This window comes from Eurosta solidaginis, chromosome X, assembly GCF_040869045.1.
Source record: "Eurosta solidaginis isolate ZX-2024a chromosome X, ASM4086904v1, whole genome shotgun sequence".
NCBI lineage: Eukaryota > Metazoa > Arthropoda > Insecta > Diptera > Tephritidae > Eurosta > Eurosta solidaginis.
Genome location: NC_090324.1, coordinates 480,576 through 552,664, shown reverse-complemented (window position 1 = coordinate 552,664; position 72,089 = coordinate 480,576).

The window sequence follows — 72,089 nt, the reverse complement described above, 5'->3', positions numbered from 1 at the left end:
AGTTGGTAAAAAGGAATAGAAGTAACAAATTTGCCAGTCATACGAACCACCGCTGTATAGCTAAATGGTTAGCGCAGCATGCCTAAAGCGTACTGATGATGAAGGCTTAACACCCTTCGAAATGGATCTATCTGCGCAGCTATGGCAGGTTGTCTGAAAAATTTTCTACTTACTATTCCAAAAACAAAATACAATTTTTAAAATTTAGAAAAATTAAAAAAAAAATAACAATAATTATCATTAGAAAAAAAAATTATTGTTCTGGCCTTGAGCTCGATTCGAACCTTGAATAAAGTAGACCAAAAACAAAAGAAAATCTTGTCCTTACTCCAACGCCCTGTAAACCATTTAACATAGTAATTGTCGATACAATAGGTCCACTTCCAGAATCAAACTATGGTAACAAGTTCGCTGTTATTATGATTTGTGACTTTTCTAAATACCTGGTAACAGCAGCTGTACCAGATAAATCAGCAAAAACTATTGATTGTGCTATTTTTGAAACCTTTGTATTAACATATGGTACAATGAAAGCCATTAGATCTGATTTAGGGACGGAATAAAAAATGAATTATTCTCGGAATTAACAAAACTTTTAAAAATTAATCATGATATCTCAACAGCTTATCACCACGAAACTTTTGGTACTGTTGAAAGAAACCATAGAGTCTTTAACGAATATTTACGTGCATATCTAGATGAAACGTATACAGATTGGGATACATATTTGAAATACTTTATATTTTTACATAATACTACAAGTAGTTCGGTTTTTGATAATAAATTTACTCCTTTCGAATTAATATTTGGCAGGAAATCTACAGTGCCACATGAATTATAAAAGGAACAAATCGATCCGTTTTATAATATATAGAAAATTATACAAGAGAGCTAAAATATGGAATGCAAAAATCTCATAAAATGGCAACAAATTTGATTAATAAACATAAAATTAGAAATAAAGAATTATACGATAAAACGGCTAAGCCTTTAGAAATTAAACTTAATGATAGGGTTTTAGTAGAAACAGAACCGAGAAATAAACATAGAAATATATATCAAGGTCCCTACATAATAAAGAATATCGATGGACCAAATGTAGCAATTTACGATGAAATTAATAAAATTGAAAAAACTGTACATAAAAACGCGCTAAGTTGGGCGTGAACAGCAAGGAGCCACAAAAGATTTATAAAAGTTACGTGGACGTGGGGTTTTGGGATCAAGCCCAGAACAACCTATCCGATGCAACCATCCCTTACACGAGACACACTGAACAGAGTATGTCCGTCCTTAAAATATTCTTGGTGCTGCTCCCTCCGTGTGCACCCGCTCTGAGGTCGCTTTATTTCGCCAAAGTTTATGTTTGCCGAAGATGCTTTTGCACACTCTTTGCTGACCATATTTACTGCAAATGCGATTTGTGGAGTCTTCTGATCACACGTGCGGTGGTCGCTCAGGAACTGTGCTAATGCTTTTCCGCCGAACTGCTTCCCATTGTCGGTGAGGAAGGTTTTCGGAAAACCAAGTCGGTATATGCCCCTTTCTTGTAGCGTTTGAGCACGCTGGCCGTTGTTGCTTGGAGCACCGGGATTAGCCCCACCCACTTGTATAATTTGTAGATCATCGCGAAGAGGTAAGTGCTGCTTTGCATGGAACGCGGTAGTGGTCGCACGAAGTCGGCGGTTACTATTTCCCATGGCCACGGATATTGCATGGTTGCCAATAATCACGCCGGACTCTTCTCTGCCGCTTTTTGTTGTGTAAAATATGTCTGGTTCAGAGTTTTGTAAGGGACAGCGGGAGGGCGCATCGCATATCGTGTTCGGCGTTCCTTTTCCGTACTCTTTATCGAAACTGTATTCTTGTATAGCCGGGTAGATAGATAGATAGATAGATAATTAATTGAGGATCGCACTGCGACCACTGGTCTATTGTGCCCTCAACTGCTTCACAGCATTTAATCCAAGCCGACTTCTCTGATAAACCCTAGCAGTTCACCTGGCTTGAGGGATTTGACGTGAGAATGCTCCGGCCATGGTGAGCACAAAAACTTAGCCCTACGTCTTGAGATTGCGTCACATTCCAGGAGTATATGTTCCGCCGTCTCCGCTGATCGATCACAAAATCGGCATGTCTTGTTCGATAGTATGCCCAGCTTCTGCATATGGCTGTTCAGTCTGCAATGTCCTGTAAGAATAGCTGTTAGGATCCTCAAGTTATCTTTCGACAGGCCCATTAGTGCCCTATACCGAGTTGTGTTGTAGCCCCCTAGCAGTAACTTAGATTGCCTCAGGCCTGGCATATTGCGCCAGTTTTCTTCCCTCTTTTCCCTTTCTTCTGCTAGTAGATGCCCTCTGATTTCCTGCGGGCCTACTGGCAGGAATGGCTCAGGACCAATAGGTCGTGTCGTTCCTGCCTCTCTTGCCAGGATGTCCACTTGCTCATTTCCCTCTACTCCCCTGTGGTCAGGAGCCCAGGCCAACAACAGTTTGTTGTGTGCTCCTAGTTGATTTAGCTTTTCAACGCACTCAAGGACTAGTGCTGATTTTATATCAGAGGCCGAGATCGCCTTGAGGGCGGCCTGACTGTCACTGAGTATGGCAATTGTTTCATTGGAGTATTCGCGCTGAAGGTTCAGGTCAGCACACTGGCTTATAGCGAATACTTCCGCTTGAAAAATGGTCGGGTGTGCTCCCAGAGGCGTTGATATCTTGGCTCTGGGTCCAATGACTCCAGATCCAATCCCCTCTGGCGTCTTCGAGCCATCGGTATACCATACTATTCTATTTAGGTGATGAATGTACCCAATTCTACTTTCCTCCCACGTACCCTTGTCTCCCAGTTCTACTTTGTACGTTCTCTCATAGACTATCTGCCTGAGAATATCATCCCTCTGGAGTTGAGAGATTTGGATCTTCTCTCTCAATTCCTCCATGTTTCGGGACGATATGACTTCACCTATGCCCGAGCTCTCCTTAGCAAGATTCAGGAGGGTTCGCTTTGCTGACTGCTCTATTGATATATGCAGCGGGGTCAGATCGAGGATAGCCTCCAGCGCTGCTGTAGGGCATGTGCGCATAGCTCCCGTGATGCATACACATGCCAGTCGCTGAAGTTTTGACAGTGCTTTCCTCGTCGTCGCCCGAGTTGTTCTCGATGCCCAAGCTATCGAACCGTATGTTATCATAGGTTTTACTATCATGGTATACATCCATCTTAGCACATGCGGGCTACAGCCCCATGATTTGCCTGCTAAACATTTGCATATCATGATGGACCTCTTGGCCCTAGCTCTCATGGAGTCGAAGTGCTGTTTCCATAGGAGCTTGGTGTCAAAAATGACCCCAAATATTTCACCGCGGTTCCATGTTCTAGTGCCACGCCAGCTATTGTAATTGCTCAAAGGGCTGATAGGGCCCTTCTTCTGGTGAAAGGGATGATGGTCGTTTTAGATGGGTTGATGTTAAGCCCCACACTGGCACACCATCCCTTTGTAATATTCAATGCTCTCTGTATTATGTCACAGAGCGTACTGTCGAATTTACACCTTGCAATTGTGACGATATCGTCAGCATATCCCTGGCATCTTATGCCACTGTCAGATAGCTTTTGCGGGAGTTCATCCACTACTAGGCTCCACAGAAGGGGTGATAGAACACCTCCTTGAGGGCACCCCCTCGTGGTATTAACCTTAACTGCGCTGTTGCCTACATGGACTTCAGCGATTCTTGTGCGGAGTAGATTGTCAATCCATCTCTGGAGAGGCATCTGAATTCCTCATCTCTGCAGTGCTATGTTTACGCTTTCGTGAGATGTGTTGTCAAAGGTACCCTCAATGTCAAGGAAAGCGCAAATCACTGTTTCCTCTGTTTCGATCGCCCTCTGTATTTCAGATGTTAATTGGTACAGAGCTGTGTCCGTGGACCTACCCGCTCTGTACGCATGCTGGCTATGATGTAGGGGCCAGCTCTTGAGGGCGTTCGACCTAATTCTTCGTCCAATATCTTTTCCATTGCCTTCAAGACAAAGGAAGTTAGGCTTATTGGTCTGAAGGACTTTGCCTGCGAATAGTTCTTTTTTCCTACTTTTGGTATGAAAACCACTTTTGCTCTTCTCCACATCATGGGTATGTATCCTAGTGCCAGGCTATCTCTCATGATCCTGGCCAGATGTGGGATAATATGTGTCCCTTGCTGCATTAGCACCGGGTAGATGCCATCCAACCCCGGAGATTTGTATTTCTCAAAGGATTCCACTGCCCATCTGACTCTGGCCACACTGAAGAGGGAATTGGCCAATTGCCAGTCTGATGGGGTTGGTTTCACTCTGGGGAACACAGGTTCCGGTACTTGCGGAGAGGCATCCGGAAAATGCGTTTGTAGCAGGGCCCTCGCTTGCTCCTCCACCGTTCCGGTATAGGAGCCTAATCGCTAGGTTAATCTTCCTCTGCTCTTTGGCTAGGGCCTTGTGGAGCCTTGCCGCTGCAGGTGCGCTAGAAATTCCCTCACAGAAATTTCTGAAACTTTCCCTCTTAGCTTTCCTTATCTCTTTATTGTACTTTGTTAGATTTTGAGTGTATTCCTCCCAGTTGCCGGTTCTTCTTGCCCCGTTAAAGAGTTTCCCGACTTTCTTTCTTAGTAGTGTCAGGTCATGCGACCACCAGACCCTAACTAGGGAGACTCGGCAACTGGAGTTGTAGGCATCTATCATTATCTGATTTGCTCTATCCACTCTGCCCTCTAATTAAGTACAGTTAGTGCTTCTGCTCTTATTTCTGAGACTATCCGCGTTAGCCTCTATGATACTTTTGTAGCTGCCCAGTTTGTTTTCCTGGGATTTCTTTTAGGGCTGGATTGCTCCGATATAGCACCCAGCTCAAACCTTATGATCCTGTGATCCGATAGGGAGGGTTCTTCTGAGACTCTCCATTTCGAGATCATATTCTCAGTTAGGTTGTTGCCAAGTGTTAAATCTAGGACCTCTGCACTGACTCTCGTAACAAACGTCGGTTTGCTCCCGACGTTATATATATTCAAATCGTTGCTGACTATATATTCTAGTAAACACTCACCCCTATGGTTGGTATCACTGCTGCCCCACTCCGTGTTGTGGGAGTTAACATCGCTTACTATGATCAACGAAAGTTTCGCTCTTCTGCAGTGCTCCACTAGCTTCTGCACGTTAACTGGAGGGACTGTGCTGTCGTCCCCCGGGAAGTAGGCTGCGGCCAGCACAATGCTGGTGTTGTCTCCATTCACATTTGCCTCGATCTGCACCGCCACCAGATCCCGACTTAAAAATTCTGTAATGCAAAAATAGTTGATATTTGCTTAAAGCATTACACATGCTGTTGGTCTCTGCTGTGAGAGATCCCAAATAACTTTGTTATTACTCACATTAAGGCCCCTCACCTGTCCCATGTAAGCTCAAGGTTCTTCTATTAGGGCGATGCCCAGATCATCCGAGGCGAACCTCCTCACCAGTACAGCCGAGGCTGCAATGGCGTGATGGAAGTTGATCTGGACTATTTTTATGCTTGTGCCGGTCATTTTGGCCCGGCCGGCCTCATCGGATCATCGTCATCCGACAATCCGCTCTCACTTTCGTCCCGCCTATTCAGCTCCAGCTCCTGGAGGTCGAAGCCCTCGATGAGCTCTTGTGTGTTGGGGACTTCTCATTCATCCCCAGGCTGCACGATTGTGTCATTCTTGCTTGCTGCGGTGGGAGGGTTTGTGGTGTCGCGAGCTCCGATTGTATCGGTGCTCGCGTCCGTCATATTCTCGTCCCACAGCTCGCCTCTGTCGGTGCCCTCTGCCTCCGCCTTTTCTTCCGGCTGCTCATTTTTCCCTGGTTGCCTCTGCCTCCAGGGTCTCACTAGGATCAGGACGTACCTATAGTGCAGCTTAAGTCCGTTTCTGCGTATAATTTGATACTATTCCTCGTCTATGCCCACGTCGAGACGTAGGCATGTTTCCTCTGCACTAAAATTAATAAAGCGCCATCTCTGCGTCCTGAGGCCCTCATTTTGGTTGGCGAGGAGCCGTAACGCAAACTCTTTGGAGCGTTCCGCACTTCTGGCGAGGAACATAGTCACATTATGCGTTGGAGGTGTTTCATCCCCGCGTCTCGTGCATAATTGTGGCCCTGTCCACCCCTCAAGCGTCGGTATCACTTCGACGAGCCACTTAACCGTTTTCTCGTCCTCGCAATCTACGAGGAGGGGCGGCCACCGTGGTGTGATGGTAGCGTGCTCCGCCTATCACACCGTATGCCCTGGGTTCAACTCCCGGGCAAAGCAACATCAAAATTTTAGAAATAAGATTTTTCAATTAGAAGAAAATTTTTCTAAGCGGGGTCGCCCCTCGGCAGTGTCTGGCAAGCGCTCCGATTGTATTTCTGCCATGAAAAGCTCTCAGTGAAAACTCATCTGCCTTGCAGATGCCGTTCGGAGTCGGCATAAAACATGTAGGTCCCGTCCGGCCAATTTGTAGGGAAAAATCAAGAGGAGCACGACGCAAATTGGAAGAGAAGCTCGGCCTTAGATCTCTTCGGAGGTTATCGCGCCTTACATTTATTTTATTTTTAATCTACGAGGAGGAGCCCTGCTCGGAAGTATACCCCGCAAAAAACTAGGGCATGCCCACATCCTCTGAACAATCCGTCCATTATGAGCTCTTTGAGATTCGTCAGGTCCTCTTGTCTTAGGGCCTCCGCTGGGTAGTTACTGGGCAGAACAGCTATTCGGATACCCCTAAGGGCTTCCGAATAGCTCTGCTGCCTTGGTGCCATCTCAGCGGGTACCCGAGTCGCCCTGGCTTGATTCTCCCTGCCCGTGGATGCAGTGTTCCTGGGAGCGTGGGCCCGTTGCCTCTTAGAACTTAGAGTTTCCTCCGGCGTAATTTTTCCCGATCCTGCGCTTTTCAGCGGGAACGGGCGCATGCTGGTTAGCTGCCGCTGGCTGTGCTCTTCTTCCTTCATTTCTTCCTCTTTGAGCATTGGCTTTTCTTTGCCCGTGTTCTGGTTCATGCCTGCACTCATCTGCCTGGCTCTTGCCTCCCTGGGCGACAGGCCCTCCCCGAAATATCGGAGATATTTTTTACCCCAGCCCCACTTAGTCCAAAGCGCCTCTTATCATCCAGCGCTCCTGGACTGCCCCGTGGTGGAAGTGCAGGTTGTCTGCCTCTGTTTTGTCTTCCGTTAGGCCGCTTCCACTCCTCCGGGTTCCGCTCTTTACTTTTACCTTCCTGGGACTTTCCATAGTTGCTCTGTGAGCTGCTACCTGAGTCATGCTCCGACGGTGAGCGCCTAGACTTACTCGTCCCTCTAGAGGGACTGCTAGGGTGGTGGTTTTCGTGCTTGGGTGCACCGTCCTAGCCTCTCTTTGTCAGCTTTTCTCGCTCTCCGGCCGTCTATTCTTTTGATTTCTCTTGCGGCCCGCGCTGCGTAATGGAGGTACTGGGCCCTCCATGGATCGCGGGTTTGTTGCCTGCCGCCGCCTTCTGCTCTTCTTTTTTACCTTTTCCGCGCTGCTCACCAGTGGATAGGGGTTCACTGGGGATCGCGGGTTCCTCTGCTTCCTGATTGGAATGCTCTTCGGGCCCGCGCTGCTCTCCTTGGATTTTGGTGTTGCCCTTGGGGTTCGCGGATTTAACAGCCGGTTCTCTGTATACTCCAGTGCTTGTGGAGGGGGATTCATCCCTCTGATGCTCTAAGAAGAGCATTGCCTCCTCTCGCGTGAGGCTGTCCAGGAATTGCCTTGAGTACGTGCGTGGCCTACTGCTTCTCTGCCCGCTGCTCTTCTTAGAGCCCGTTTTTTGCTGTGCTTTTGTTGTTGTTTTTAGTTTTTTTGTTGTTCATGTTTTTCTTACGACACTTGCTTGACATGGCAAGCGTTGTTGTCAATGCTTTAATTTGGGGAATAGGGTTGGTCCGCCGCGGCAGAGCCCCTTGACGCGGTAAGGCCATGGTTACTCCCCAAGGTGGCCCGGTGTTGGGTAGGCGCCGTTATAATACAGACGGTGTTGTGGACCTCCTGGCTGCAAACCAGTCCAATGGGCACGGTGACGCATGACACCCTGGATTAGGAGGTAACAGTTCCTGGTTACCGATCGCATTCGATCACATCTGTCAGGTGAGCGCGGTTGCCCCGCTCCCATCTGACTAATTAGTATCATATACAATCGGCGTAAGCCCCTGCACCGCTACAAGGTGACTGTCCTCGCAGGAGTATAGCCGGGTAACGGGAGTAGAAGCGTTGCTTCAGGGGTCGGTTATGCTTAAGGATGGTCGAATGTTCAGCTGCGGTAATTGGCCCAACGGTTTTGCTCAATCGCTTCTGGTGATGCGCTGAAAAAGTCTCCTGCTCCGAATTTCGGTAATCGCTCCCGTGTTCCGGGCTGGTCATTGCACATAGTGTGTCTAGCTCGGCTGGTCTCCTGGTCAAGTTGACTTCTAACGGCTGGCCATCTAGCGTGACGGTGATTCCCCTTTCCGGTAGAAAGTCCATTCCTTATATCATCCGTTCTGCCAGGTTCGTGATGACGGACATCATTGCGTTAGTCGTTCTTCCTTGGTACGTAATCCTTTCTGGGTAGGAATTTGAACTACAGACACACGTCTGGTCTGCCAATTGTACGCTCCGCTTGTTAAGACGTGGTTTGATGTTGTTCCTCTCCAGGTGATTTCGTATTGACTCATTGACGTATGATAGGGTGGCGCCGGTGTCCACTAGCCTGCTCACGCTCATGCCCTCGATGGTTATCGGTATGCAGAAGCGGTTAGCTACTTGCATTTCGGCAGCGGGCTCGCAGGCTGGTGGTGTTATTGGCTTCTGTGGCCGAACAAATAATGCTTCGCGGCTTCCTCTCACATAGTTTGACGGCATCCTGGATGTGTTGTTGTCGGTGGATTTGTTGGTCGAGGGGCATAGGCAGTCCCTGGAGGGGATTTTGTCTTATCCACACCTGGAGCAGAATATTCTCCAGGGGACCGCATTGAAAGCGGCGGTGTCCGCATTCCTTACAGAGCCAGCAGCACGTCTTGCTATCGTACTCCGTTTGAAGATGATACAGGCTGTGGACCACCAATTTTCCCTGTTTCGCTTCCTCGCTTTTTAGCAGCTCCGTTCCATTCCTACGTTATTTCCAGGAGTTCATCGATCGTCCCAAACTCGCTGCGCTTGACTAAGAGGCGGTATTCAATGCGTAGGCCATCATAGATTGGCTCGAGGTGGTTTTCCTTGCACATTGTCGGGTGCTGGCTGATCAGAGTTTCCAATGCGAGGAAGTAGTCTTTGGCTTTTTTTCGTTGCTTGCGTTGTCGGATGGCTCCTTCTAAATGTTGAAGATGACACTTAGGCAGGAAAAAATTGTTCACCTCCCTTCGAAAATCGCTCCATTGGTTGATTTTTTGCTTACGGATGCGATACCATTGGAGTGTTTTTCCACGTAGTAGTTCCGGCAGCGTGAGGAGGAGCCGGTCGACGGGGATGCGGTAACATTATGCGAGCTCCTCTATCCTCTCCAGGAATTTGTGCAGCGACTCCTCTCCCGAAAAATGCAGATCCCCGTAGCAGACGATATTCCTTAGCTCACCGACGTTCATTTCGTCTCTTTTCGGTTACGCGCGTTCTCTCTCATACTTAAGCGAGGGGGGATTTTGTACCTGGATGGTGGGTATTGACTTGGTCGGTATTGTTGGGATGATATCCATAACGGTTACTGTCGGTGTTTAACTAGTTCCCCCTCGTCCTCCTTTACTTCCTTCTCCAACTCCATCAGTAGGTCTTCGCTTGATTTCCACGTGCGTTTTGTTTGCAAGTACGTTCTCAGTGCGCGGCGCGGATCGGCTACGGTGTGGCCCTCCACATTAATCCTATGCTTCTTGCACTCCTCTATGAGCCTTTCGATTTTCAGTAAGAAGATCCATTTGAGTGAGTCGGTATTCAGCATCGTACTTCGGGGACCGGTGTGTTTGTTGTTTCTGGTGGGGTGTTCGCCGAACCCGCCCGGCAGTGTTGGTGGTGGTTGTATTTGGTTTTCCACTGTCATCTGCGTAAGAGGGTCCCTACTCGGGAGCCATTTATGAGGTGGGTTTTGTCGAAGGCTGAGGTAGCACTCAGTCAATCCAGGGTCGAGTACAAGTCCCTCAAATCCCCACTTAGTAAGAACAGAGTATTTATGTACTAATGACGAATACACACACACACACACGGATTATAAGGTAGAGAGGGCAGCAGCTTTCCGTTCCAAGATGGTGAGGGAAAGCGGCGGTTAACGGCCGTCGTAGCAGAGGGGGATCGGCCGGACGATTGGACGGTGGTAGGTTAACGGACGGATTGGTACGGCGGTATGGAAGCAGCGGCGGGATCAGCAAGTCGGCTGAACGGCGGTAGGGTAGCGGACGGCCAACGGTCAGAGCAGCAGCGGTGAACGGCAGACGGATTAGGTGAGGATGGACGGGGTCGGACGTTCGCCCCGGCAGGTAGATGGTGGGAGATTAGCCAACAGCAACAGCGGCGAATCGGCACAGCAACATCCGAACGGTGGTGGCGGCGGCGGCTATGGTGATGGCAACAATCGGTCGACGGAGAGTGTACCAGTGTCGTTGCCAGCGAGAAGCGTCCGTTCATCTTTATTACCTTGTCGGGAGGATTAGCAGCGGCGGCTTCTTACGGGCGTATGCTATCGGTTAAGGCGGCTTCCTGTAGGCGGACGCTATCTCAGTGGCGGTGGTGAGGGAGACCTGCGAGGAAAGAATTATAGTTAGTGTCGGCCTGCTAGCTGAACACCACCACCCCATGCGCCGTGGCGGCACTCGCCTTTCCTCTGGAAGTGGGATTGGCTCGTTGGCTGGGCATCGCCCGTCCCGTGTTCGAACACTAAAGTAAGGTGCCGGGCAGCGGTGCACCAGCTCTGTCCTTGCCGGTTCGTAGGCGAAGAGAATTTGGTTCCGATGGCAGCACGCTTCGCAGCTGTAGAACCGGGTCTGCTGGAGGCTTGGCTGAGGGGAAGGGGTTGCGTAGCCATAAGGCGGCTAGCCCCCCCCCCCCCCCCCCCCCTCACTTAGCTTGCACACGGGCGAGGAAACCATAAAGGCGCAACCCATTGTCCCCGCAAGCAAATGGTGACCCTTGCTAAGGCAGCACCCCTTCCATTCGGCTAGTCAGGAGGAGTGATTGGGCTGCTTTTAATAAAGGACCCACTTCCTCTGACTAACCTGCGGGGAATGAAGTGCCAACAGCAAATTCATTCCATTTATTTATACTGCGTCTCTTATGATGCGAGTAAGAAATGAACCGCTAATTGGGCACTTCCGTGAATTGCCATTGCCAACTGTGGGTCGACGTGCTATATATATATTATTGTTGCCGCCAAATGGCACTCGAATGCATTGGTATGTAACTGTTGCTGTTGGCTACCTGTTAATGTATTATGTATGTATACTCTCAGGCGTAGGCGAAAAAGGGTTACAGTGGGGATCTTACTACTGTAACGCTTCGTTACAAACGAAATTAAGTAAATTTTAATTAATTAAATAAGGCCGGGTTTTTCAGTGCGGCCGCTTAAGCAGAGATGAGCAGGAAAATTGTATGTTATTGAACAAAGTGGCAGGGTTAAACTCTAGTCAACTTTAATTGAAGTTTAAACTCGCAATGAAAAACCAGGCATAAGCAGGGCCGTAGAGAGAAAATCCGGACCCGGGACTAATCATTTTGCGGGCCCCCTATAAAAAATCCACTAATACATTTGATTAATTTGAATTAATGACGTCTCATTCATGAACCATTATTAATGGATCACATCAAAAAAATGTTTGCCACATCAACTAAATAATTTTTGGGCTAAGAGCTGAAAATAAAATTAACACAGAATATTTACTATTTATACTATTTTATTGTACCGTAGAAATAAAATTCTCTTTTAACAGCCACATATTGTTTCAAATAATCTTTTATAGTTATTTGGTAACATTTTAATACATTTCCGATAAATTTAATGATGATTATAAATTTTAGTTATTCAATATAGAAGGTTCGGATATCAAAGAGTGGATTTTCTTGCTTTTTTCGCTGCAAAATTTTTTATAATAATATCCAAATTTAACTGGCTTGCGAAAACGGATTCAAAACAAAGCGTGGCAAGTCCTGAAACTCGCTCTTGAGATGAACACGATCTATGAAAGTTTTTGATTCTTGAAAGGACGCTGAAGGAACGTTCTGCACTAGCTCCAGTGACAGATACGTAAAGCAACAAAAATGTTGGGGAAAATTGCATACAGATTTTGAACATATGTATGTTGATTAGACTGGGTCGATTTATTAACCGATATCGCGCCATAGATTTTTCGATTGGATTTGGGCTCAGGAAAAAAAGTTCCACTACCCATACCCAAAAAAAAAATTTTCGAGCCTGCGAAAATAAAATGGCGTAAGGGTACATTTTTCCACCAAAACACTCCCCAAAACCCAACCACTTTGAATGGCCATAAGTTTGATTGAAACTTTGCACACGTATCAAGGCTCGATGACAATGCATTAATGTGATGTTGTGGTGACATAAGGTCAACGGCCATAAAGTCAATTGGCCTTATTACCACTTTGAATGACCATAAGTTTGATTGAAACTTTGCACACGTATCAAGGCTCGATGGCAATGCATTATTGTGATGGTGTGGTGACATAAGGTCAACAGCCATAAGGGAAATGGGCCTTATTACCACTTTGAATGGTCATAAGTTTGATTGAAACTTTGCACACGTATCAAGGCCCGATGAAAATGCATTAATGCGATGGTGTGGTGACATAAGGTTAACGGACAAAAGCTCAATTGAACTTATGAGAACCCCAAATGGCCATAGATTTGAAACCTTGCACATAATGCGAAAAACGCATTCCTTTATTAATGATAGAAGTGTATGCATGGAACATCTACGAAAGAGCATACTGGATCCCTTTTTAACACGCTTTTATTAGCTTGGCCTGTATCTATGTATGTATGTAACGGAATCTTTGCGCTTAATTTTCACCGGTTTCTAGAAGTCTGATTAATTTGAAACTTTGCACACGCATCAAGGACCGATGACAATGCATTAATGGGATGGTGTGGTGACAAAAGTCAACGGCCATAAGGTCAATTGACCTTACCACCACTTTGAATGGCCATAAGTTTGATTGAAACTTTGCACACGTATCAAGGCTCGATGAAAATGCATTAATGCGATGGTGTGGTGACATAAGGTTAACGGAGAAAAGCTCAATTGAACTTATGAGCACCCCAAATGGCCATAGATTTGAAACCTTGCACATAATGCGAAAAACGCATTCCTTTATTAATGATAGAAGTGGATGCATGGCACATCTACGAAAGAGCATACTGGAGCCCTTTTTAACACGCTTTTATTAGCTTGGCCTGTATCTATGTATGTATGTAACGGAATCTATGCGCTTAATTTTCACCGGTTTCTAGAAGTCTGATTAATTTGAAACTTTGCATACGCATCAAGGACCGATGACAATGCATTAATGGGATGGTGTGGTGACAAAAGTCAACGGCCATAAGGTCAATTGACCTTATTACCACTTTGAATGGCCATAAGTTTGATTGAAACTTTGCACACGTATCAAGGCCCGATGAAAATGCATTAATGCGATGGTGTGGTGACATAAGGTTAACGGACAAAAGCTCAATTGAACTTATGAGAACCCCAAATGGCCATAGATTTGAAACCTTGCACATAATGCGAAAAACGCATTCCTTTATTAATGATAGAAGTGGATGCATGGCACATCTACGAAAGAGCATACTGGAGCCCTTTTTAACACGCTTTTATTAGCTTGGCCTGTATCTATCTATGTATATATGTATACATGTATGTACGTAACGGAATCTGAAGTGGAGCCGAGAGCCCCGGTAATGCAGAGCTCCGAACTCCGTTGCACCTTTTGAAGCATTTTAAGATAGGCACTTTTAGCTAGTGCAGGCCACCAGATCAAGGCACCATAAAGAAGAATCGAGAGCAAAGTGGCTGTGTAAATACAGTAGATCACCTTAGGGAAGAATCCCTAGGAGGTGTCAATTGCCCTCTTGCAGGTGAACAGCTCTGCTGCTGCCTTCTTGGATCGCTCCACTATATGGCCACTCCATAATAGCTTCTTATCCAGAATGACTTCCAAATATGTACTTGACTTGATCGCTAAACGCTAAGAACGTACCCCCAATTCTTTGCGGTGTAAGATTTGGTACTTTGTACCTCCACGTGAAGAAAACAAGCTCGGTTTTATCCGGGTTGACTTCCAAACCTGTGGCGGGTTGTACTCCTAGAGCAGCTCCAGGATGTCAGCTGGGTCCGTTGGCGTCAGTGGAACCCAGTGTAGCATTATACGTCATACCCACTGTAATGTAGCATTATGCTTCATACCCACTGTAACACACTTGCAATAATACGTATCATGAACTCCAAATATATTTTAGTAATAATCGTATTACAATATTGTCCAACATAAATTATTGAACTAACCCAGACGGTTAACTAACATCAATGGAATGCCGAATATGAAACCCTTATCCGTTCACAGTTAATAAATTACTTATTACATACAACCCATTATGGGAACTAACTAAAATACTCACATCGATATTACAACGTTGCGAACAGGCATAAAACTTACAAACTTACGTGTATGCATAGCATTAACCAAAGTACTCACATTGATCTGCTGACGTAGCTAAATAACATATACAAAACTACATGTATAGAGTCATGCATACAAAACTACATGTATACAAAGACTGTATACAAACTTACATGTACTCGTACCCCATTTTCAAATAACATATTTTTAGTTATTAGTATTAAGATATTTATGAATGTATAGGTTAATTAAATTACTATATAAGACAAAGAATTTATTGAATAAATAGAGATTTAATGTTTGCACATCGAAGTCGTAACTTCTTTTCATTTTCTCCAAACATTTCATGACGATCCTGCCAGTCTAGGTCAATAACTAGCACAACTGCTAAAAGATCTAGCTGGCCAGAAGAGCCTGTCAGTTCGGAAAAAATAAATAAAACAGGATTCGCCTGTAAATCAAACATTTTAACTGACTGGAAAAAATCCTGCCAGCCCGATCCTAAATAAGCATAAAAATTTGCTGAACAAGCAAATATTGCTAAAACGATCGACTGGAGAAAATTTCGCCAGTTTATAAACCAGGACAACAAGTAAATCCTGCAAAATTGCAAAAATTTTGTATATGATGAAAGAAAGAATCGACAACGCATCTGCAGTTCAAAGACCTGCTAATTCTTCAGTTGGTAAAAATCTCGGATGGTATTCAAACCAAGAAATTATTTTCATACACCACAAGCAATGCTGAAATAATTACACATACATACATGGCTAATCGCATAAAAGTGGGATAAATTAGGACAGGAAGATACATGGCTACATACATAATCGCATAAAAGGTGGAATAAATTAAGGACAGGAAGATACATGGCTACATATATAATCGCATAAAAGGTGGAATAAATTGAGACCGGAAATACATTAGCAATCGACGGAGTACCGGTTGAGACGACAACAAAACTGGATGTTGTGCCGCTTCATGAAATCGACTATCTCCGTAATCTTCCCAGTTAGTCCATTACAGTTGAACTGCAGAATTCTGAAGTGCATGAGGGGTGACGCCGCCACTCTAGGGGTAAGTGACGGGTGACTACGCCTAGGTTGTGGAAGGCCAGGACGGAATTGCTGTTGTGGCCTTGGGACTGGGCGCCCTTGGGCAAGCATTGGGGTACCCGGATGATTTGGGTTTGCGAACTGGCAACATGGCGCGATGAAACCCGTCGGGGGGCTGCCGTCGCGGAGACCAGAACATCTAGGAAAGTGGCACCACCCAAGGCAGGAGCTGTATTGAGCGGATGTCGCAAACCTATATATTCTGTGCTGGCAGACGGTGCAAACGGAGGCAGGGACTAAGAGTCTGTTTCCCTGACCTGCACGATTGCTGCCAGAAAAGAGGGGGGGAGAAGAAGACGGGGGCAGGGGCTGATGCTCAGCATTGCTACCAGCTCTACTACGAAGGTAGTAGTTATGAGTGGTATCAGCTGTTTGAGTTGTTGGCGCCGTGGGGCGCGACCAGCAGCGGGTACTTGTTGTGGCTTGCTGAGCAGCGAAGCTGCTGGAAGGTAGTGGGGATACGCTTAGGCGTAGACTACGGGACGCCCTTGGGCGTGAGCAGCAAGGAGCCACAAAAGATTTATAAAAGTTACGTGGACGTCGGGTTTTGGGATCAAGCCCAGAACAACCTGTCCGATGCAACCATCCCTTGCACGAGACACACTGAACAGAGTATGACCGTCCTAAAAAGATTCTTTTCTGGCAAATGCAGCAAAACCATTTCTCATGACCGCAGTCAGGAGACGGACCCGGATTGGGTTCGATACCTTCCCGGAGTAAGAGAATATGTAGCAGTCCTGCTGCAAGGAGCTGCTGGGAGGATGACAATTTGTGAGAGGGACGAAACAAATTAAATGGGGTCACACTGAAATGACAGTCCTTGGTCGGGAAAAATCCCGAGTCGCTCCGGTACATAGAACCGACTGCCTTGGGAAGCGGATTGCTTGTGGACGAACACAAGCGGGCGAAATGGGAAGAGCACCTAAGAGGTTGTAACCTCTCTACCGGTGTAGGTAAACTTTGGTCCACCGTAAAGTCCCTATCGAATCCGACTAAGCACAAAGACAAAGTTTCCATCGCCTTTGGCGATAAGGTGCTGTCGGATGCGAAAAAATGCGCGAGCGCTTTCTGCCGACAATATATAATGCATCCTACGGTCGACAAAGATAGACCAAGAGCCAATAGACATGCACATAAACACAAACTCAGCGCGTCACCAATTACCATCACCGCTAGAGAGGTTGAGGACGCCATTGGTCGCGCTAAACCATCCAAAGCAGTGGGCCCAGACGGCATAGCCATGCCGATGCTTAAAAACCTAGGGAAAGAGGGTTTCAAATATTTAGCGCATGTCTTCAACCTGTCTCTTTCCACCTTTGTCATACCCGAGAAGTGGAAAATGGCCAAGGTGGTCCCGCTACTAAAGCCTGGGAAACCAGCTAACGTAGGTGAGTCATATCGTCCGATATCTCTCCTATCGCCAGTGGCAAAGACGCTTGAAGCCATTTTGCTCCCTTATTTCCAAACACATTTGCAGCTAGCCCCTCATCAGCATGGCTTCAGAAAACTCCATAGCACTACCTCCGCGCTAAATGTCATTAGCACCCAGATAAATTGCGGTTTGAATCAATATCCCCACCATAGAACAGTACTCGTAGCGTTAGACCTATCAAAAGCTTTTGATACGGTCAACCATTGCTCGTTACTGCAGGACCTGGAAGGGTCCACCCTTCCCCCATGTCTTAAAAGGTGGACCGCAAATTATCTGGGTGGTCGGCAGGCATCGGTGCAATTCAGAAACGAAACATCAAAACAAAGGAGAATTAAACAAGGGGTGCCACAGGGTGGTGTCCTATCCCCGCTTTTGTTTAATTTCTACATATTTAAGCTACCTTCACCACCGGAAGGAGTCACAATCGTTTCCTACGCCGATGACTGCACAATAATGGCCACAGGCCCAGGCCAAAAGATCGATGAGCTATGCAATAAAATAAACGGCTATCTCCCTGATCTCTCCAGTTTTTTCGCCTCGCGAAACCTGGCATTGTCACCGACTAAATCTTCCGCGACCTTATTTACAACATGGACGCCCCAAATGTCGACCATATTGAACATCCACGTCGATGGCACTACGCTACCGACTGTCCTACACCCCAAAATCTTGGGTGTGACGTTTGATCAGGATCTATATTTTGGTGCGCACGCAACCGCAATTGTTCCAAGAATTCAGAGCCGTAAAAAAATCCTCAAATCCCTTGCTGGCAGTACCTGGGGAAAAGATAAAGAAACGCTCTTGACCACATACAAAGCAATTAGCCAGCCGATTACGTGCTACGCGTCACCCATATGGTCGCCAAGCCTAAAAACCACCCACTGGAAGAAACTACAGGCCTGCCAAAATACTGCTCTCAGAATCGCCACGGGCTGTCTTCTTATGTCCCCAGAACACCATCTGCATAATGAGGCGAGAATACTCCCCATCAGGGAGAGAAATGAGATGCTGACCAAACTGTTTCTGTTGAATACCCAGAAACCTGGGCATCCCAACAGACATCTGATTGACGAACCAGCACCGCCTAGAGGCCTAAGGAGTCATCTCCGTAAGCATTTTGAGGAAATACGGCACCTGAGAACCCAGCCGTACGAAGCGGAAAAACACAAGCAGGTCCTTGGTGAACTCCATAGACAGGCGTCGGACCTTTATGTCGGGAATTGCCCGGTGAATCCAGTACTTGAAGAAAAATATCCAGAACTTGCAGAAGAGGAACGCATAATCCCCAGGGAAACGCGTGTCACTCTTGCTCAACTTCGTTCTGGATACTGTAACAGGTTAAACTCTTACCTATCCAGAATCAACCCCGACATACAAAATGTATGCCCTGCTTGCAATGTGTCCCCACATGACACCAACCATCTCTTTAATTGTAATGTGGAACCAACGCCTCGAACACCCCTTTCCTTATGGTCCACCCCTGTTGAAACGGCAAGTTTCCTTGGACTCCCGTTAGAGGATATTGATGACAATTTGTGATCGGCCGCGGCTATTAGGTGGGGCGAGCATTGCTACAACAACAACAACACAACAACAACAAAACTGGCAGCTATATAAATATAAGTAGGTATAAAATTTAGAAACAAATTGGACGGCCTTTATGGACGCTAAGCAATGAGCAAAAACGAAAGTTTTTGCTTAGGATTTTTTTTGTCCTCTTTAAGTAGGAATTGAGATATGAAAGAAAATTAGTTAAAAAAAAAAAAAATTTTAGAAACACATTTGTATTAAACATTGAACCAATTTTTTTTTAAAAAATTTCAAAAAAAATATATACAATTTACCTTGTTAAAATTTAAAGTAAAATTTCTTTATGGAAAAAAAGAAGTAGCAGGAAAATTAAAATTTCTTAAATTCAAAAAACAAAACTCAGTTATCTCTTTACTATGCAAGAGATAGAAACGGAAGAAGAATTTCACAGAATTTTTAAAAAGTGTGAAGACACTATAAAAGAATTCATAAAAATTTCTGAGAAAGTTCTTGAAAACCGTAATACTACTAAACAAGGTCCGACACCAATTACTATAGAAGAGTATTGGCGACGGAACCAATCTGTAAAAAAGGAAGAAATACCCAAAATACCTACCCCAAAAATCCGGAAAAGAAAAAGGGGAGGTAAACAATTTAAAATAAAGAAAGAGATAGCTGAGACTTATAAACAATTAAATTTAACAACAAATACCGAAGACAGGTTAAAATTAAAAAAAGAAAATTAGAGAACTGAGAAACAAAAAATAACTTTTTGGGTAAATTGGAATGCCATCTAATACTAAGTCATATACTGGTTGACAAATAAATAAATAAATAAATGCAAATTTTCTTCGTTAATTTTTTTTCTAAAAAATGGCATGCTGGGAAAACTATATTAAATAGTGTACTAATAGGTATTGCAAGATACAAAGTTGGTAAGGAAAATACAAAAAACCATGTCGAAAAAAAATAGGTCAAGTATGAACCAAAAGAAATTATAGAAAATAATGAAAAAATCTCCGATAAATGGTTAACTATTTTTGTTTGTGTAACTGCATTTTTTATTATCGCAATTGCAATTCTAATAAAAAATTATATAAAAAACAAATTGAGACAATTAAACAATGTACAAAGAGTTTAAAGGAAATTTCAAAGAGAAATGAATACATGGCAAGAAATCCATAATAATTTAACAGAAGAAAAACTAAAAGCCGATAAATCATACAAGTGCATAAGCAAGAATACTACCATAAAAACAGAAACGATAGCAAAACATTTGGACATAATTTTAGAAGCCTTAAATGCTATAAAAGAGTTGATTAGTAAAGTAAATCACATAATTACTAACGATCACCAAAAAGAGGCTCAACAAATTTTTTCAACAGTAAGGGATAAATTAGTATCTTCATTAGCAAGATATAACATCGAAATCCCTATACCAACTACTATAGAAGAAAGTTTCCAAATTGATTTTAACTCCGTTCTAACTGAACTTCCAAGAAACCGTACCCCTTCACCAACATTTAGCCAAACCCCATCAGTGGAAGATCATAAACCACTGCATAACCCACTCATAAACGTCACAATGGCACAAGCGATAGTAGAATTTATCAAAACTGCCTCATCAGTGCTGCCAGAGTTTGATGGCAAGCCTGAAAATTTGCACAGTTTCTTAGATGCTCTTGATATTCTAGACCAAATCAAGGATAATCATGAAGCTTTGGTGATAACCATGATAAAGACAAAACTAAAAGGCACGGCAAGGAACTTCAGTACAATTGCTCAAATAAAACAAAAACTAAAAACTGCAATAAAGGGAGAATCAGTAGAAGTTTTAACAGCCAAACTCCTGAACATCCAACAACGCAGCAAAACTGCAAACCAGTATACTGCTGAAATAGAAAAAATCACTAGATCACTGGAAGGAGCTTAAATTTCGGATGGACTTAACCCAGACTTAGCAACGAGATATTCAACACAAGCAGCAGTAAAGGCCATGTGTAAAAACTGCTCCAATGATAAAGTGAAAATGATAATGCAAGCAGGAACGTTCACAACAATGAACGACGCAATCTCAAAATTCACAAACAGCTGCACGGAAATCACAGGCAGCTCGAATGCAATTTTAAACATTCGTCAACATAATCAATACCGGAGTAATTTACGTGGAGGTTACCAAAGTAACAGCTATGGAGGTTACCGAGGTAGGAGATTTAGATACCAGCCAAGATATAATAACAACTCTAGAGGAAATAATAATAATAATAATTCCCAAAGAAGATCACAAACCTAAAATGACAATAGACAGTACAATCAAAAGCGTAACGTGCGAAATTGTACCCAGCAGGAAAACCAAGAAACTCCACTTCAAAATCAGTAGATAGGAAAATATATGTATTGAATTTACATTTAAATAGTTACATATCTACAAAAACATCATTAAATAACTCGATTTCAAATTTTTTAGTAGACACATGAGCAGATATATCTATAATTAAAAAGAATCAAGCACTTAATCGTACAAAAATAAATACAAAACAAATAACAGACCTAAAGGGCATTGGTCAGGGTATAACCAGTACACTAGGCACAATTAAAACTGATTTAAAAGCCGATGACCTTCTAACTTATCATAAATTTCACGTCGTAGAAGACGAATTTCCAATACCGTGTGATGATATAATATGTTTGGACTTTGTAAAGAAATATAATTGTATTCTAGATTATGGCAAAAATGAAGATAAACTAATCCTAAGACCATATGATTTTCCCCAAACAATCATAATGTACCTAACAAATTATCTGTCTGCCAACACAATTACGATCCCTGCTAGATCTGAAGTCATTAGACAAGTAACAGTAAACTCTGATAATAAAACCATCTTCATACCCCATCAACAATTATCTGAAGGAATCTTCATAGCGAACACAATCACAAATAAAGAACAAACTTTTGTCAGAATTCTAAACACCACACATAAAAACATAACTATTCAAAATTACAAAATACATACTGAAAATTTAGATGACTACTATTTAATTAAAACAAACACACACAATAAACAGAGTAATGACACAGAAAAATTAAAAAGATTAACAAAAAATTTCCCAAAATTTGTCAATTCACAACTAACTTCAGGATAGGATAGGTTAGGTGGTAGCTGCCCTGATAAGGATAGCTCACTTGGACAACACGAAGGTCCGTTGTGATACCACATACACCAAAAATAACGGTGACTTAGATCTAGCTACTTAGAGAATCGTTGGGTAGCAACGATAAAGCTCCGAATGATACCGATCTCAACTTTGGATATATCCTCGGGAGATCCAAGTGAGTAGCGACCGAAGTACTTTCGCCTAGTTCTGGCAAAAGCTGGACAATCAAGCATAAAGTGATTTGGTTATTCCACCTCATCATCTTTCATACAGCTGCAGCAGGATGGAGTTTCCAGTATATTGAGACGTACCGCATGGATACCCATGGGACAGTGCCCTGTAAAAACCCCAATGACCATTGATAGGTGAGCCTTAGTGAACCCAATTATTTCAGCAGACCTCCTGCCATCCACTTTTGGCCAGAAAGATCTTGCTACCCTGCAAGACTTGGTATCCGCCCAACGTTTGCTGAGCTGATTCGAGGCCCAGCTATGGAGGAGCAATCCACAGGTGGCCAGCGGGATCCCGAAATCCCTACAGCCATCTTCATCCGGTTCAGTTGCGGGCTAAGAGATCCGCTTGACAGTTACCCGGGATATCACTGTGGCCCGGGACCCAGATAATCTTAATTGTAAAATAATTCGATGCAATCTCAAGCGAGGTCAGGCACTCCCAGACCACCCTCGATCGCACTGTAGTTGAGCTCAAGGCCTTGATAGCCGCTTGGCTATCAGAGTAGATGTTAAATTTCCTAACCGTGGTAGCACTGGATAGCATTCCATCCACCGCATCCTTAATCGCAGCAATTTTCGCTTGGAATACACTGCAGTGATCAGCCAACTTAAACTTGCGGCTTAAATTTAGCTCTTGACAAAAGACCCCCCACCAACCTTTCCATCCCGCTTTGACCCATCCGTGAACAAGTTAACCGGTCCCATGCCCCAGATAATTCCTCTTCCCCAATCCTCTCTCTCTTGAATAACTGGGGTGAAGGTTGTATAGGGAGCAGTTATCGGCATACAGTAGTCCGTTCTGTCCGGGATGAAGTCGAAACTAGTAAGAAGGCTAGAGTGTCCGCGGCCAGAAAGTCTATATCCCATATCACGAAGCCTGACCAACGACCTTGCCGCGGCCGCCTTTCCCGCAATATCTACTGGGTATATGTTCAGCATGACGTTCAGTGCCAAGGTAGGTGTTGTTCTGAGAGCGCCACTGATACCGATCAGCGCCGTCCATTGCACTGACACTAACATTTTGGAGGTGCTCGCCGTGTCCAGTGCTTTCCACCAGACCAGCACCCCATATAGCAGAATCGGTTTGACCACCATCTCATAAAGCCAGTGTACTATTCTTGGCGAGAGTCCCCATCTCTTTCCGATAGCTCCTCTGCAGCAGTACAAGGCAATGGCGGCCTTCCTGGCCCGATCTTCCACATGGGGTCTCCAGGACAGTTTCTTGTCCAAAAAAATCCCCAAATATTTAACCCTATCAGAAAGTACCAACGGTACCCCTCCAATCGAGGGAGTTCTGAAATCGGGCATCTTATATCTCCTTGTGAAAAGGACCAATTCCGTTTTTCCCGGGTTGACCGCCAATCCACATGATTCAGGCCACCTAGCCACAGTATCCAGGTAGCCCTGCAGAACATCGCGCAGGGTGCCCAGAAATTTGCCTCTGACTAGGATAGCGAGGTCATCTGCATAGGCAACAACCCGAAAACCATTGGCTTCCAGCTCCACAAGAAGCTCGTTGACTACCACAACCCAGAGGAGAGGAGATAGGACACCCCCCTGTGGCGTGCCCCTGCACACCTTCCTCTTAATTATGGCCCCTCCCCACTCCGCTGCGACAATTCTGCCGCATAGAAGTTTGCTAATAAATTCAACCAGAGCCGCCTCGACTCCTAAACCCACCAGAGCTCTTTCGATTGGCCCCGGTAAGACATTGTTAAAAGCTCCCTCGATGTCTATAAAGGCACCCAGAGCATACTCTTTGTGTTCTAGGGACCTTTCTATTTGCTTTACAATCGAAGGGAGAGCCGTTTCCGTCGATCTGCCCTTGCAGTACGCATGCTGTGAAGCCGACAGTAACCCCCGAGGTATCCTTTCCCGTAGGTACAGGTCAATCAACCGCTCAAACGTCTTAAGAAGAAACGACGAGAGACTGATTGGCCTGAAATCCTTAGGTGATACATGAGAGCATCTGCCGGCCTTCGGAATGAAAGTAACCCTAACCTTGTGCCAAGACTTCGGGATATAGTTAAGCCTGAGGCAGTTAGTATATATGATGGCCAACCAGCGGCAGGAAATCCCCAAAGACCTTTGAAACTGCGCAGGAATGATTCCATCTGGGCCCGGAGACTTATACGGCTTGAACGACCCTATAGCCCAGGTTATTTGACTTTCCCGTATTGGAATGGCAGGCACTTCTGCATGGCCAACGACCGCCGACCATGCAGGCGAAGATCCCTGCGCAACTGGGACATCGGGAAAATGATTTTCCAGTTAAAGCCTTAGGGACTCCTCGCTACTAATCGACCAGTCCCCACCATCATCTCTCAGATACCCCAGAGGAGCGGGGTTCCTAGAGAGTATTTTTCTAAATCTCGCGGATTCATTGCAGCCTTCTACGTTTTCGCAGAAGCTTCGCCATGCATCTCGCTTGGCTATCCTTATTTCATATTTATAAATCCCCAGACTCACCTTATAGAGCTCCCAGTCCGAGGGTAATCCGACCACTAGGGCGGCTTGCACTTCCCCCTGTAAGTTTTCAATGGGCAGGACAGCTGAAAGGCGTTATTGCTTGCCGAGGTGAAGTTTTCCACCAGAACGTCTATCTCAGATTCGGACAGGCCCGAACTAATGATAGGTACCGCAGGCAGTAGCTCTCCCAGCTTCCTACAATACAAGTTCCAGTTAGTACTTTTAGGGTTCCTAAAAGATATTTTACGGGGACGTTCTTCGTTCACTGAGAACTGAATATATCGGTGATCAGAGAAGGAATGCTCGTTGAGAACCCTCCATCCAGATATCCGACCTTCCAGTTCTCTGCTAACCAGGGTGAGGTCCAGGACCTCCTCCCTTACCGCAGTAATAAAAGTCGGGTCATTCCCCCTATTACATATACAAAGTCCCTCATCTACAATAAAAGTAAATAAAGACTCACCTCTAGTGTTAGTATCCGAGCTTCCCCAAATGCTATGATGGGCATTAGCATCGGCACCGATGATCACGCCAACACCTCTCCGCCTTGCTTCAGCGGTGATTTCACCCAGTATCGCAGGTGGTGGTCCCTCTACGTCCCCGTGGGGCATGTACGCTGAGACCACACACATTTCTACTTCCTCGCTTGAGGCAGACCGTGGTTACGTCAGCATTGCTGAAATTAGAGAGAATAAAAGCCTTAATCTCTTTTTTAACAAGCACACAGGATCTAGGCCTACTTGCCTCCCCATGCACCAAGGTGTTGAATTTTCCAGTCCTTAATCCAGAAATCTTACTGCCGTTGCTACTCAGCCACGGCTCCTGGACAATGACTATATCCACTCCGCCTTTTTCAAGGCAGAGCAACGAATTTGCGGAAGCCGCCTTAGAGTGCTGAATATTGATTTGACGGATTTCCATCAAAAGCGCTCTTCTTCCGCACCCCATCCTTGGCGGATTCGTATTAGTCTTGTCCATTCTAAAAAACTCCCCCTCAAGGCCGCTATCCGAAGCCGATTGTGTAGTCGCCCTTTAACGGTCTCGTGGTTATCTATGCTACGCAGGGAGGCCACGCGAGGGTTGACGCATTTCCTTATGAGTAATGCGTTCAGAGCCAGACCGGACGCGAAGCGGGAAAATCTTCAACCGCACCTGGAAAGAGCCAGAGCCTGAAACCACTTATGATATCCAAGCCAAGTATCTTAGCCTCCACACACAACTAACATCATTATGCACAGAATTCATAGACATATTTGCACTAGAAACAGAACCAATCTCCTCTAATAATTTTTATAAACAAAAATTACACATGAAAGATGACACCCCAGTATACATAAAAAACTATAGATTGCCCGAAACTCAAAAAGGGGAAATAAGCAGACAGGTTAATAAATTGATCGAAGATGATATTATAGAACCCTCAATATCAGAGTACAATAGCCCAATTTTACTGGCACCTAAAAAATCACTACCAGGTAATACTGAAAAAAGATGGAGACTGGTAGTTGACTACAGACAAGTAAATCAAAAAACTAGCAGCGGATAAATTCCCACTTCCAAGAATTGATGATATTTTAGACCAACTTGAAAGAGCAAAATATTTTTCATGCCTTGACCTTATGTCAGGTTTTCACCAAATAGAATTACACCAAGATTCTAGAGATATAACCTCATTCACAGCAGGATTAAAAGTAGAACCAAACTCATTCCAAAGAATGATGACACTGGCATTTGCAGGCCTTAAACCATCCCTAGCATTTCTATATATGGATGATTTAGTTCTACTAGGGTGTTCAGAAAAACATATGCTGAAAAATTTAAGAGATGTTTTTGCTACTTGTAGGAAATACAACTTAAAATTACATCCAGATAAATGCCTATTTTTCAGCGAAGAGGTAACTTATTTAGGACATAAATGCACAAGCGAGGGAATACTACCCGACCCAAGCAAATTTGAGATAGTTCAAAATTACCCAACACCAAAAACAGCAGATGAAGTTAAAAGATTCGTAGCGTTTTGCAATTATTACAGAAGATTTGTACCGAATTTCGCAGAATACTCAAGAAAATTAACTAGGCTTTGCAAAAAGAATGTTTCCTTCGACTGGACTGAAGAATGTCAAAAAGCTTTTGTCTATTTAAAGGAAGCATTAATCAGCCCAAAACTTCTGCAATACCCCGACTTCAATAAAGAATTCTGCATAACAACAGACGCTAGTGGGTATGCTTGCGGAGCCGTCCTTAGCCAGGAACATGATGGCAAACAGTTACCAATAGCTTACGCCTCTAGATCCTTTACAAAAGGTGAAACAAACAAAGCTACTATAGAAAAAGAACTAGCAGCAAACCATTGGGCCATAACATTCTTCAGACCATACGTTTATGGTAGAAAATTTAAAATCAAAACCGACCATCGCCCTTTAACATACCTTTTTTCGATGAAGAGTCCTTCATCTAAGTTAACACGAGTAAGACTCGATTTAGAAGACTACGATTTCGAAGTGGAATAATTGCTGGAAAAGAAAATCACGTCGCGGACGCATTGTCTCGCATTAACATAACAAATTTAAAAGAAATGTCAGTGGAGGCAAGCAAAATAATGAAAGTTTCAACTAGATCAGCAGCTAAAAATATAAAAAATAACATTAAAATTGAAGAAAGTCACACAGAGAACCCCAAAATATACGAAGCGCTAAATAAATTTGAAGTAAAAAGACTAGTGGAGCTTGTTTTCAACCCTTTGAAATTCTATTTCAAAAAAGGAAAAAAAAATGTGTAGCGATTTTTATACAAGCAACCTAATTGTTGAGGATAAGATTGACTTAGGACAATTCTTTACCAGGCTCGAAAGAGAAACCGGCTATTTAGGCCTTGTACGAATACAGTTGTCCTTAGGGGACAAATTGTTTAAAAGAAATTATACTGCAGTAGGAAAATTTATTGAAAAAGGAAACAAGGTTCTCAAAAAACTAACAATTGCACTAACCCCAGAGGTTATAAATGTGACTAATCCCGGGAAAATTAAGGAAATTCTGCAAAAATATCATGACGATCCTATTAGTGGTGGCCACCCAGGAATAAATCGCATGAAAAATAAAATCAAGCAGAAATATAGCTGGAAAAACATGAAAAATGACGTAAGAAAATACGTAAAAAGCTGCATTCACTGTCAGAAAAACAAGATAAATAAGCATATAAAAGAACCAATGACAATAACGGAGACACCTCCAAGAGCTTTCGATATAGTACAAATCGATACGGTCGGACCATTGCCAAGGTCAATAAACGGAAACGAATACGCAGTTACCATTATATGCGATCTCACAAAATACTTAGTAGCAATCCCAGTCCCAAGCAAACATGCGCTAATAGTTGCTAAAGCTATATTCGGGCATTTCATTTTGATTTATGGTCCCATGAAAACAATCCTAACAGATATGGGATCCGAATACAAAAATAAATTATTCGAAGAGCTGTGCAAATTGCTAAAAGTTGAGCACAAAAACTCAACACCATACCATCATCAAACTTTGGGCACTGTAGAGCGTAGTCATATAAAGTTTAATGAATATGTACGTTCATACATATCCAGTGACAAAGATGATTGGGATGAATACCTAAAATATTTCGCGTACTGTTACAACACGACCCCATCGACCGTACACAACTGTTGCCCTTATGAGCTTATATTAGCGAAAAATCCCCCGAGGTACGACTTCTTAAAAGAGAATAAAATAAGCACAGTATATAATCACGAGGCATATGATAAGGAAATTAAATATAGACTTCAAATAGCACAACAAAGAGCTAGAAAATTGGTAAAAGAAGCTAAGGAAAAACAAAAAGTTAATTATGATAAAAGTAGCACCAGTAAGGAAATAAAATTAGGATATTTAGTATTAGTAAGAGAAGAAGATATCCATAAACTAGACCATAGATATAAAGGACGGTATAAAGTAAAGAAAATTGACGAAAATAACAATTTTACTTTAATACCACATAGAGAGGAGTCTAGTAATAAGAACAATAGGGATAAGGAATTAATAATCCATAAAAATAGACTTTTAGAGATTTAAAATATCTTTTGGTAATTTAACAAATAATCATTCCAATTTATTCAATTGTTTAATAATAATTTATATCTAAACAATTGAAAACAATTTTTTTTTCTTCTGCTTCATATTTCCATACAAATATTAAAAATAAATTCTAAAAACAAGCGGATTTTAGATGGGTCGACACATTTAAAATCCGGCAATAAAATAATAAAATAAATAAAATAAACAAGATAAATAAAATTTAAAAATTCTATATCTAAAAATTTAAAATTTTGAAAAAAGGACGTATACAAAAAAAAAATAAAATATATATAAAATGTAAACATTTTTGAAAAAAACGGGATATGCATTAAAATATAAACAATAAAACATCAAGGTCAGCAGATCAAAAGCAAAGCAAACAACCTCTTTCACTACAATATCAAGTAACAATAAAATATCAAAATCATTGAAAATACGACAAAGAGTCTTATACCATTGTCCACAAAACAATTATATAACACTCTTTTTTCTAAGGCGGATGGTGTAGCATTATACGTCATACCCACTGTAATGTAGCATTATGCTTCATACCCACTGTAACACACTTGCAATAATACGTATCATGAACTCCAAATATATTTTAGTAATAATCGTATTACAATATTGTCCAACATAAATTATTGAACTAACCCAGACAGTCAACTAACATCAATGGAATGCCGAATATGAAACCCTTATCCGTTTACAGCTAATAAGTTACTTATTACATACAACCCATTATGGGAACTAACTAAAATACTCACATCGATATTCCAACGTTGCGAACAGTCATACACACTTACAAACTTACGTGTATGCATAGCATTAACCAAAGTACTCACATTGATCTGCTGACGTAGCTAAATAACATATACAAAACTACATGTATAGAGTCATGCATACAAAACTACATGTATACAAAGACTGTATACAAACTTACATGTACTCATACCCCATTTTCAATGTACATATTTTTAGTTATTAGTATTAAGATATTTATGAATGTATAGGTTAAGTAAATTACTATATAAGACAAAGAATTTATTGAATAAAGAGAGATTTAATGTTTGCACATCGAAGTCGTAACTTCTTTTCATTTTCTCCAAACATTTCACCAGGCTCTAGCCCTTGGGGGTGAGGGGATATCACGCGCCTCCACTACCTTGAGGCGCGCGCCCGGATATACCACTCCTATCAGCGTGACGGCGGCCCTATAGAGGTTTACCGACCTGGTGTCGTCACAGGCAAGTAACTTGACATTGCCCTGGAACCACCCTGCATCGGTGTAAGATGGCGGTGGACCAGGGGTGTCTTTCTTAACCTTAACGGCCACCGTGGCGAGCGCGGCTTCGATCCACTTCCACTGTTGTTTCGGGATCCTGCCATCTTCGCTGCTCTCGTCTATAATGCCAATGATCTGCCGACCCTTGGCAATTTCGGTGAAAGACCGCGTCCAGCCTCCCTGCGTCTTGGCCCTTTTCGGTGCCGTGGGGTTGGATTCATCCATGGACCGCTGGCGTTTCGAGGTTTACTTGAACTAAAAAATAAAAAATAAATAATAGTATTAAAAATAAATAATATGTATGTTTGTTCTTTTCGTACCTAGTCCTGATGATGACTTCAGACTGAAGTCGAAATATCGACAAATTACATAATATAATTGTATATCAAAAATTTACGTATTGTGTTTTATTAAGAATATACAAATATTTGGCCTAGAGCTCGTTTATTTTTAAAAACTGATTATTTATTAAATAATACACCTAGAATGTTGAAATTTGACTTGTGGACTGATATTGAGACTCCTGATAAAAATAAAGAAAAACAATTTTAAATGGGCGTGGCACCGCCCACTTGTGATAAAATAAATTTTACAAATATTATTAACCATAAATCAAAAATCGTTAAACCTATCGTAACAAAATTCGGCGGATGGGATTGCCTTTAATATAAGGAATGCTTTGAAGAAAAATTAACGAAAGTGGTTAAGGACCACGCCCACTTTTATATAAAAGATTTTTAAAACGGTCGTGGACGAATAAAATAAGCTATATCTTTGCAAAAAAAGAGCTTTATATCAATGGTATTTCATTTCCCAAGTGGATTTATGACAGTAAATAAGATAAACTTCAAATTTTAGAAAACGGGCGTGATACCGCCCCTTTTATGACTAAGCTTTTCTATGTTTCGGGCGCAATAACTCGAAGAAAGATTTACATATCGTAACAAAATTGGGTACATATATTTGATTTATAGCAGGATATATTTCTAGAAAAAATGGACGAGATCGGTTAAAGACCGGGCCCACTTTTATATAAAAGATTTTTAAATCAATAGAATTTTACTTTCTAAATTGAATTATAACATTAAATTGGAAAACACTAAAATTTTTTGAAATGGGTATGGCACCGCCCCTTTTATGACTAAGCAATTTTCTATGTTTCGGGTGCCATAACTCGAAGAAAAATTAACACATCGTAATGAAATTGTGTACACGTATTTTCCTTATAGCAGAAAATATTTCTAGTAAAAATGGACGGGATCGGTTAAAGACCACGGCAACTTAGATATAAAACATGTTTAAAAAGGTCGTAGACTAGAACAATAAGCTATAACTTAGCAAAAAATAGTTTTGAATCGAAGATATTTCACTTATCAAGTTTTATTGTAAGAGGAAATGGGGAGACATTTTCTTTTAAATGGGCGGTGCTACGTGTTATATAGAAAAGTAATTCATCTGAAATGAAATGTGCAATTGAATCTCACGCTGAGTATATAATGTTCGGTTACACCCGAACTTAGACACCTTTACTTGTTTTGTTTCACTTTGGGAAGCGTAATCTATAAAAGAATCATGAACGGGAAATTGGCCAGTGTTTAAGTACAAAATCAATGTTTGGAGAACATGAGTTTAACATTTTGCCGTATTTCGATAAACTTTCAAAGGCCTTTATAGTCCTTCTGAAAAACCGGTTAACCGAAGAAAAAAACCGGGTTATTCCATATTCGAAATTTTAGGATAAAAAAAAAACCGGCCAAAAAAATTAAGAAAAAAACCGGCTTAAAACCGGTCCGAATAAACCGGATCGATGACCCTACGTACTACACATTATAATAACTTTTTTACTATCGCATCTTGTAAAGCTTCCAATACGCTACCTGCGTCATTAGAAATATGCGTGAATTTAAAAAAAATATCAAATAATTTTTATTAGAGCAGTCACACGACGACATCAAAACATTGCTGAACCCTGCCACTTAGTAATCTAAAAACAACTTTCTTATTTTCTATTGTTTATACATTTTATTTTGCAGTTTGTAACTTTAACTTAAACTTAGGTTATAACTTATTAATTATTTTCACCCCACACACATTTGTATATATTCATTAATTTATTTTGAGATAGCTTTCAAAACTAAAGTTTTAGGTAACTTTACAGAATGCCTTACTTTTTTTTCAATTTCAATGTATTAATTTAAGTGGCAATTTTATATACGTAAACATGTAAAAAATATTGTGATTTGAAAGAAAATGAATAAATCTAATCTAATTTAATCATTATCCACCACCGTATTATGATTCCTTGGATCAAAACGCGTTTTCAGTTACTCGTTTGACAATTTTTTTTGGTATTTTGAGAGTTCTTGTCAAGTAAAAAGTTACCATTTTTTATAAGTGGAGTCAAGTAACCACGGTTGTAAGGAACAGGGTGAACTTTTAAAACTTCTAAAAAATTTCTTCTTAGCGCCAATCAATGCCTTTTTCATGCGGATATCCTGTCCATGCTTATTTTAGCTGAAAACTGTGTTTAATATGTCTATGACAGATCAAAATTTTTAATTTAGGCAAGATTTTAAGTAAACAGTATTTTAGTCAGCGACTATGATTACGGGCCATAGTTTCTGAACCAGAGATTGGGTTTTTTATTTATTTTGGTTTCGTTCAAAAGAATGTTATCTGGTGTGTGTTTTATTAAGAACTTTTTCCAGATCATACCTTCTAGGTTTGGTGACTAATTAAGGGTTTTTAACAAAGCGTGAGTTATACTAATCATCTAGTAATGAAAAAAGAACATCGATGCGAGATGCTTGATCTTTTGATCTTGCTGTTTGTTTCTAGAGAATTGACAATTGTGCTTTTAAGTTATCCATTGCATTTTTAAGTTCTAACATTAAGTTATTGGTTAGCTTTTCATTACTAATAGTTAAGTTGGAGACATTTGCAGGGGGAGAGAGCAAATTTTACATTTGGATTAATAAAGTTTGCTGAATAATGGATTTTTTATGAATGATTTTTATTCTTTTCTATAAGTTTTAGTTTAAGAATAGTATATTTTTCGCATCCCTTGTATGAAGTTGGATGCCCATATTTTTTGCAAAGACCACAATAGAGTTTGCCCTTGTCTTCGTCATCCCGTTTTTCTATTTTACATTCTTTGCTGTTGTGTGGTTGATCACATTAGACACATTTTGGTGGTAAATGGCAATTAGCTGCGCTATGGAAGAATCCTTGGCGATTGCGACATTGCGCAATACCCTCTTTTTTCAGAGGTTCCCAGTTTATAAATCTATTTAAAATGTTTTTATAAGTGTATTTATGTTGCTTTCGGGTGTTATTTGTACCATGAAAATCGACAACGCAGTTAAGTTTTTTCTAGATTTGTTTGTAGAAAACTGTGATACTTTAATAAATTTTAAGTTTTCATTTTGGTATTGTTGTAATTCCTTTGGAATTAGTTTTGGATCTGTATTTGCATTTAATACTTTTAATAAATATGTTTAATTTTTCAAAGATTTTGGAGAGTATGTGAAAAATTGAACATTCGGTTTAATAAGGAAATCTTTTACGAAAAGGAAGTTGTTTAAGTCTTGATAGTTTGTTTTTGTTCCTTGTTTTCTTTGATTTTAAAGTTTTAAATTTTTATTCCTTTAGTTAGCACTTCAATTAGTTTGTCTGGCTTAATGCCGTGGATTATGATCTGTGCCACATTGCTTTTGTTTTTATTAAAGGGACTCTTGGTCTTATGGATTTGTTTGTTTCTGCGTAATTTTCATTATTTTCACCTCTATTTTCCGTCTGTCGCATTTTGGTTTTGCAGCTTATTTGCATGTCACATGGTTTGCTCTGTTTGTAATCTTTAAACTTGTTTACGCACTCTTCATCGTCACTTTCGAGATAGAGAACCGCGTAGTAATTATTGTTGATGAGTTTGGAAGCTGATGGCACTTCCATATTGTTGCTTTTTCTTTTGTTATTGGTTTGCACTCTCCCTGAGGACATGTGGTGTGAGACCATTAAGTAAATTGAACTTCGAGCATGTTGTTCATGCAATTATATGCAGTACTTTTCGATTTTGTGCTTTTTCTTATAATTTATAGTTTAAATAGTTTTGCATTATGGGGGATAATGAATCAACGAGTTTAAGGTTTTTATGTGTTTACTTTAATTTACTTTGTAAATGCTTACTACACTAAGATAATTTTAATTCAATTTCAAGTTATTTGCTACGAGTAAGGAACTCTAATTATATAATAAAAATTGAAATTAAATATAAATATTTGGAGTCGAATTTAAATGCGCGTGTGGGCGTTTCGATGACGAGATGACGAGTGTAAAACTTTTTCTTTTTTTTGCTAAGTGCACATGTATTCTGTTTCGTTTCGTCCTTTCGCTTTTGCTTGGTTACCAGCGTAGTTCAATTGTTTAGGTTTGCACAGAGGTCCCCCCAGACTTTACGTCCTGAAACGGACGGGAAGTCTTATTTTGCGAACATGGCTATTATTAAGCGTATCATTTGTGGTGATCGTCGATGATGATGTAGTGCTCGCTTGGACTGAATTCTGAGCGACTGTAACCGTTTGAGATGGGATGTCTGCTTTATCTGATGGTGGTGTTACTGCCAGCGCTGCAAAGAGCCAAACCGGGCCCCTGGGACAGTTCGCGTTTACGGCCCCCTAAAAATTAAACTCAATCCAGTCAAAAAAATAACATAACATACATAAATTTTTCAATTCACATTGTCAGTTTTATTTCATATAAAATAAGATATACTGGAGCACTTACATAAATGAAATGTTGGACTTCATTATTTGATTTGCTTACATTAACTTCTTCTAAAAATGTACACTTTAAGAGCTTGAATCAGCCAAGGAAAACCTTCCGTGCTTTTTAGTCTGCGAATATGGAAATTACCGATTCAAAACTAATGCTGCAAGCAAGGCTGGACTCCAACTCCAATGTTCCAAGGCTTGTCAAGCGATTTTGGCTCATAGTAGAACGTAAAAAACTTTTCACGCGAGACAATAGACTAAAAGAACAATCCCCTTCAGCCACACTGGCTGGAAGTGTGCAAAATATTCTTAATGCTATGCAGATTTTCGGAAATAATACATCCATCTTCTGTAAAGAACGTTAAAAATGATTGTGTGTTGATCGCTTGGATAGCAATTTCTGATTTTCTTTATTGACGAAATTGATTACTATTTATACAAAAGTTCTTAGCCTATACATATATACATACTTACATTAATTTTACATACTAGAGGTGCATGACTCAATAGTGAGGAATGCTTTGTCAGCAAATTATTATATTGACCTACATATTGTCAATATGATTCCTGCTTGAGCAGTTTGGTATGAGGCATTAATACATTAGGCGACTTGGCAAATGCGAGTGAACTCATGGTAGTTATCTGGGTCAATGAACGAATGTTTGTAGTGTTAAGTGTGTTTGAAGTGAGGTGAATTCCACGCGATACTATACCATCGGCCTTTTAAGTGAGCCTATATAATTTTATGCTTAATTATAGACGGTCACTCTAATGTCACGGTGATGACTGTGCCGTGTTGTTTCATTTTACGTTGAATGACCCAACTTGCTTCGTGTTACCAAATAAAAAAATTTTTTTTAATTTAGTTGTAATTTATGTCATAATGGTAACTTGATATTATTAGTTTTATGTGCTATTCCTATGCATTTGCTTTACACACAGTGCCCGTTATACTGATTTTCACTTTTTTTTTCATAATATGCTGACTTTTGCTATTTTTTTTTTGTGGATTTACTATGATTAGTATTTCTTGCTGAAATTTTTTTTTGGTGTGTACATTTTTCTTTGAGCTAATTTTCTATGGTTGAGTGCTTACGATTATGAGTAATGTTTTGCATCAAGTGTTACTGACATTTGTTTTACCATATCAGAATTTTAAGTGTGTCGACCCACTTAAAATCTGTTTATGTTTACAAATTTATTATGAAGTAACAGTCACTTGATGCTAACATGGGTTATTATTTATTATTTCTTTTGTTTATTTACATTTTCTTTCTTACGTACCTATGTTGTTGAGTAAATTGGAATGCCTGTAGTACGATTGTTTTGGTTTTCAAATCCTAGGTGTTACTAGTAAATGTACTGTACTCGTTTAAGCCTATTTTTATGGATTACTATTTTGTTATTATATTTGTACTATCTTTATTTCCTATCCTATTAGATATTAACATATAATTATTATTTTTGTCTATGCTTTTTACTTTATAACTTCCTTTGTATCTATTATATAGCTTATGAGGTGCTTCTTCTCTAACTAACACTAGGTCGCCTATTTTTATTTCCTAACTGGCGCTACTTTTATCATAATTAACTTTTTGTTTTTCTTTATCTTCTTTCACTAATTTTCTAGCTCTTTGTTGTGCTATTTGAAGTCTATATTTAATTTCCTTGTCATAAGCTTCGTGATTATAAAATGGGCTTATTTTATTTTCGTCTAGGAATTCGTAGGTCGGGGTGTTTTTCGCAAATATAAGCTCGTAAGGAAAATACCCGTGTACGGTGGATGGGGTCGTGTTGTAACAGCACGCGAAATACTTGAGGTATTCATCCCAATCATCTTTGTCACTGGATATGTATGAACGTACATATTCACTAAACGTTCTGTGACGCTACGCTTTACAGTGCCCAAAGTTTGATGATGGTATGGTGTTGAGTTTTTGCGTTCAACTTTTAGCAATTCGCACAGTTCTTCGAATAAGTTATTTTTGTATTCGGTTCCCATATCTGTTAGGATTGTTTTCATGGGACCATAAATCAAAATGAAGTGCTCGAATACAGCTTTAGCAACTGTTATCGCATGTCTGCTCGGGACTGGGATTGTTACCATATTTGGTGAGATCGCATATAATGGTAACTGCGTATTCGTTTCCATTTACCGATTTCGGTAATGGTCCGACCGTATCGATTTGTACAATATCGAAAGCCTTCGGAGGTGTCTCAGTTATTGTCACTGGCTCTTTTATATGCTTATTTGTTTTACTTTTCTGACAGTGGATGCAGTTCTTTACGTATTTTCTTACGTCATTTTTCATGTTTAGCCAGCTATATTTCTGCTTGATCTTATTTGTCATGCGATTTATTCCTGGGTGGCCACCACTAATAGGATCGTCATGATATTTCCGCAGAATTTCTTTAATTTTCCCGGGATTAGTCACGTATATTACCTCTGGGGATAGTGCAATTGTTAGTTTTTTGAGAACCTTGTTTCCTATTTCAATAAATTTTCCTACTGCAGTATAATTTCTTTTAAACAATTTGTCCCTTAAGGACAACTGTATTCGTACAAGGCCTAAATTACCGGCTTCTTTTTCGAGCCTGGTTAGCAATTGTCCTAAGTCAATCTTATACTCAACAACTAGGTTGCTTGTATCAAAATCGCTACAAATTTTCTTTCCTTTTTTGAAATAGAATTTCAAAGGATTGAAAACTAGCTCGACTAGTCTTTTTACTTCAAATTTATTTAGCGCTTCGTATATTTTGAGGTTCTCTGCGTGACTTTCTTTAATTTTAACATTATTTTTTATATTTTTAGCTTTTGATCTAGTTGTGACCTTCATTATTTTGCATGCTTCCACTGAAATTTCTGTTAAATTTGTTATATTAATGCGAGACAATGCGTCCGCGACGTGGGTATATTTTCCGGCAATGTACCCCACTTCAAAATCATATTCTTCTAGTTCGAGTCTTACTCGTTTTAATTTAGATGAAGGGCTTTTCATCGAGAAAAGGAATGTTAAAGGGCGATGGTCGGTTTTAATTAGAAATTTTCTGCCATAGATGTATGTTCTGAAGAAGGTTATGGCCCAATGGATTGCTGCTAGTCATTTTTCTAGTGTAGCTTTGTTTCACCTTTTGTGAAGGATCTAGAAGCGTAAGCAATTGGTCATCGTGTTCTTGGCTAAGGACCGCTCCACAAGCATACCCACTAGCGTCTGTTGTTATGCAGAATTCTTTATTGAAGTCGGGGTATTGCAAAAGTTTTGGGCTGGTTAATGCTTCCTTTAAGTTGACAAAAGCCTTTTGACATTCTTCTGTCCAGTCGAAGGAAACATTCTTTTTGCAAAGCCTAGTTAATTTTCTTGAGTACTCTGCGAAATTCGGTACAAATCTTCTGTAATAATTGCAGCCCTCTACGAATCGTTTAACTTCATCTGCTGTTTTTGGTGTTGGGTAGTTTTGAACTGTTTCAAATTTGCTTGGGTCGGGTAGTATTCATTTGCTTGTGCATTTATGTCCTAAATTAGTTACCTCTTGACTGAAAAATAGACATTTATCTGGATGTATTTGTATTTCCTACGAATGGAGAAAACATCTCTTAAATTTTTCAGCATGTGTTTTTCTGAACACCCTAGTACAACTAAATCATCCATATAGAGAAATGCTTGGGAAGGTTTGAGGCTTGCAAATGCCAGTGTCATCATCCTTTGGAATGTTTTGGTGCTACTTTTAATCTATAGGGTAGTCTTTTGAATCTATATGTACCATTTTCTGCTGTGAATGAGGTTACATCTCTAGAATCTGGGTGTAATTCTATTTGATGAAAACCTGACATAAGATCTAGGCATGAAAAATATTTTGCTTTTACAAGTTGGTCTAAAATATCATCAATTCTTGGAAGTGGGAATTTGTCCGCTGCTAATTTTTTGTTTACTTTTCTGTAGTCGACTACCAGTCTCAATCTTTTTTCTGTATTGCCTGGTAGTGATTTTTTAGGTACCAGTAAAATTGGACTGTTGTACTCTGATATTGAGGGTTCTATGATGTCATCTTCGATCAATTTATTAACCTGTTTGCTTATTTCCCTTTTTGTGTATCGGGCAATCTATAGTTTTTTATGTCAACTGGTGTGTCGTCTTTCATGTGTAGTTTTTGCTTGTAAAGATTATTAGAGGAAATTGGTTCTGTTTCTAGTGCAAATATGTCTATGAGTTCTGTGCATAATGAAGTTAATTGTGAATTGAAAAATTTTGGGAAATTTTTAGTTAATCTTTTTAATTTTTCTGTGCCATTAATCTGTTTATTGTGTGTGTTTGTTTTAATTAAAATGTAGTCATTTAGATTTTCAGTATGTATTTTGTAATTTTGAATAGTTGTGTTTTTATGTGTGATGTTAATAATTCTGACGAAAGTTTGATATTTATTTGTGATTGTGTTTGCTACAAAAATGCCTTCCAATAATTGTGGATGGGGTATGAAGGTATTATTATTACCAGTGTTTACTGTTACTTGTCTAATGACTTCAGATCTAGCAGGGATCGTAATTGTGTTAGCAGACAGGTAATTTGTTAGAAACATTGTGATTGTTTGGGGGAATCATATGGTCTTAGGATTAATTTATCCTCTGTTTTGCCAGAATCTAGAATACAATTATATTTCTTTATAAAGTCCAAACCTATTATTCCATTGCACGGTATTGGAAAGTCGTCTCCTACGGCGTGACATTTATGGTAAATTAGAAGGTCATCACTTCTTAAATCAGTTTTGACTGTGCCCAATGTACTAGTTATACCCTGACCAATGCCCTTTAGTTCTGTTATTTGTTCTGTATTTATTTTTGCAAGATAAATTACTTGATTCTTTTTAATTATGGAGATATCTGCTCCTGCGTGTACTAAAAAATTTTAAATTGAGTTATTTAATGATGTTTTTGTAGATATATAATTATTTAAGTGTAGATTTAGTACACATATTTTTCTATCTATAATTTTGAAGTGGAGTTTCCTGGTTTTCCTGCTGATTTCAACTGCGTAAATTGCGTGTCTGGTTGCGTGTCTGATTGTAGGGTCTATTATTATTTTGGTTTTGCGACTTTCCTTGGGAATTATTATTATTGTTATTTAGTCTAAAGTTGTTGTTGTATCTTGGCTGGGGTCTTAATGTCCTACTTCGGTAACGTCCATAGTTGTTACTTCGGTAACCTCCGCGGAAATTACTTCGATATTGATTTTGTTTCCGTATATTTATAATTGTGTTTGAGCTGCCTGTGATTTCCGTTCAGCTGTTTGTGAACTTTGAAATTGCATCGTTCATTGTTGTGAACGTTCCTGCTTGCATTATCATTTTCACGTTATCATTGGAGTAGTTCTTACACATAGCTTTGACTGCTGCTTGGGTAGCATATCTCGTTGCCAAGTCTGGGTTTAATCCGTCCGAGATATAGGCTCCCTCTAATGACCTAATTATCTTTTCTATCTCCTCAGTGTATTGGTTTGCAGTTTTGCTACTGATCGCCTGTGATTGCAGTTTTTAATTTAAGTTTTATTTGTATGATTGTATTTTCGTTACTTATGAAATTTCTTGCCGTGTCTTTTAGCTTGGCCTTTATCATGGTTATAGCTATGGCTTCATGATTGTCCTTGATTTGGTCGAGGATATCGAGGGCATCTAAGAAACTATGGAAATTTTGAGGCTTGCCATCAAACTCTAGTAGCACTGATGAGGCGATTTTGATGAATTATACTACGGTTTGTGGCATTGTGATATTAATGAGTGGGATATCTAGTGGTTTATTTTCTTCCACTGATGAAGTGTGACTCAATGCTTGTGATGGGGTGCGGCTTCGGGAAAGTTCGGTTAGAACTGAGTTAAAATCAACCTAGAGTTTTTCTTCTACTGTAGTTGGTATAGTTATTTCTATGTTGTATCTAGCTAAAGAGGATACTAATTTGTCTCGTACGTGGGAAAAGAATTGGTAGGCTTCTGTTTGGTGTTCTTTGGTGAGTATATTATTTACCATATTGATTACCTGTCCTATATTATTTAGGGCTTCTACGATCGTGTTTAAATGTTTTACTAAAGTTTCTGGCTTTATCGTGGTATTTTTATTTACGCATTTGTATACTTTTTCTGCCTTAATTTTTTCTTCAGATATTGCTTCAAAGATTTGTTCCCATTTGTTCATTTCTATCTTGGGAAAGCATGAGTGAGAAAAAAAAATTCCAAATTTAAAGGGTTTTTATAAGGACGACATAAGCATTCCATTTTACTGAAACATTTTTATGTTCATTTGTAATGGGAATTTCCTCTATATTTATTTTTTATTTTTTCAGTCTCTAATTTTTTCTTTTAATTTTAGTCTATCTTCCTTATTGGTTGTAATATTTAATAATTTAAAAGTTTCAGCTATTTCCTTCTTTTTTTTAAATTGTTTACCTCCCCGTTTTCTTCTCTAGCTATTAAAATGGGGCTGAAATTGCAAAAAAAAAATATATATATATAGACTATATATACCATCATATATATATTATATATATCACCGATCTCTATGATATTTTTACATATATATGTATATTATATACGTAAGCAATCGGTGAAATTTGAAGCTTATAGCTGTTAAAATGGGGTAGAAATTGCGAAAAGTTTCGTATCTAAACAATCGGTTGTATGAGATATATACTATATATACAACCGATCTCTATGATTTTTTCAGACAACAATATATGCTATATACGTAAGCATTCTGGGCAATGGGGCTGAAATTGCGAACAACAGTGACAACAAAGAACTAAGCGTTGCTGTTCGTAACAAGTGGGTACATTTGTCTTCGTTTGCGCTTAGTGTTACAGCCGCTGACATTAAAAGTTAAGTAGCAAAACATGCCAACATCGATACTAATGCTATCCATTGTTTTGCGCTGCTTAAAAAAGATAGCCCAGTAGGCAAGCACAGGCGTGTGAATTTTAAATTGGTTATTCCCTCAACTAACCTCCAAAGTATCCTAAAACCATCCCTTTAGCCGGCTAATGTGAAAGTGAAGCCGTTTCATTCTTTTCGGAAACAAGCCGTTCAAAACAACGAAACGTGACACCATATAAGAGTGTTTCTCGTGATTTTAACAGTGCCCTCAGTATATACTTTCATAATATATCTGGTTTACGTACTAAGTCCAACACAATTTATCAATTCAGTGCAGAAGAGTTGTTCGATATAATTGTCATAGTTGAAACATGGCTAAACTCTGATTTCTACGACAGTGAGTTTTTCGATACGCAACTTTACGACGTGTTTCCTAAAGACCGTGACGCTGTCAAGATGGGTTGCTTAAGAGGTGGCGGTGTTCTAGTTGCGGTGAGAAGAGTATTTCGCGCATATTCTGTTGAACTCGCGAATAATGACTCACTGCTTGATCAATTATGTGTATGCATTAACGGAGCTGAGAAAAACGGCTGCTTGTATCCGATTGCCTCGTACATACCTCCAGGGAGTAACGTGGATTTATATAAAGCGCATGTGGATAATGTGACTAGTCTAGCTTTTGATAATTTGGGCGACAATCACTTATGCGTTTTGGGCGATTTTAATCTTAGCAATATTATCTGGTATGGTAATTCTGCAAATTCAAGCCTTTTAGCTAACAATATAACTACCCACCACGAATCATATTTTATTGATAGTATTCTGAGTATAAATTTGAAGCAAATTTATGGAATTTTTAATCAATTTAATAAACTCTTAGATCTTATCTTTGTTTCCGAGAATGTTAATTCTGTCGTATCTAAGTGTATGTCTCCTTTATCGGCTGAAAGTATTCATCATGCCGCTCTTAAAATTAAGATACTTTTTTTTACGAATTTTTACCGTTATCTCATACTGATACAGTAGCTTTTAATTTCACCTCTTGTGATTATCTAAGTTTAAACAATTCTCTTCTAGAATTCGACTGGGCGGAGCTACTCTCTGGCCTTGACGTTAACAATTGTTTTTCTAAGTTCAAACTATTAGTGAATGAATTTTGTCTCGATAATATATCTTTAAAGAGGAAGCGAGGTTACAAATCCCATGTTAACACGCGCCTGAAACGATTAAAAAATGTCAAAAACAAGTTTCTTAGGAAATATAAGGCATTTCGTATTTCAGCATATTTTGTTAAATACCGCCATTTTCAGCAGAAATTCAAGTCTCTGAATAACAAGTTGTACAAAAACTATTTAAGTAGAACAGAGAGAAATATTAAATCTAATCCGAAGAAATTTTGGAACTTCGTGAAATTCAAAAAGGCGGCCTCAAGCATTCCCACGTCGGTTGAGTACGATAATAACTTCGCTACTACCCCATATGAAGCAGCAAATCTGTTTGCTGACTTTTTTAAGTCAAATTACACCTCTTTTCGAAAGTGGGAGAAAAAGCGAGGTTCGGAACTATCGGCCAATATCCAAGCTCTCAAGCATCTCGAAGTTGCTTGAATGGATGGTTAAAGAAAAAATATATTTTACTGTCAAGGCTATGATAAATCCCAATCAACATGGATTTGTGCAGGGTCGTTCAACGGCCTCTAACTTAGCGGTCTTTACAGAATTCTGTATTTCTTCGTTTTCGGCAGGACTCCAGGTTGATTGCATTTACACAGATTTTTCAAAAGCGTTTGATAAAGTCTCTCATACGATTCTATTACATAAATTGGTATGCCTTGGATTCCATTCATCTTTTTTTATTATGGCTCAAATCATACCTAACCGGTAGAAGTTGCGTAGTTACCATTGATGGTGCACTCTCGAACCCTTTTGTTGCCACTTCAGGCGTTCCTCAAGGAAGCATTCTAGGTCCGCTCCTTTTTATAATCTTTATTAATGACATTAGTGAATGCTTTTTGCACTCAAAATTTTTGCTCTATGCTGACGATTTAAACATTTTTTCGAACGTTCGTGACACATCAGATGCCTTCAATCTGCAGACCGATTTGGATAATCTTCATAGATGGTATCAGAAGTCACGCCTCTCCCTTAACATAAAGAAATATTTTCATTTGACATATTGCAGGCGTCTAAGCATCCTCGATACATCGTATCGGATTGCTAATTATGTGCTGCAAAATGTAACAGAGTTTAAGGACTTGGGAGTGGTATTTGATGTTAAGCTTACTTTCAACGGCCACATAAACTTAATACTCTCAAAATAGTTTTCCGTTCTCGGCTTCATTCGTCGCAACTGCACGGAGTTTTCTGATCCCTATACGTTTAAGCAACTATTTACCTCTCTTGTTGGATCACACTTAGAGTATGCTGTTTTCATTTGGAGACCATATGATCAACTCTCGATAAGTAGAATTGAACGAGTTCAAAAGGTCTTTCTAAAACACGCTCTACGTCCCTTAAGGTTTGAGGAGCCTGTCCCGCCCTACGATTCTCGGAGTTTGCTAATTAATTTGGATTCGTTGGAAAAACGAAGGAAAGTTCTCTCGCTTTCCTTTGCTTTCAATGTCATTATTGATTGCCCAATGTTACTTGAGTGGATTAGTTTTAATATTCCTCAGAGAAATCTTCGTAAGTTTTATAAGCAGAATTTATTAGCTGTGAACGGACAAGGGTTTCATATTCGACATTCCATTGATGTTAGCTAACCGCTGTGTTAGTTCAATAATTTATGTTGTATAATATTGTAATATGATTGTTACTAAGAAGTATTTGGCATAGAAGTTCATGATGCGTAATGCCGCAAGTGTATTGCATAGGTGGGTATGGCGCATAATGCTACACCATCCGCCTTAGAAAAAGAGGGTTATATAATTGCTTTGTGAACAATTGTATAAGACTCTTTGTCGTATTTTCAATGATTTTGATATTTTACTGTAACTTGATATTGTAGTGAAAGAGGTTGTTTGCTTTGTTTCTGATTTGCTGACCTTGATATTTTTATTGTTCACATTTTATGCATATCCCTTTTTTTTCAAAATTTTAAGTTTAATGATTATTTTACTTAATTTACTTATTGTATTTGCTGTATATATTTTATAGCCGGATTTTAAATGTGTGCACCCACCTAAAATCCGCGTGTTTGAAGATATTCTTTATTTTTTTTGTATTTATAATAATTTGTGTAAATATAGAACTAAGAGAAAAAAAATTTTCGTTTTTAATTTCTTAGATATTTGATATGCGATAAGTAAAGTGGAATGCTTATTTTAAGATTACTACCAAATGGTATTTCAGACGTGTTTAAGCCTATTCTTATGGATTATTATCTTTATTGTTATTATCGCTAGTTTCTTCTTTATGTGGTATTAAAGTAAAATTGTTATTTTTGTCAATTTTCTTTACTTTATACCGTCCTTTATATCTATTGTCTAGCTTATGGCTAGCCTCTGCTCTTACTAATACTAAATCTCCTAATTTTATTGCCTTACTGGTGCTACTTTTACCATAATTAGCTTTTTGTTTTTCCTTAGCTTCTTTTACTAATTTTCTAGCTCTTTGTTTTGTTCTATTTGAAGTCTGTATTTACTTTCCTTATCATATGCCTCGTGATTATACACTGGGCTTATTTTATTCTCTTTTAGGAATTCGTACGTCGGGGAATTTTTCGCAAATATAAGCTCGTAGGGGCAATACCCGTGTACTGTTCGATGGAGTTGTGTTGTAACAGTATGCGAAGTACTTGAGATATTCGTCCCAATCATCTTTGTCACTGGATATGCAGGAACGTACATATTCGTTTAACGTCCTATGACTACGTTCTACGGTGCCCAGAGTTTGATGATTGTATGGTGTTGAGGTTTTATGCTCAATGTTTAACAGTTTGCATAATTCTTCGAATAAGCAATTTTTGTATTCGGTTCCCATGTCTGTTAGGATTGTTTTCATGCATCCATAAATTAGAATGAAGTGCTCAAATACAGCTTTAGCGACTCTTATCGCGTGATTGCTCGGGACTGGAATTGCTACCAAATATTTGGTGAGGTCGCATATGATGGTAACTGCGTATTCGTTTCCATTTATTGATCTCGGTAATGGTCCGACCGTATCGATCTGTACTATATGAAAAGCCTTCGGAGGTGTCTCCGTTATTGTCATTGGCTCTTTTATATGCTTATTTATTTTGTTTTTCTGACAGTGGATGCAGCTCTTTACGTATTTTTCATGTTTTGCCAGCTATACTTCTGCTTGATTTTATTCGTCATGCGATTTATTTCTCGGTGGCCACCACTAATAAGATCGTCATGATATTTTTGCAAAATTTCCTTAATTTTACCGGGATTAGTCATATGTATAACCTCTGGGGTTAGTGCAATTGTTAGTTTTTTGAGAACCTTGTTTCCTTTTTCAATAAATTTTCCTACAGCAGTATAATTTCTTTTAAACAATTTGTCCCCTAAGGACAACTGTATTTGTTATGTTGATGCGAGACAATGCGTCCGCGATGTGAGTTTCTTTTCCAGCAATGTACTCCACTTCGAAATCATACTCTTCTAAATTGAGTCTTATTCGTGTTAACTTAGATGAAGGACTCTTCATCGAGAAAAGGTATGTTAAAGGGCGATGGTCGGTTTTAATTATGAATTTTCTGCCATAAACATATGGTCTAAAGAAGGTTATGACCCAATGGATTGCTGCTAGTTCTTTTTCTATTGTAGCTTTGTTTGTTTCGCCTTTTGTAAAGGATCTAGAAACGTAAGCAATTGGTAACTGTTTGCCATCATGTTCTTGGCTAAGGACTGCTCCGCAAGCATACCCATTAGCGTCTGTTGTTATGCAGAATTCTTTATTGAAGTCGGGGTATTGCAAAAGTTTTGGGGTGATTAATGCTTCCTTTAAATAGACAAAAGCTTTTTGACGTTCTTCTGTCCAGTCGAAGGAAATATTCTTTTTGCAAAGCCTGGTTAATTTTCTTGAGTATTCTGCAAAATTCGGTACAAATCTTCTGTAATAATTACAGAACGCTACGAATCTTTTAACTTCATCTGCTGTTTTTGGTGTTGGGTAATTTTGAACTGTTTCAAATTTGCTTGGGTCGGGAAGTATTCTCTCGCTTGTGCATTTATGTTCTAAGTAAGTTACCTCTTCGCTGAAGAATAGGCATTTATCTGGATGTAGTTTTAAGTTGTATTTCCTACAGGTAGAGAAAACATCTCTTAAGTTTTGTAGCATGTGTTTTTCTGAACACCCTAGTACAACTAAATCATCCATATATAGAAATGCTTGGGATGGTTTGAGGCCTGCAAATGCCAGTGTCATCATCCTTTGGAATGAGTTTGGTGCTACTTTTAATCCATAGGGTAGTCTTTTAAATCTATATGTACCATTTTCTGCTGTGAATGAGGTGTAATTCTATTTGATGAAAACCTGACATAAGGTCAAGGCATGAAAAATATTTTGCTTTTCCAAGTTGGTCTAGAATATCATCAATTCTTGGAAGTGGGAATTTATCCGCTGCTAGTTTTTTGTTTACTTGTCTGTAGTCAACTACCAGTCTCCATCTTTTTTCACTACTACCTGGTAGTGATTTTTTGGGTACCAGTTAAATTGGGCTGTTGTACTCTGATATTGAGGGTTCTATAATGTCATCTTCGATTAATTTATTAACCTGTTTGCTTATTTCTCCTTTTTGTGTCCCGGGCAATCTATAGTTTTTATGTATACTCGTGTATCATCTTTCATGTGTAATTTTGGCTTGTAAAAATTATTAGAGAAAATTGGTTCTGTTTCCAGTGCAAATATGTCTATGAATTCTGTGCATAATGATGTTAGTTGTGTGTGGAGGCTAAGATACTTGGCTTGGATATCATAAGTGGTTTCAGGCTCTGGCTCTTTCTAGGTGCGGTTGAAGATTTTCCCGCTTCGCGTCCGGTCTTTCTCTGAACGCATTACTCATAAGGAAATGCGTCAACCCTCGCGTGGCCTCCCTGCGTAGCATAGATAACCACGAGACCGTTAAAGGGCGACTACACAATCGGCTTCGGATAGCGGCCTTGAGGGGGACTTTTTTAGAATGGACAAGACTAATACGAATCCGCCAAGGATGGGGTGCGGAAGAAGAGCGCTTTTGATGGAAATCCGTCAAATCAATATTCAGCACTCTAAGGCGGCTTCCGCAAATTCGTTGCTCTGCCTTGAAAAAGGCGGAGTGGATATAGTCATTGTCCAGGAGCCGTGGCTGAGTAGCAACGGCAGTAAGATTTCTGGATTAAGGACTGGAAAATTCAACACCTTGGTGCATGGGGAGGCAAGTAGGCCTAGATCCTGTGTGCTTGTTAAAAAAGAGATTAAGGCTTTTATTCTCTCAAATTTCAGCAATGCTGACGTAACCACGGTCTGCCTCAAGCGAGGAAGTAATGAAATGTGTGTGGTCTCAGCGTACATGCCCCACGGGGACGTAGAGGGACCACCACCTGCGATACTGGGTGAAATCACCGCTGAAGCAAGGCGGAGAGGTGTTGGCGTGATCATCGGTGCCGATGCTAATGCCCATCATAGCATTTGGGGAAGCTCGGATACTAACACTAGAGGTGAGTCTTTATTTACTTTTATTGTAGATGAGGGACTTTGTATATGTAATAGGGGGAATGACCCGACTTTTATTACTGCGGTAAGGGAGGAGGTCCTGGACCTCACCCTGGTTAGCAGAGAACTGGAAGGTCGGATATCTGGATGGAGGGTTCTCAACGAGCACTCCTTCTCTGATCACCGATATATTCAGTTCTCAGTGAACGAAGAACGTCCCCGTAAAATATCTTTTAGGAACCCTAAAAGTACTAACTGGAACCTGTATTGTAGGAAGCTGGGAGAGCTACTCCCTGCGGTGCCTATCATTAGTTCGGGCCTGTCCGAATCTGAGATAGACGTTCTGGTGGAAAACTTCACCTCGGCAAGCAATAACGCCTTTCAGCTGTCCTGCCCATTGAAAACTTACAGGGGGAAGTGCAAGCCGCCCTAGTGGTCGGATTACCCTCGGACTGGGAGCTCTATAAGGTGAGTCTGGGGATTTATAAATATGAAATAAGGATAGCCAAGCGAGATGCATGGCGAAGCTTCTGCGAAAACGTAGAAGGCTGCAATGAATCCGCGAGATTTAGAAAAATACTCTCTAGGAACCCCGCTCCTCTGGGGTATCTGAGAGATGATGGTGGGGACTGGTCGATTAGTAGCGAGGAGTCCCTAAGGCTTTAACTGGAAAATCATTTTCCCGATGTCCCAGTTGCGCAGGGATCTGCGCTCGCCTTTGCCGGCGGTCGTTGGCCATGCAGAAGTGCCTGCCATTCCAATACGGGAAAGTCAAATAACCTGGGCTATAGGGTCGTTCAAGCCGTATAAGTCTCCGGGCCCAGATGGAATCATTCCTGCGCAGTTTCAAAGGTCTTTGGGGATTTCCTGCCGCTGGTTGGCCATCATATATACTAACTGCCTCAGGCTTAACTATATCCCGAAGTCTTGGCACAAGGTTAGGGTTATTTTCATTCCGAAGGCCGGCAGATGCTCTCATGTATCACCTAAGGATTTCAGGCCAATCAGTCTCTCGTCGTTTCTTCTTAAGACGTTTGAGCGGTTGATTGACCTGTACCTACGGGAAAGGATACCTCGGGGGTTACTGTCGGCTTCACAGCATGCGTACTGCAAGGGCAGATCGACGGAAATGGCTCTCCCTTCGATTGTAAAGCAAATAGAAGGGTCCCTAGAACACAAAGAGTATGCTCTGGGTGCCTTTATAGACATCGAGGGAGCTTTTAACAATGTCTTACCGGGGCCAATCGAAAGAGCTCTGGTGGGTTTAGGAGTCGAGGCGGCTCTGGTTGAATTTATTAGCAAACTTCTATGCGGCAGAATTGTCGCAGCGGAGTGGGGAGGGGCCATAATTAAGAGGAAGGTGTGCAGGGGCACGCCACAGGGGGGTGTCCTATCTCCTCTCCTCTGGGTTGTGGTAGTCAACGAGCTTCTTGTGGAGCTGGAAGCCAATGGTTTTCGGGTTGTTGCCTATGCAGATGACCTCGCTATCCTAGTCAGAGGCAAATTTCTGGGCACCCTGCGCGATGTTCTGCAGGGCTACCTGGATACTGTGGCTAGGTGGCCTGAATCATGTGGATTGGCGGTCAACCCGGGAAAAAGGGAATTGGTCCTTTTCACAAGGAGATATAAGATGCCCGATTTCAGAACTCCCTCGATTGGAGGGGTACCGTTGGTACTTTCTGATAGGGTTAAATATTTGGGGATTTTTTTGGACAAGAAACTGTCCTGGAGACCCCATGTGGAAGATCGGGCCAGGAAGGCCGCCATTGCCTTGTACTGCTGCAGAGGAGCTATCGGAAAGAGATGGGGACTCTCGCCAAGAATAGTACACTGGCTTTATGAGATGGTGGTCAAACCGATTCTGCTATATGGGGTGCTGGTCTGGTGGAAAGCACTGGACACGGCGAGCACCTCCAAAATGTTAGTGTCAGTGCAATGGACGGCGCTGATCGGTATCAGTGGCGCTCTCAGAACAACACCTACCTTGGCACTGAACGTCATGCTGAACATATACCCAGTAGATATTGCGGGAAAGGCGGCCGCGGTAAGGTCGTTGGTCAGGCTTCGTGATATGGGATATAGACTTTCTGGCCGCGGACACTCTAGCCTTCTTACTAGTTTCGACTTCATCCCGGACAGAACGGACTACTGTATGCCGATAACTGCTCCCTATACAACCTTCACCCCAGTTATTCAAGAGAGAGAGGATTGGGGAAGAGGAATTATCTGGGGCATGGGACCGGTTAACTTGTTCACGGATGGGTCAAAGCGGGATGGAAAGGTTGGTGGGGGGTCTTTTGTCAAGAGCTAAATTTAAGCCGCAAGTTTAAGTTGGCTGATCACTGCAGTGTATTCCAAGCGGAAATTGCTGCGATTAAGGATGCGGTGGATGGAATGCTATCCAGTGCTACCACGGTTAGGAAATTTAACATCTACTCTGATAGCCAAGCGGCTATCAAGGCCTTGAGCTCAACTACAGTGCGATCGAGGGTGGTCTGGGAGTGCCTGACCTCGCTTGAGATTGCATCGAATTATTTTACAATTAAGATTATCTGGGTCCCGGGCCACAGTGATATCCCGGGTAACTGTCAAGCGGATCTCTTAGCCCGCAACTGAACCGGATGAAGATGGCTGTAGGGATTTCGGGATCCCGCTGGCCACCTGTGGATTGCTCCTCCATAGCTGGGCCTCGAATCAGCTCAGCAAACGTTGGGCGGATACCAAGTCTTGCAGGGTAGCAAGATCTTTCTGGCCAAAAGTGGATGGCAGGAGGTCTGCTGAAATAATTGGGTTCACTAAGGCTCACCTATCAATGGTCATTGGGGTTTTTACAGGGCACTGTCGCATGGGTATCCATGCGGTACGTCTCAATATACTGGAAACTCCATCCTGCTGCAGCTGTATGGAAGATGATGAGGTGGAATCACCAAATCACTTTATGCTTGATTGTCCAGCTTTTGCCAGAACTAGGCGAAAGTTCTTCGGTCGCTACTCACTTGGATCTCCCGAGGATATATCCAAAGTTGAGATCGGTATCATTCGGAGCTTTATCGTTGCTACCCAGCGATTCTCTAAGTAGCTAGATCTAAGTCACCGTTATTTTTGGTGTATGTGGTATCACAACGGACCTTCGTGTTGTCCAAGTGAGCTATCCTTATCAGGGCAGCTACCACCTAACCTATCCTATCCTGAAGTTAGTTGTGAATTGACAAATTTTGGGAAATTTTTTGTTAATCTTTTTAATTTTTCTGTGTCATTACTTTGTTTATTGTGTGTGTTTGTTTTAATTAAATTGTAGTCATCTAAATTTTCAGTATGTATTTTGTAATTTTGAATGATTGTATTTTTATGTGTGGTGTTTATAATTCTGACAAAAGTTTGTTCTGTATTTGTGATTGTGTTCGCTATGAAAATGCCTTCAGATAATTGTTGATGGGGTATGAAGATGGTTTTATTATCTGTGTTGATTGTTACTTGTCTAATGACTTCAGATCTAGCAGGGATCGTAATTGTGTTGGCAGACAGATAATTTGTTAGGTACATTGTGATTGTTTGGGAAAAATCATATGGTCTTAGGATTAGTTTATCCTCTTTTTTGCCATAGTCTAGAATACAATTATATTTCTTTATAAAGTCCAAACCTATTATTCCGTCGCACGGTATTGGAAAGTCGTCTTCTACGACGTGAAATTTATGATAAATTAGAAGGTCGTCGCCTTTTAAATCAACTTTAATTGTGCCTAATGTACTGGTTATACCCTGACCAATGCCCTTTAAGTCTGTTATTTGTGCTGTATTTATTTTTGTATGATTAAGTACTTGATTCTTTTTAATTATGGAGATATCTGCTCCTGTGTCTACTAAAAAATTTGAAATTGAGTTATTTAATGATGTTTTTGTAGATATATAACTACTGATTTTGAAGTGGAGTTTCTTGGTTTTCCTGCTGGGTACAATTTCGCACGTTGCGCGTCCGATTGTACTGTCTATTGTTATTTTGGATTTGTGATCTTCTTTGGGAATTATTATTGTTGTTATTTCCTCTAAAGTTGTTATTAAATCTTGTCGGGTATCTAAATCTCCTACCTCGGTAACCTCCATAGCTGTTACTTTGGTAACCTCCACGGAAATTACTTCGGTATTGGTTTCGTTGACGAATGTTTAAAATTGTATTCGAGCTGCCTGTGATTTCTTTGCAGCTGTTTGTGAATTTTGAAATTGCGTCGTTCATTGTTGTGAACGTTCCCGTTTGCATAATTATCTTCACTTTATCATTGGAGCAGTTCTTACACATGGCCTTTACTGCTGCTTGTGTCGAATATCTCGTTGCTAAGTCTGGGTTGAGTCCATCCGAGATATAAGCTCCTTCCAATGATCTAGTGACTTTTTCTATCTCAGCGGTATACTGGTTTGCAGTTTTGCTGCGTTGTTGGATATTCAGCAGTTTAGCTGTTAAGACTTCTACTGATTCTCCCTTTATTGCAGTTTTTAATTTTTGTTTTATTTGTGCGATTGTATTTTCGTCACTTATGAAATTCCTTGCCGTGCCTTTTAGTTTTGTTTATATCATGGTTATCGCTAAAGCTTCATGATTGTCCTTGATTTGGTCTAAAATATCAAGAGCATCCAAGAAACTGTGCAAATTTTCAGGCTTGCCATCAAACTCTGGCAGTTTTGATAAACCGTACTACTGTTTGCGCCATTGTGACGTTTATGGGTCGGTTAAGGATGAGGTTAGACTAAATGATGGTGAAGGGGTACGGTGTCTTGAAGGTTCAGTTAGAACGGAGTTAAAATCAATTTGGAAACTTTCTTCTATAGTAGTTGGTATGGGGATTTCGATGTTATATCTTGCTAATGAAGATACTAATTTATCCCTTACTGTTGAAAAAATTTGTTGAGCCTCTTTTTGGTGATCGTTAGTAAGTATGTGATTTACTTTACTAATCAACTCCTTTATCGCATTTAAGGCTTCTAAGATTATGTTCAGGTGTTTTGCTATCGTTTCTGTTTTTATGGTAATATTTTTGTTTATGCACTTATATGATTTATCGGCTTTTAATTTTTTTCTGTTAATTTATTATAGATTTCTTGCCATGTATTCATTTCTTTTTGAAATTTCCGTTAAACTCTTTGTACATTATTTAATTGTCTCAACTTGTTTTTTATATAATTTTTTATTAGAAGTGAAATTGCGACAATCAAAAATGCAGTTACACAAACAAAAACAGTTAGCCATTTATCGGAGATTTCTTCTTTATTTTCTATCATTTCTTTTGGTTCGTATTTGACCAATTTATTTTCGACATTGTTTTCTGTATTTTCCTTACCAACTTCGTATCCTGCAATACATATTAGTATATCATTTAATATGGTTTTCCACCATGCCATTTTTAACAATTAAAGAAGAAAATTTGTATTAAGTTTTTAATTATTTTATTTATTCGTCAGCAAATATACGACTTTGTATTAGATTTTAATTCTAAAATTTGTAATTACATTAAAAAATTTATTTTTTATTTGGGAAGACTATTCGTAACATCCTAACTCTTTCTTCTTCCCTTGTTGTAGGGTTTGTTACATCTTCTATTGTAGGTTCCCTAGTCATACCTATTTTCATCCAAAATGATTTTAACCATTGCAGTTTTCTTTCATTATCTATTGTTACTTTATCTCCCCATGCAATGGGGTGTTCCCCGTATTTAGCTGGCATTCCAATTTACTCAAAAAAATTTTTTTTTTTTAAATATTTATTTTTTGTTTCTCAGTTCTTTAATTTTCCTTTTTAATTTTAACCTATCTATATTTGTGGTTAAGTTTAATTGTTTGAAGGTTTCAGCTATCTCTCTCTTTATTTTAAATTGTTTACCTCCCCTTTTTTCTTTTTCGGATTTTTGGGATAGGTATTTTGGGTGTTTCTTCTTTTTTATAGACTGGTTCCGTCGCCAATACTCTTCTATAGTAATTGGTGTCGGACCCTGTTTGGTGGTGTTACTGCTTTTAATGACTTTCTCAGAAATTTTTATGAATTCCTTTATAGTGTCTTCGCACTTCTTAAAAACTCTATGAAATTCTTCTTCCATTTCTATTTCTTGCATAATAAAGGAGATAGTCGAATTGTTCAAAAAGTAGTATTCTTCTTTTTTTTTTTTCTTAAAAGTAGATTTCTATGTATTTTTTTTAAATTATTCAAGCAAAATAAATTCTTTAAAATTTAGTACATTTTGATTTTCTTGCTAAAAAATTTTTTGTGAAAAGAAGTGTTTTACATTATATTTACTTTTTAATACCTATTTAAAAAAAAAATCCAAAGCAAAAACTTTCGTTTTTGCTAATGGTTGAGCGTCCTTAAAGGCCGCTCAATTGATTCTAAAGATTTAAATAATTTAAATATACCTAATATACATAACATTCGCTGTCAGTCGTATTGTCCATTATGTCCTGTTGGTTTGCTACTCTGCATTTATTTAGTATCCGGCCACATATTATGATTATTCCAATCCATTTATGCGTTTAATTTATTATTGAGCTTCCATTATTTTGCTTCCAACAAACGTTCATAACTAATTGATCCAGATAACCACCACGAGTTTATTCGAATTTGCCAAAAGTCAGTTAAAATAAGGTTTGGTAGTCAAATATTAATCCTTTTTTTATATAAATTCTTTCCCTTTTATAGTTATTTACTTAACCTATACTTTCATAATTATCTTAATACTATTAAACTAAAAATATGTACATTGGTAACGGGGTATGCATACATGTAGGTTGGTATACATGCTTTGTCCTTCGGGGGAGCCTGAAATCCCTAGAGGGCGCGTCCCCAGGTGGCGGATAGGGGAATGCCTCCCAGATATGGGTGGTAGGAGAGAAATCAAATATCTCCCGCGGACCACACAGGCCGAAGAAGGACACTTCGTTAATAAACCAAAGTACAAAAAAAAAAATCCTGTCGCCTCTTTGGGAGCCGAGTAGCCGGCAGGTGGGCGTCTGTTCTCCATGTAAGGAGCGGCCTGCTTCGAGCAATCTGTGAACTCATCACTCGCTGATTGAAATTTAAATAATATTCTAGCATGGATCAAAACGATAACGGAAACTATTCTCCACGGGGTAACCAGCATTTGCGACACAATCCCTCTGCTTCGGCAGCTGGCACATCGGATGTGGAGGTGCCAAATTCACGCTTTAATATTAGGATGAATGAAACTGAAACGACCGACCAAGATCATATTCCTGAAAGTAACAAACATCACAGAATCGGCATGAAGCATAAAACACAAATATGTACATGGAATGTACGAACTCTCTACGAGAGTGGTAAGCTTGAACAGCTACGGAGGGAAATGCACCGATACAAAATAGACATATTAGCCATACAAGAGTGCAGATGGACAGGATATGGCCGAATAAATGACCAAGGAACAACGTTCCTATACTCGGGCCGAAATGAAGGAGAGAGTCACACCAGCGGCGTAGGTTTTTTAATAACAAATACAATAGCGAAAAGTATTATTGAATGGGTGCCGATAAGCCCCAGAATTATTATACTTAAACTCCGCACTAGAGCAAGGAAACTAGTCATCATCAATGTTTATGGACCAACAGAAAGCCAAAATGACGAAATCAAAAACGAATTTTTCGATACGCTCAACAGCTGCGTAAACTCACACGTTAATCAAGGGGACATATGTGTTATTCTAGGCGACTTTAATGCTAAAGTTGGATCTGACAATGATGGTCTAGATATATACATGGGTAAACACAGCCCTGGTACCCGGAATGACAATGGTAGTAGGCATATAGAATTTTGTTGTGAAAACGGTCTGGTGATCGGTGGAAGCTTATTCCCACATAAATTAGTCCACAAAACAACATGGACGTCTCCGGATCAACGCACTAATAACCAAATTGATCACGTACTAATAAACAGCAGATGGAGGTCATCCTTGCTAGATGTGCGCGTTAAAAGAGGAGCAGATATTGGTAGCGATCACTACCTTGTAGCTGGTAGTTTCAGATTTAAGGTAGCCGCAGTACAGAAAAACCTTCAAAAAATTAGCAAGAAAATTGATATTGAGAAACTAAAGCATGAAGAATATCAAAATGCCTTTAATGCCGCAGTACGCGAACGTGTTGAACAGGTAAACATGAGTGGTAGTACAGGTGACAGGCTAGACTCCGTTAATAATATCTACCAAGAACTTGGTAGCAGTATCCTTGGACACAAAAGCAAAGCAAAGAAAGTATGGCTAACAAATAATACGTGGACACTTATTGAACAGCGGCGGAAAATTAAAGAATCGCTTCTCAGACGGACGAACAACAATGACACGGAGGAAGCAAGGCAGTTAGCCGCAAGGTATAAAGAAAAATGCAAGCAAATTAAGAAGTCTGCTAGAAAAGACAAGAGGGAATGGGCTGACACATTAGCAAGTCGAGCTGAAACGGCAGCCAGATTAAATAATATGAGGGAACTCTATGAGATTAGTAGGGAACTCACCGGAAAATACAGGAGTGGTCAAAAACCAGTAAAAGACTTAAACGGAAATCTTATTACTGAAAGCGAACAACAAATGAGTGTATGGGTGGAACACTTCAAGAAAGTATTAAATAATCCTGTAGGTGAAGCGACCTTAAATTCCAACACTATTGCTGCAAACTACAACAGCCAACCCCACTTCAATGGGGTAAACAGCGCGCCCCCTACGAAAAATGAAATAATTTCAGCAATCAAGTCCTTAAAAAAGGGCAAGGCCCCAGGAACTGATGACATATATGCTGAATACCTCATAGCAGATCCAGATACCGCAGCTGGAACCTTACTTCCAATCTTCCGTCAGGTATGGGAAGAAGAATCCTACCCTCGTCAGTGGAATGAAGGCATACTTGTAAAAGTCGCAAAAAAGGGAGATACCTCTGATTGTAACAACTACAGAGGTATCACCTTACTCTCGATTCCTAGCAAAGTGTTCTCCACGATCTTACTGTCCCGAATTGAAGAGGCGGTGTATCGAACTCTAAGAGAAAATCAGTTTGGCTTTAGACAAAACCGATCCTGTGTTGATCTAATAAATACCGTCCGAATCATTGTTGAACAATGCTGTGAATACAGAACATCAGCTTATTTACTTTTTATCGACTTTAAAAAGGCTTTTGATAGTCTCGACAGGAAATATATTTGGGAAATACTACGAAAACGAGGGATGCCCAATAAAATAATCAACATTATAAAGGCAATGTATGCCGAATTTAAGTGCCGGGTCAGTCACGATGGGCGCCTCTCAGAACCCTTCGAAATTAAAAGCGGGGTGCGACAGGGATGCATACTCTCCCCGCTCTTGTTTATCTTGGCATTAGACGAGATTATGAGGAACGCAGAAAATGGTGGACACGGTGTACAGTGGACGCCTTTCACTCAGCTAGGGGATTTAGAATATGCAGACGATGTCTGTCTGCTAAGCCACAGAAGTACTGACCTTCAACACAATTTAGAAGCTGTCAACACACATGCAAAGGAGGCCGGACTAAGCATCAATACAGCGAAAACCAAAGTCATAAGATGCGGCTATAGTATTTCATCAAGGCCATTGACGCTTACGGTTGACGAAAATGAAATCGAAGGTGTAGAGTCCGTTGTTTATCTTGGTAGTATTGTCTCAAATAAGAGCGGTGCAGATGAGGACGTTCAGTCTCGCATAAACAAAGCAAGAATGGTTTTTGGGCAACTGGCAAACGTGTGGAGGTCCAGCCAAATATCTTTAAAAACGAAGCTTCGACTGTTTAATTCGAATGTTAAATCAGTACTGTTTTATGCTTGCGAGACGTGGAAAAGCTCAACTTCAATTCAGAAACGTCTACAAGTTTTTATTAATAAATGTCTGCGCCGAATCCTGAAAATTCGATGGCCGGAAAGAATTTCAAATGACGACTTATGGTCTAGAACAAATCAACCTAAGGCTACCACAGAAATAACCAAGCGTAAATGGTCGTGGATTGGTCACACTCTCAGAAGACCTCCAGTAAATATAGCCAGACAAGCATTGCGATGGAATCCACAAGGAAGCCGACGACCTGGTGCACCTGCGAAAACTTGGCGCAGAACTGTGGATAAAGAACTCGAAGACGCAGGATATACGTGGAATGACATCACAAGAACTGCACCTAACAGAATAAGATTTAAGTCGGTGGTCGAGGCCCTATTCTCCAATAGGAGTTGAGGAGGATGATGATGATGATGATACATGCTTTGTATACATGTAGGTTGGTATACATGCTTTGTATACATGTAGATTTGTATGCATGCTTGCATACATGTAGATTTGTATGCATGCTTGCATACATGTAGATTTGTATGCATGCTTGCATACATGTAGATTTGTATGCCTGCTTGCAAAGTCAGCAGATCAATGCGAGTATTTGGTTAATTCACATTATTGGTTGTATGCAAGTAATAAGCAGAATTTATTAGCTGTGAACGGACAAGGGTTTTATATTCGGCATTCCATTGATGTTAGCTAACCGCTATGTTAGGGGCAAAACAACTGTGATATCAGAGAAAAATTGTAAGTTTACAAACGGCGATGGTTACTAGGACATGTTTCTGAATTTAACTTCTTCATCAGCTAGCTTTTCGGGAGCTGAGCGTTGAACTCGAATCTCCAACATTCATGTCAGTGCAAGCCTTTAGCTGCTAAGCCATATGAATATCCCGTTGTCCGCTGTACAATTGGTCTCTAAGAGTGACCTTTTTTGTTTATATTGCTTTTGATCACCATGTAGGCACATACACTCTGTATGTAGTTTATTCCTAATGGTGTGGATATGATTTTTAGGCGCGCTTTTTGAAAGCTTAGTAACATTTGTTCGGATTTTTTACAGTATTTGTTTTTAATACTTCCGCTGTTACTATTATATTGATATGATCATATGTATTTAATTAGCGAGCTTTGCTCATATTGCTTTATACAATGGTTTTTGTGATTATTCCTTTTGATCACCATGTAGGCACATACACTCTGTATGTAGTTTATTCCTAATGGTGTGGATATGACTTTTAGGCGCACTTTTTGAAAGCTTAGTAACATTTGTTCGGATTTTTTACAGTATTTGTTTTTAATACTTGCGCTGTTACTATTATATCAATATGATCATATGTATTTAATTAGCGAGCTTTGCTCATATTGCTTTATATAATGGTTTTTGTGATTGATATTAGAGAAAAGTTGTAAGTTTACAAATGGCGATGGTTACAAGGACATGTTTCTGAATTTCATTTCTTCATCAGCTAGCTTTTCGGGAGCTGAGCGTTGAACTCGAATCTCCAACATTCATATCACTGCAAGCCTTTAGCTGCTAAGTCTCTAAGAGTTGCCTTTTTTGTTTATATTCCTTTTGATCACCATGTAGGCACATACACTCTGTATGTAGTTTATTCCTAATGGTGTGGATATGATTTTTAGGCGCGCTTTTTGAAAGCTTAGTAACATTTGTTCGGATTTTTTACAGTATTTTTTTTTAATACTTCCGCTGTTACTATTATATCAATACGACGTGAAATTTATGATAAATTAGAGGGTTGTCGCCTTTTAAATCAACTTTAATTGTGCCTAATGTACTGGTTATACCCTGACCAATGCCCTTTAAGTCTGTTATTTGTGCTGTATTTATTTTTGTATGATTAAGTACTTGATTCTTTTTATTATGGAGATATCTGCTCCTGTGTCTACTAAAAAATTTGAAATTGAGCTATTTAATGATGTTTTTGTAGATATATAACTACTGATTTTGAAGTGGAGTCTCTTGGTTTTCCTGCTGGGTACAATTTCGCACGTTGCGCGTCCGATTGTACTGTCTATTGTTATTTTGGATTTGTGATCTTCTTTGGGAATTATTATTGTTGTTATTTCCTCTAAAGTTGTTATTAAATCTTGTCGGGTATCTAAATCTCCTACCTCGGTAACCTCCATAGCTGTTACTTTGGTAACCTCCACGGAAATTACTTCGGTATTGGTTTCGTTGACGAATGTTTAAAATTGTATTCGAGCTGCCTGTGATTTCTTTGCAGCTGTTTGTGAATTTTGAAATTGCGTCGTTCATTGTTGTGAACGTTCCCGTTTGCATAATTATCTTCACTTTATCATTGGAGCAGTTCTTACACATGGCCTTTACTGCTGCTTGTGTCGAATATCTCGTTGCTAAGTCTGGGTTGAGTCCATCCGAGATATAAGCTCTTTCCAATGATCTAGTGACTTTTTCTATTTCAGCGGTATACTGGTTTGCAGTTTTGCTGCGTTGTTGGATATTCAGGAGTTTAGCTGTTAAGACTTCTACTGATTCTCCCTTTATTGCAGTTTTTAATTTTTGTTTTATTTGTGCGATTGTATTTTCGTCACTTATGAAATTCCTTGCCGTGCCTTTTAGTTTTGTTTTTATCATGGTTATCGCTAAAGCTTCATGATTGTCCTTGATTTGGTCTAAAATATCAAGAGCATCCAAGAAACTGTGCAAATTTTCAGGCTTGCCATCAAACTCTGGCAGTTTTGATAAACCGTACTACTGTTTGCGCCATTGTGACGTTTATGGGTCGGTTAAGGATGAGGTTAGACTAAATGATGGTGAAGGGGTACGGTGTCTTGAAGGTTCAGTTAGAACGGAGTTAAAATCAATTTGGAAACTTTCTTCTATAGTAGTTGGTATGGGGATTTCGATGTTATATCTTGCTAATGAAGATACTAATTTATCCCTTACTGTTGAAAAAATTTGTTGAGCCTCTTTTTGGTGATCGTTAGTAAGTATGTGATTTACTTTACTAATCAACTCCTTTATCGCATTTAAGGCTTCTAAGATTATGTTCAGGTGTTTTGCTATCGTTTCTGTTTTTATGGTAATATTTTTGTTTATGCACTTATATGATTTATCGGCTTTTAATTTTTTTCTGTTAATTTATTATAGATTTCTTGCCATGTATTCATTTCTTTTTGAAATTTCCGTTAAACTCTTTGTACATTATTTAATTGTCTCAACTTGTTTTTTATATAATTTTTTATTAGAAGTGAAATTGCGACAATCAAAAATGCAGTTACACAAACAAAAACAGTTAGCCATTTATCGGAGATTTCTTCTTTATTTTCTATCATTTCTTTTGGTTCGTATTTGACCAATTTATTTTCGACATTGTTTTCTGTATTTTCCTTACCAACTTCGTATCCTGCAATACATATTAGTATATCATTTAATATGGTTTTCCACCATGCCATTTTTAACAATTAAAGAAGAAAGTTTGTATTAAGTTTTTAATTATTTTATTTATTCGTCAGCAAATATACGACTTTGTATTAGATTTTAATTCTAAAATTTGTAATTACATTAAAAAATTTATTTTTTATTTGGGAAGACTATTCGTAACATCCTAACTCTTTCTTCTTCCCTTGTTGTAGGGTTTGTTACATCTTCTATTGTAGGTTCCCTAGTCATACCTATTTTCATCCAAAATGATTTTAACCATTGCAGTTTTCTTTCATTATCTATTGTTACTTTATCTCCCCATGCAATGGGGTGTTCCCCGTATTTAGCTGGCATTCCAATTTACTCAAAAAAAAAATTTTTTTTTTTAAATATTTATTTTTTGTTTCTCAGTTCTTTAATTTTCCTTTTTAATTTTAACCTATCTATATTTGTGGTTAAGTTTAATTGTTTGAAGGTTTCAGCTATCTCTCTCTTTATTTTAAATTGTTTACCTCCCCTTTTTTCTTTTTCGGATTTTTGGGATAGGTATTTTGGGTGTTTCTTCCTTTTTTATAGACTGGTTCCGTCGCCAATACTCTTCTATAGTAATTGGTGTCGGACCCTGTTTGGTGGTGTTACTGCTTTTAATGACTTTCTCAGAAATTTTTATGAATTCCTTTATAGTGTCTTCGCACTTCTTAAAAATTCTATGAAATTCTTTTTCCATTTCTATTTCTTGCATAATAAAGGAGATAGCTGAATTGTTCAAAAAGTAGTATTCTTCTTTTTTTTTTCTTAAAAGTAGATTTCTATGTATTATTTTTTAATTTTTCAAGCAAAATAAATTCTTTAAAATTTAGTACATTTTGATTTTCTTGATTTTTGTGAAAAGAAGTGTTTTACATTATATTTACTTTTTAATACCTATTTTTAAAAAAAAAATCCTAAGCAAAAACATTCGTTTTTGCTAATGGTTGAGCGTCCTTAAAGGCCGCTCAATTGATTCTAAAAATTTAAATAATTTAAATATACCTAATATACATAACATTCGCTGTCAGTCGTATTGTCCATTATGTCCTGTTGGTTTGCTACTCCGCATTTATTTAGTGTCCGGCCACATATTATGATTATTCCAACCCATTTATGCGTTTAATTTATTATTGAGCTTCCATTATTTTGCTTCCAACAAACGTTCATAACTAATTGATCCAGATAACCACCACGAGTTTATTCGAATTTGCCAAAAGTCCGTTAAAATATTGTTGGTAGTTGTCATACCAAGTTACGTTGGGTTGATCTAGCTTGCGATGTAATTATTGCTCCTTTTCCTCTGTGCAAGATTTGTATCCAACATGATCTCAAAAAAAAAATTTTTCTCTATGTTTTAAACTTGGCAGGACCTTTCAGATTTTTAGCCAAATTTGTCAGGATCTTTTCCTCCAGCAAGAACTAGCTAATTTTGCTTAAGAGCAAATTTTCAGCTAATTTAAGATCAGGCTGGCAGGATCGCCATGAAATGTTTGATTTAGAATAAAAAGATGTGAAGGGTTTGGTAGTCAAATATTAATCCTTTTTTTATATAAATTCTTTCCCTTTTACAGTTATTTACTTAACCTATACTTTCATAATTATCTTAATACTAATAAACTAAAAATATGTACATTGGTAACGGGGTATGCATACATGTAGGTTGGTATACATGCTTTGTGTACATGTAGATTTGTATGCATGCTTGCATACATGTAGATTTGTATGCATGCTTGCATACATGTAGATTTGTATGCCTGCTTGCAAAGTCAGCAGATCAATGTGAGTATTTGGTTAATTCACATTATTGGTTGTATGTAAGTAATAAGCAGAATTTACTAGCTGTGAACGGACAAGGGGAGGTGGGGGAGGGTGGGGCATGTGTAGAAATCCACGAAAGTGGGGAAAGCTTCTGACCGCCATTCACCTGGGAATGGCCAGAGCGATTCTTTTGCATGCGGTTCAAGCAGCTCACTACTGCCGGTCGCTTGCGGCCAAGTATCCTCTGGGTAGCCGCTAAACACCCGTTTAGCGGTGAGCTAATGTGAGAAGGCGACAACCTGGCTAGGCCACTCTGACATAATCGGTTTAAGGGCTAGCCGGGGGAGATTTCATCGGCAGCGTCTGTACGCCTCTAGGTGCGGCTGCAAACGGGCGTCTGTCTTGGAGCAAGCGGCTCGCTATATAAACGTGCCAAGTAATATTTTCACCCCCGCTGAGCGGGTTGTGCGCTGGGCTTGGGACCCGCCACGTAAAACCATACTCCAATGAAATATAACAACAAGCCTCGGATAAATACACTCTCTATTGATGACGACCATGGCAAACGTTTGAAGGACAATGAATTGAGGGCATGCACCTGGAACGTCCGCTCCCTGAATGGGATTGGTGCAGATGCCCGGCTGGTTGATGTCCTCGTCAAAGCAAAATCTGACATCACCGCCATCCAAGAAATGCGTTGGACGAAGCAAGGAAGAAAGAAGATCAAAAATTGTGACATATATTGGAGTGGCCATGCGAATAAGCGCAGTTTCGGCGTCGGATTCGTGGTGGGAGAGAGACTTTGTCGCCAAGTGCTGGCGTTCACGCCTGTGGACGAGCGTCTCGCCGCTATTCGAATAAAAGCAAAATTTTTTAATATATCATTCATTTGCGCCCATGCGCCGACAGAGGAGAAAGACGATGAGGTGAAAGACACTTTTTATGAACAATTAGAACGCACATACGAGCGCTGCCCCCGTCATGATATAAAAGTCGTGCTTGGCGACTTTAACGCCAGGGTGGGCAAAGAAGGTGTTTTTGGCCCTACAGTCGGAAAGTTCAGCCTACACAATGAAACTTCTCCTAACGGACTGAGGCTGATTGACTTTGCCGGTGCTCGAAACATGGTCATAACAAGCACGAGGTTCATGCATAAAAAGATACATCAAGCTACATGGCTGTCTCCTGATCGAAATACTCGCAATCAGATCGATCACGTTGTGATAGACGGACGGCATGCCTCCAGTGTTTTAGATGTGCGAACGATCCGAGGACCTAACATCGATTCGGACCATTATCTCGTTGCAGCCAAAATACGCACCCGCCTCAACGCGGCTAAAAACAAGGAACAAAAAACACAAGGAAAGCTAGACGTCGAAAAGCTTCAATCACAACAGACTGCCAATGATTTCGCAACTCGACTCTCACACCTGCTCTCTGAGGGCACAACTCATCCTGAAGGAATACAGGAGCAGTAGGAGCATATCTCCAAAGCACTTCATACTGCCGCCGAGGAAAAAATTGGTTACCGGCGGCCACGAAAAAACAACTGGTATGATGAAGAATGCCGCGTTGCAACCGAAAGAAAAGACGCTGCCTACAGGGCTACGTTAAAAGCGAGCGCGACAAGAGGAGTGTGTGAACGCTATCGTGAGTTGAAAAGGGAAGCGAGACGCCTTTTCAGGAAGAAAAAAGCAGAAGCAGAAAGGCGTGAGTGCGAGGAGCTTGAGCTGCTAGCCACCAGGAATAACGCCCGAAAATTCTACCAAAAAATACGGCGACAGACGGAAGGTTTTAAGACCGGGGCAAACTCGTGTAGGAATGAAAACGCCGACCTTGTAACTGATGTCCAGAGAGTGCTTAGATTATGGAGGGAACACTTCTCTGCTCTCCTAAATGGAGGCAGCAATTCACCTCGCAGAGATGAAGAACCCGATCCCGCAATCGATGATGATGGAATATATGTCCCCCCGCCCGATTATGACGAAGTTAGAATAGCAATAACCAGATTGAAAAACAACAAGGCCGTGGGCGCTGATGGATTGCCTGCGGAGCTATTCAAGTTCGGCGGCGTGGAGTTGGTAAGGCGCATGCAGCAGCTTCTTAGCAAAATATGGGCGGACGAAAGCATGCCCGACGGTTGGAATCTAAGTGTTCTTTGCCCAGTCCACAAGAAGGGGGATACTGCAAAATGCACCAACTATCGTGGAATCAGCCTTCTTAATATCGCATATAAGGTCCTTTCAAGTGTATTGTGCGAAAGATTGAAGCCCACCGTGAACCGGCTGATTGGACCCTATCAGTGCGGCTTCAGACCTGGTAAATCTACCATCGACCAGATTTTCACAATGCGCCAAATCTTGGAAAAAACCCGTGAAAAGAGAATCGAGACACTTCACCTCTTCGTCGACTTTAAAGCCGCCTTCGACAGCACGAAAAGGAGCTGCCTATATGCCGCTATGTCTGAATTTGGTTTCCCCGCAAAACTTATACGGCTGTGCAAAATGACGTTGAGCAACACCATCAGCTCAGTCAGAATTGGGAAGGACCTCCCCGAGCCGTTCGAAACTAAACGAGGTTTCAGACAGGGTGACCCCCTATCGTGCGATTTCTTTAATTTGATGCTGGAGAAAATTATACTAGCTGCAGAACTTAACCGCACTGGAACAATATACTATAAAAGCGTGCAATTACTGGCATATGCTGATGACATTGATATCATCGGCCTAAACACCCGCGCTGTTAGTTCTGCTTACTCCAAGCTGGAAAAAGAAGCGGTAAAGATGGGTTTGATGGTGAATGAGGACAAAACGAAGTACCTGCTGTCATCGAGCAAAGAGTCAGCGCATATGCGCCTTGACAACCACGCTACTGTTGGCAGCCATAATTTCGAAATAGTAAAAGACTTCGTTTATTTGGGAACCAGCATCAACATTAGCAACAACATCAGCACTGAAATCCAGCGAAGAATCAATCTTGCCAATAAATGCTACTTTGGACTAGGTAGGCAATTGAAAAGTAAAGTCCTCTCTCGGCGAACGAAAATCATACTCTACAAGTCACTTATCGTACCCGTCCTGCTATATGGGGCAGAAGCATGGACCATGACAACAGCAGATGAAGCGGCTTTGGGAGTGTTCGAGAGAAAAGTTCTTCGAAAGATTTATGGACCTCTACGCGTTGGCGATGGCGAGTACCGAAGAAGATTTAATGATGAGCTGTACGAGCTATACGCAGACATTAACATAGTCCAGCGAATTAAAACGCAGCGGCTGCGCTGGCTAGGCCATGTTATGCGAATGAAAGATGATGCTCCGGCCAAGAAAGTGTTTCTATCGGAACCCGCCTATGGAAGCAGAGGTAGAGGGCGGCCCCCACTCCGTTGGAAAGACCAGGTGGAAAACGATTTAAACTCCCTTGGTGTGACCAATTGGCGCCGGTTGGCGGAGCGAAGGAGCGACTGGCGCGCCTTGTTGGACGGCCATAACCGTTTAGACGGTTAACCGCCAATTAAGTAAGTAAGTAAGAACGGACAAGGGTTTCATATTCGGCATTCCATTGATGTTAGCTAACCGCTGTGTTAGTTCAATAATTTATGTTGTATAATATTGTAATATGATTGTTACTAAGAAGTATTTGGCATATAATTTCATGATGCGTAACGCCGCAAGTGTATTGCATAGGTGGGTATGACGCATAATGCTACAATATACTATAGATACGACCGATCTCATCAATTTTTTCAGACAACAAAATGTGCAATATACGAAAGTATATGCTGAAGTTTGAAGCTTCAATCTGTTAAATTGAGGAAGATATGACAAAAATCTTTTTTTCTGAAAAATCGGTTGTGTGGAGGATATATGCTATAGTGGTCCGATCCGGCCGGCTCCGACAAATGTCCAATCGGACACCCAAATACACCCGCTCACCAAATTTTATCAGGATATCTCAAAAGTTGAGGCACTAGTTTGCATACAAACATACATACGTAAACAATCGGTGAAATTTGAAGCTTATAGCTGTTAAAATGGGGTAGAAATTGCGAAAAGTTTCGTATCTGAACAATCGGTTGTATGAGATATATACTATATATACAAACCGATCTCTATGTTTTTTTCAGACATCAATATATGTTATATACGTAAGCATTTGGTGAAATTTGAAGCTTCTAGCTGTTAAAATGGGGCTGAAATTGCGAAAATATATATATATATATATATATATTATATATTTACTATATATACCACCATATATATACTATATATACCACCGATCTTTATGATTTTTTCAGACAACAATGTGTGCAATATACGAAAGTATATGCTGAAGTTTGAAGCTTCAATCTGTTAAATTGAGGAAGATATGACAAAAATCCTTTTTTCTGAAAAATCGGTTGTATGAAGGATATATGCTATAGTGGTCCGATCCGGCCGGTTCCGACAAATGTCTAATCGGACACCCGCTCACTAAACTTTTTCAAGATATCTCAAAAATTGAGGGACTAGTTTGCATACAAACAGACAGACGGACAGACGGACATGGCTAAATCAACTCAGCTCTTCATCCTGATTATTTCGGTATACTTAATGGTGGGTCTATGTATTTTTCTTTAAGGACTTACAATTTTGGGTTTCGTGACGAAATTAATATACCATTTCATTTTCATGAAAGGTATAAAAATAGGTAGGTACTTTGTGTGAGGATGCAGTTTCAGATTTTTTGTGGTCTGCGTGTAAAAACTATGACTACGAATCACGTATTTCAACAATATATGACGTAAACGTAACTATTTGATGAAATTTGATGAATTTTGAAGCTTCTAGCCGTAAAAAAGGGCCAAAAATTACAGTTTATATGGGGTATATAATATATATACCACCGATCTCTATGATTTTTCAGACATCAATTTATGCTATATACGTAAGCATTTGGTGAAATTTGAAGCTTCTAGCTGTTGAAATGGGGCTGAAATTGGAAAAATATATATATATATTATATATATATACTATATATACCACCATATATATATAGCACCGATCTTTATGATTTTTTCAGACAAAAATGTATGCTATATACGTAAGCATTTGGTGAAATTTGAACATATCTAAATTTTTAAGATAAATATAAAATAAACAAGTAAGGAAGGTTAAGTTCGGGTGTAACCGAACATTACATACTCAGTTGAGAGGTATGGTGAAAGCATAAGGGAAAATAACCATGTAGGAAAATGAACCGAGGGAAACCCTGGAATGTGCTTGTATGACATGTGTATCAAATGAAAGGCATTAAAGAGTATTTTATGAGGGAGTGGGCCATAGTTCTATAGGCGGACGCCATTTAGGGATATAGCCATAAAGGTGGATCAGGGTTGACTCTAGAATGCGTTTGTACGATATGGGTATCAAATTAAAGGTATTAATGAGGGTTTTAAAAGGGAGTTTGGTTGTTGTATAGGTGGTCGCGTTTTCGAGATATCGCCATAAAGGTGGACCAGGGGTGACTATAATGCATTTGTACGATATGGGTATCAAATGAAAGGTGTTATTGAGTATCTTAAAAGGGAGTAATCCTTAGTTCCATAGGTGGACGCCGTTTCGAGATATCGCCACAAAGGTGGACCAGGGGCGACCCTAGAATTTGTTTGTAAATATGGGCATCAAACGAATGGTGTTAATGAGTATTTTAAAAGAGAGTGGGCCTTAGTTCTATAGGTGGATGCCGTTTCGAAATATCGCCATAAAGGTGGACCAGGGGTGACTCTAGAATGTGTTTGTACGATATGGGTATCAAATTAAAGGTATTAATGAGGGTTTTAAAAGGGAGTGGTGGTTGTTGTATAGGTGGTCGCCTTTTCGAGATATCGCCATAAAGGTGGACCAGGTGTGACTCTAGAATGCGTTTGTACGATATGGGTATCAAATGAAAGGTGTTAATGAACTTTTTCATTTTCTTCTACTTAATATGGTAGGTGTCACAACCATTTTATAAAGTTTTTTCTAAAGTTATATTTCGCGTCAATAAAACAATCCAATTACCTTACCATGTTTCATCCCTTTTTTCGTATTTGGTATAGAATTATGGCATTTTTTTCATTTAGCGTAATTTTCGATATCGAAAAAGTGGGCGTGGTCATAGTCGGATTTCGTTCATTTTTCATACCAAGATAAAGTGAGTTCAAGTAAGCACGTGAACTAGGTTCATTAAAGATATATCGATTTTTGCTCAAGTTATCGGGTTAACGGCCATGCGGAAGGACAGACGGACGACTGTGTATAAAAAATGGGCGTGGCATCAACCGATTTCGCCCATTTTCACAGAAAACAGTTAACGTCATAAAATCTTTGCCCCTACCAAATTTCAAAAGGATTGGTTCATTTTTGTTCGACTTATGGCGTTAAAGTTTCCTAGACAAATTAAATGAAAAAGGGCGGAGCCACGCCCATTTTGAAATTTTCTTTTATTTTTGTATTTTGTTGCACCATATCATTACTGGAGTTGAATGTTGACATAATTTACTTATATACTGTAAAGATATTAAATTTTTTGTTAAAATTTTACTTAAAAAAAAAATTTTTTTTAAAAGTGGGCGTGGTCCTTCTCCGATTTTGCTAATTTTTATTAAGCGTACATATAGTAATAGGAGTAACGTTCCTGCCAAATTTCATAATGATATCTTCAACGACTACCAAATTACAGCTTGCAAAACTTTTAAATTACCTTCTTTTAAAACTGGGCGGTGCCACGCCCATTGTCCAAAATTTTAGTAATTTTCTATTCTGCGTCATAAGCTCAACTCATCTACCAAGTTTCGTCGCTGTATCGGTCTTTTGTAATGAATTATCGAACTTTTTCGGTTTTTCGAAATTTTCGATATCGAAAAAGTGGGCGTGGTTATAGTCCGATATCGTTCATTTTAAATAGCGATCTGAGATGAGTGCTCAGGAACCTACATACCAAATTTCATCAAGATACCTCAAAATTTACTCAAGTTATCGTGTTAACGGACGGACGGACGGACGGACATGGCTCAATGAAATTTTTTTTCGATCCTGATTATTTTGATATATGGAAGTCTATATCTATCTCGATTCCTTTATATATGTACAACCAACCGTTATCCAATCAAACTTAATATACTCTGTGAGCTCTGCTCAACTGAGTATAAAAATAGGTAGGTACTTTATGTGAGGATGCAAAACTTCACGTTTTTTGTGGTCTGCATGTAAGAACTATGACTACGAATCAGGTAATTCAAAAATATATGACTTAAACGTAACTATTTGATGAAACTTGATGAATTTTGAAGCTTCTAGCCGTAAAAAAGGGGCAAAATGACAGTTTATATGGGGTATATAATATACATACCGCCGATCTCATCAATTTTTTCAGGCAACAATATGTGCAATATATGAAAGTATATGGTGAAGTTTGAAGCTTCAATCTCTTAAATTGAGGAAGATATGACAAAAATCCTCTTTTTCTGAAAAATCAGTTGTATGGAGGATATATGCTATAGTGGTCCGATCCGGCCGGTTCCGACAAATGTCTAATCGGACACCCAAATACACCCACTCACCAAATTTTATCAAGATATCTCAAAAAGTGAGGGACTAGTTTGCATACAAACAGACAGACGTAGAGACGTACATGGCTAAATCAACTCAGCCCTTCATCCTGATTATTTCGGTTTACTTAGTGGTGGGTCTATCTATTTTCCTTTAAGGACTTACAATTTTGGGTTTCGTGACGAAATTAATATACCATTTCATCATCATGAAAGGTATAAAAAGTAAAGGTGTCTAATTTCGGGTGTAACCGAATATTATATATTTAGCGTGAGCTTCAATTGTACATTTCATTTCAGATAAATTACTTTTCTACATAACACGTGGCACCGCCCGTTTAAAAAAAGTGTCTCCCCGTTTCCTCTTACAATATAACTTGATAAGTGAAATGTCATTGATTCAAAACTATTTTTTGCTAAGTTATAGCTTATTATTCTAGTATACGACCCTTTTAAGCTTATTTTATATCTAAGTTGCCGTGGTCTTTAACCGATCCTGTCCATTTTTACTAGAAATATTTTCTGCTATAAGGAAAATATGTGTACACAATTTCATTACGATATGTTAATTTTTCTTCGAGTTATGGCTCCCGAAACATAGAAAATTTCATATGTATTTAATTAGCGAGCTTTGTTCATATTGCTCTATACAATGGTTTTTGTGATTGATATTAGAGAAAAATTGTAAGTTTACAAACGGCGATAGTTACTAGGACCTGTTTCTGAATTTCACTTCTTCATCAGCTAGCTTTTCGGGAGCTGAGCGTTGAACTCGAATCTCCAACATTCATGTCAGTGCAAGCCTTTAGCTGCTAAGCCATATGAATATCCCGTTGTCCGCTGTACAATTGGTCTCTAAGAGTTGCCTTTTTTGTTTATATTCATTTTGATCACCATGTAGGCACATACACTCTGTATGTAGTTTATTCCTAATGGTGTGGATATGATTTTTAGGCGCGCTTTTTGAAAGCTTAGTAACATTTGTTCAGATTTTTTACAGTATTTTTTTTAATACTTCCGCTGTTACTATTATGTCAATATGATCATATGAATTTAATTAGCGAGCTTTGCTCATATTGCTTTATACAATGGTTTTTGTGATTGATATCAGAGAAAAATTGTAAGTTTACAAACGGCGATGGTTACTAGGACATGTTTCTGAATTTCACTTCTTCATCAGCTAGCTTTTCGGGAGCTGAGCGTTGAACTCGAATCTCCAACATTCATGTCAGTGCAAGCCTTTAGCTGCTAAGCCATATGAATATCCCGTTGTCCGCTGTACAATTGGTCTCTAAGAGTGACCTTTTTTGTTTATATTCC